The 72089-nt window shown below is 42.4% G+C and overlaps 3 protein-coding genes across 3 annotated transcripts in view; 2 read left to right on the forward strand and 1 right to left on the reverse strand.

Annotated features, from left to right (window-relative positions):
- Nucleotides 1-224: 224 nt before the first annotated feature.
- On the reverse strand, nt 225-29913 carry LOC115105562 (microtubule-associated protein 6 homolog). The gene is made up of 5 exons (XM_029627742.2): nt 28929-29913; nt 6177-6396; nt 5628-5860; nt 2231-2341; nt 225-782 (listed from the first exon to the last, which is right to left on the reverse strand). The coding sequence occupies exons 1-5, from the start codon at nt 29642-29644 to the stop codon at nt 638-640; spliced, it is 1425 nt and encodes a 474-aa protein (XP_029483602.1). The 5' UTR covers nt 29645-29913; the 3' UTR covers nt 225-637.
- Nucleotides 29914-33629: 3716 nt separating this feature from the next.
- Nucleotides 33630-41463, forward strand: LOC115105563 (2-acylglycerol O-acyltransferase 2-A-like). Its single transcript, XM_029627745.2, has 6 exons — nt 33630-33825; nt 34698-34876; nt 38786-38990; nt 39461-39635; nt 40211-40410; nt 40921-41463. Exons 1-6 carry the CDS (start codon nt 33732-33734, stop codon nt 41073-41075), a joined length of 1008 nt encoding a protein of 335 aa, XP_029483605.1. The 5' UTR covers nt 33630-33731; the 3' UTR covers nt 41076-41463.
- Nucleotides 41464-55245: 13782 nt separating this feature from the next.
- LOC115105564 (diacylglycerol O-acyltransferase 2-like) overlaps nt 55246-72089 on the forward strand; it is an 18611-nt gene continuing 1767 nt past the window's right edge. Inside the window, 7 exon segments of the mRNA XM_029627746.2 lie at nt 55246-55525; nt 58808-58939; nt 60764-60871; nt 64825-64895; nt 69831-70035; nt 70439-70516; nt 70519-70612. Coding sequence (XP_029483606.2) covers nt 55486-55525; nt 58808-58939; nt 60764-60871; nt 64825-64895; nt 69831-70035; nt 70439-70516; nt 70519-70612 — 728 coding nt within the window. The 5' untranslated portion in view covers nt 55246-55485.

Below are 72089 nucleotides of genomic sequence, written 5' to 3' on the forward strand. Positions count from 1 at the left end.
TGCCCTAAAGCATTTAGAAAGGGGTCGCCCGAGAACCTCAATATTATTATGTGAGTGTGTTTCACATGTTTCATTTTGAAGTGTGTTTATTGTAGGCTATTTTCCACTGTGCTTTTCAATGTCAGTTCTATCTTCTTCAGTGTACTCTGAGTTGTGGATAGCTTCTTGGTCTGTTCTAAACTAACACCAATAAGTCACACACCAATAAAAATACAACACAGATTAGCAAATCAGCAAGTTATCTATATTTATTTGCCTTTGAATTGATCAATATACAGTTCTTTTTTTTCTTTCAATAAGCACTTTATGGTTTGGCATTTCTAACATCATTACCAAATTAAAACATTCTCTTAAAACAAAAGCATGAAACGGAAATTAAACTTATAGCACCTTTTGCATTTGCATTTGCTCAAACAGCTATGACCGCACTGCCCTAAAGCTGTTTCAAACACGCTACGTGCATCCTATTTTGGTTAGCCTCCTCACACAGAGGAGTTGTTAATGGGGTATTTCTCTTTTCCCAATAGAACTGAGTTGAAAATACTAGATATGTACAGTACAGAACAAGACAGCAGTCCCTCCCTGTATACCATATGCCTACAGTACAGTATGTCCCTACAGTACAGATCTAGTGGATCTACTCATACTTTACATCTGGGGCAAAGTGCACAACTACGCCGCTCCTCCGTGGTTCGGGTCTTTCCTCCAGTGGTTCTGGTTCTCCTCCAACGGCACCCTGGGAATGATGATCACCGGGTCGGAGAACCTCGTCATTAAGCTCTCTAGGAGGCGAGGCAGCACAGAGTTAAGACACAAAGAAAAAGACAAAAACAAAGAGACACAAGATGAGGCATTTCTCAGAGGCCAATCACAAAGAATTTTGCTGAGTTGAGTTGAGCACCCTGTGACTACTCATATCAGAGGGCAACATTATACTGCCACAGTGGGGATGTGAAGCTACTAAAGCTCTCTCTTGGTTTCTTATCACTTCAAACCTAAAATAGCACAAAAAAACATAGTTCGCCTGCCTACCTTCCTCAATTCCAAACAAAAGTTAAAATGTTTCTTCAATCAAAGTTAGAGTTTTGCATTATGTTCAGATCAATAAATAGCCACTGCTCTCTGAGTTTGAATCCAATCTGTCAGCTGAAACCTTCTCAGACTAAAAGCTAGAGCACACAAATGGGAATAATGAGAGTCTAATGAGAGTCTCAGGGTGTTCAAGGACAAACAGCCACAGGACATTCAGGAATAATCTAATCTAAAATGAAACTTGAGGGGACTAAAACATGCACTTACTATCTTCTCCAGTAGCAGAGCTGTCTCTCTCCAATGCTAGAACTACTGTACCTCTCCACTCTATTCCGACCATGCACCCCAATAAACATTGAATCGACATATTTTCAATAAACAATTCAGATTTAGCACCAAGTCCAGGCCATATAAAATAACCACACATTTAGTAATATTATATAACATTTGGATTGCAGGTCCCATTCAGACACCATAATGACATTACATCAAATGATAAAAATTATCAAACCGAAAAGGATAACTATGTGTTATTATAAACATATATCTGTAGGTGTGTTTACCCACAGGTTTATTAATAATTTATATATAATCACACTGGTAACGTGTGTAATTACGATATCACTTTGATATAATATCAAATAATGTTATATCAAATAATAGTGGTTGCACGGTAGGGTTAATCTAGTTGCTCTAAAAATAGAAAAGGATGGGCGATCTCTAGTCATCTGTGTGAATAATTCAAAAGTCACATTTTACTACCCAGCCATGCAATTTGTTTAGCCTTGGCCTATTTCTTATAACCAGGAGCAATGAATGCATCTAGCATCTTCTAGTAGCTCAAGGAGGGATTCCAAGATGGTCTGTACTATAGCCATTCTACTACAACAAGGCAGACCCAAGGCCTCCTTAAGAGAGGAACCTTAAGGAGACATACATACATTATAGGACATGACAGCCAACCATTCACACAGACAGACAAACCCCACACACTCATTCCTCTACTCTAGTTTCCATATGGAAGAGAAATATATGAGGGATCTGACCTGGTGGGAACTGTATCGGAGTACAACGATTTTCAAAACAAAACTGTGCCACTATCAAAAAAAATAAAAATCATGACTTTGAAATACATCTTATGAGCACATATGAATGAGGGATTTGTGGCTTGTGGCGGCTGGGTGTGTTTTTAGGTTACCTTGGAATGGGTAGTGTACAGCCCCACAGGTGTTGCTTTAGCGTCTGCACCCAGCCTGTATCACGGATTGGCTGACAGAGCTGTATGTAGTGGTACTGTTTTAGCACAACCCTTCAAATGAATCAGAATGTCACTCGTTAGGTTTTCTAGAGGTAGGATTTCACCTTGCACAGTATATCCAAATTTGACATCATCGAAAAGCTAATAACGATACCAGATGAAGCTGGAAAATATAGTAATTACATGATTATAATGATTTTAGAAATATCCAAATGTCACATTTGTTACACGCAGAGAAAGAACATTTCATTAATCATACAGTTTGTTGGCCCAGTAAATACATGACATCCGATTCTGGAATAATGTTCTACCCATCCTTAACTTGCATATTGCTGTATAATTTGGTCTTTGAATATATTTGGGACACATGATGCAAAATAATATATCCCTCAGCTCTCACATAGTGTAGCAGCAATATGCAAGCCCTTTGAAGGATGTCAGAACTCATGCCAGAATCTCTTTGATAAGCGCTAAAGAAAACCCGAAGGCAAAATTCTCTTCCATGTGGATTCACTCACTAAAGAGCATCTCATGTCTCACAAAGACAAAGACACAAAAACAATTCAACAAATACCTGCAACCACTGTTCTTTCACCCTCCTCCTCCTCCATACGTTTCAACACAAAGAACCAAGAGGACACAGCTTTTTCTGCTTTTGCATTTATTCATAATATTTCAGTAAATAGGAGCAAGCAGAGAGAAACACAAGCACGTCACAGTAAAATATTTGTGTCCAATACATTCTGTAACTTCTTTGTACCATGATTCTTTTCTATAATTTTTTTGTTTCTAATGCTTCGGTTAAAGATGGATAGCACCGGGTGTGCTGTGTGTCAGTACTTTACATGTATGACCCCCCCGACACCCCTTCCTGTGCTACGAGAGAAAGACCCCCCCCCCCCAACCAAAGGCTGCAAAATGCTAATGAGATGGCCCTCACCCTCCGCTCCGTGGGCACATGCTCAGTCTAAGCAGAATATGGTATGGTGGTTCATTGTGACATACTAACTCAAGACACCACCATGGCAAATGGAGAGACAACACGCTCCAGTATTCAAAATGGAGGGGAGGGAGCCAGGGGGCTCTGACTAGCACAACAGATGACAACAACACAAGAGAGAGACTGGGGAGTGTGGGGTGGCCCATGACAAGCAAGTCCTGCACAGCACAATGCACTGCTCTATTGTGGTCTACCCCATCCCAGGAGTCTGAAACGCTGTTCTGGTCTTTACTACTGTCTGCTAAGACACAAGTAGACATGTGTAGTAGCCAATAGAGCTCTACTGGCACTATACAACCAATATAAACCTGATTCATTTTGACATAATGAGGTTTATGTTTGTAATACAGATCATTTTCCTTGCTCGCTCAATATATCCCATTCAAGAAACTGCATACATATGCAGAAGTATGATACAAATGTAAACCAACTATAAAATGTAGTTTCGCTGCTTGTCCTAATTCAATCAAGTCGTTCTACATTGGTAGCCTATGACTACTATATTTAGATTGCCATAGAAGGCAGCAGAGGAGAGATATATTTGGAGTTGAATGTGTTTAATATAATCTTGACATCTACACGTAATCTTCTCAATCTAATGTAATCCACACACACACACACACACACACACACACACACACACACACACACACACACACACACACACACACACACACACACACACACACACACACCTGGTCCAGGGAAGAGGCCAGTTGTTTGAGGCCCATGCTAGACAGAAACATAGAGACACCGCATGCATAAACCAAAAACAAAGACAGAAACAATATGTCCAGAAAAATAAACATTCCAAACGGCCAGCATTCAACTTACCATAACATCGCAGACACATTTTTGGGGGGTATGTTACAATAATGGTATTAGCAGAAGTAATTAGTGTTTTATACCCAAATAAATAGATGAATAAATAAAACAATAAATAACATATAATTATAAAACCATGAATCTGCTGAAAGAGAGAAAGAGTTTTAACTCGTATCACATCAAGCCATACACCTCTTTAGACCTCTGGGATGTGAATATTGTTGTTGGCTTCTCTCATCTGCTAGTGCCATAGGGGCCTAAATAATCATGTTGGTTCCAGTCAACCATGACTCTGTGTGTGTGTGTCCTAGCTAAAGCTACATAGAGTGTATATCGGCTGGGTGAAAGCATAGCTAAAGACCATAGAGCCACAATATCAAATTCCTATTGTGACTCAGTGAAATGTAATGTCGTTTAAAAAAAAATGCTGAATGTAATTATAATTGCATGATAGTAACATTTTATTCAGTGGGAATTCTCATCTGCTGTGCAAATGACTGGTCTAGTAATGCATAATAATCATGTTAGAGTAACCCAGATGGCTCACAGCTTGGCAACAAGGTTGCTGAAACAAGCCTTGTCTGACCTCTAAAATACCTTGATGAATGAATTTGACTGCAAAGAGAGAGAACAATTTGAATGAGAGGGTATGACGTTGTAAATGCTGTCCTGACAATTATTTGTTCAAAACCATTCTCACATCATCCACAATCAACATAGTTATTAGGTTTACAAAATTAGACATTGCATTCAAGAATGATGGCAAAGTTGAAGCATCTTAGTAATGCCAATCTGAAACCAGACAGACTTGGGGCCCTGCTCAAGAAGACAGCATTCAGGAAATACAGAGCAGGTACAAACTCAGCCATGGATCGATACACTCAAAGCTGCGTATTTATCAAAGATTTTCAGACCGTTATCCTAGATGAGTATCTTATGTGTCTATGCATACATTTATAAATGTATCTTTGCATACATTTGAAAGTTACAGCTACAGAAATCGAGTCCAGTCACTGAGCCAATTTTCATGGTCTTCTCATTCCCAAAAATCCTTGATAAACTCAACAAAGCAATCTGTTCAGTTGGAAGATGGAAGCCAACCACACAGGCTTGCTAGTCGGTGGGCTCATGCAACAATAGCACGTGCCATTCATTGGCTAACCAGGCAACCGGTAGCCATGGTAACCTTGAGATGGAGACGTGGAGAGAGGGGGGTGGAGGGTGGCATCGGGGAGCAGAGGAAGCGGATGAACACACCCCCTTGTTACTACGGTGATCTAATGTAATGTGAGGTGGGGAAGCAACGACATGTCATGTCACAACCCTGACATTTACTGTAACTACATCTAATTTAGCCAAGAGGCAGAGAGAAGAGAGAGAAAGAGAGTTAGAGAGAGACGAGAGAGAGGGAGAGAGACAAAACATAAAAGGGATGAGAACTTCTAATTAATTTTGCAGCCTTCGTGTTCTTTCCCCAAAGAAGAATAAAAAGTAGTGCTAAATGATTTTTACTCTTTTGCCTCAGCCAGTTTGTTGTTCATCTCTTTACTTTTCTCCTTGTCCCCCACCGCAGGCCTGGACTCAGTGGGCTGGTTCTCAGAGGTCGTCTTCTTGGTGCCCCGCAGTGCTGTGCTGCCCGGCTGCTTCTGCTCTTTGGCCTTCTTGACAGGTTTGCCGCCCTGACTAACTACCCTGGTGCCCGCCTTTTTGGGTTTGGATCGGGGAGCACTGTTAGACCTCTCAACCTAGGCACAGGGGATGAGGGAAGATGGAGATTTATTTATATATACCATCCCCAAAGACATTAGCAGCAGGTGTAAATAACTCTGCAAAGATCTGTAACTCCTCAGTTTGATATTGTGTTTGCTTCAGTATTACTGATATGATTTGCCATCACAACATACACAGTAAAGAGAACAGCAGCCCTCCAAGAGAAAGATTCTGTCATTACAGTGGGTTTTAAAACGCACTCTGCACGGCTGTGGTTCTGAATAGGTGATTAGCTGCATTATGGCTGTACCATGGGAGTAGTCAATAGGACATGATCTAAAACGTTCTCACCTTGGTCTCTTGTAGCCCTTTGTAGGGCTCATTGTACAGGCTGCGTATCCTCCTCCTGTCCACAGCCTTGTTGTCATTGGGCTGCTGTTTGCCCTGCTCTCCCCTGTAGGTGGCGCTATAGCTGGTCTCCAGGCTGGTCTTCTCATCAGGGGGAAGGTACTGGGACTTGGCTCGGATCAGCTTCACTGGCTTCACATCCCTGTGGGCTTTGAACTCCGTCCTACGAGAAGAATCAGCACCAAATACACTCAGTAAAATAGCTCTCTTCACATTCCAACCTACAATCTATTTATAGAGGAGAAGGAGAGAATAGGAGAGAAGACTAAACCTGTATTGTCCCAAAGGGCAATTTGTGTTGCAGCATGTAGACATTTAAAAACCCCATGAAATATGAAGCAATCACTTACAAACAAGTACATTTACATAGAACTGTTTGGATATAGAAATATATGTAGTGGAATGACTGGGTCTCCCCCACAGTATGAGTGAGTGAGTGTATGTAATGCATAGGAGCTGGGTGGTGACTGCGCCAGGCAGCCGGCGGCTCAGGTGTTTAATATAGTCCAGACACAGCAGTTCTTCAGAAGGTCAGCTCCATGGCTTTCACACAGAACAACCTGACCTCTAGTCTGTCTCATAGAGGGGTTCTGTACGGGACGAGCCAACCTCCAGACACATCCAAGAGCAATTAGAGATAGGCATCAAAGTGAGATATGTTCACTATCAATTCTATAGCAGGTATATAAACGAACATGTTGCTACTAATTGGAGTTTTAGATTGAACTGCCCATCATAGATAAAGTTGATTTTAAAAGTTGTAATGGATTTTGAACTCATAAAAGCAGACCTAATTTTCCATAAATGACTACATGATAGTCTTCTCACTGATGGGCATCTGAAGGCTGGGACATGACATATTAACTTATACTCACTTAACTTATTGGAAGGTCAGGTGGAAACATTCATTCATTATGTCTTTTATTTATTTATTTTTATTTCACCGTTATTTAACCAGGTCGGCAAGTTGAGAACAAGTTTTCATTTACAACTGGCCAAGATAAAGCAAAGCAGTGCGACAAAAACAACAACACAGAGTTGCACATAAACAAACGTACAGTCAGTAACACAATAGAAAAATCTATGTATAGTGTGTGCAAATGTAGAAGAGTAAGTAATTCATGCAAATGAATTACTTAAAAATCATACAATGTGATTTTCTGGATTTTTGTTTTAGATTCCGTCTCTCACAGTTGAAGTGTACCTATGATAAAGATTACAGACCTCTACATGCTTTGTAAGTAGGAAAACCTGCAAAATCAGCAGTGTATTAAATACTTGTTCTCCCCACTGTACTGGGGTGCAAAAGTGCAAGAAGATAAATAACAATATGGGGATGAGGTAGTTGGGTGTGCTATTTACAGAATGGCTGTATGAAGGTACAGTGATCGATAAGCTGCTCTGACAGCTGATGCTTAAAGTTAGAGAGGGAGATATAAGTCTCCAGCTTCAGTGATTTTTACAATTCGTTCCAGTCATTAGCAGCAGAGAACTGGAAGGAAAGGCGGCCATAGGAAGTGTTGGCTTTGGGGATGACCAGTGAAATATACTTGCTGGAGCGCATGCTATGGGTGGGTGTTGCTATGGTGACCAGTGAGCTGAGATAAGGTGTGGCTTTACCAAGCAAAGACTTATAGATGACCTGGAGCCATTGGGTTTGGCGACGAATATGTAGCGAAGGCCAGCTAACGAGAGCATACAGGTCGCAGTGGTGGGTAATATATGGGGCATTAGTGACAAAACGACGGCACTGTGATAGACTACATCCAGTTTGCTGAGTAGAGTGTTGGAGGCTATTTTGTAAATTAAATTGGATTTGTTGCGAAATAGGATGCCGATTATAGATTTAATTTTGGATTGGAGATGCTTAATGTGAGTCTGGAAGGAGAGTTTACAGTCTAACCAGAAACCTAGGTATTTGTAGTTGTCCACATATTCTAAGTCAGAACTGTCCAGAGTAGTGATGCCAGTCGGGCGGGCGGGTGTGGGCAGCAATCGGTTGAAGAGCATGCATTTAGTTTTACTAGCATTTAAAAGCTAGAAAAAACTTCCTCATCCCTTTCCCACTGCTCCTTCATACTATCTTACCAGTGTATAAAACGTTTACATTTTTCTTCCGGTTGATTTGGCTTTTCACAGTGTATTTCCTTCCTTGTCAATGTCCATTGTTCATGTGACTAAGGTGGCAAACACCAAATGACAACAGATGACTCCCGCCCTGGTCCCTGGACAAGGACAAACTACCTGTCAAGGCTCTCCAGTGACCCCACTCTGTGCAGCAGGAGACCCCAACCCCGGCACAACCACACAACACACACCAAAAGAATAAAAGACCACAGTGAAAAATTAAATGTTCCCTTTGTGGACTACATCAGTGAAGGGAGGGGGGATTAGGTAACACTATTACTGGCCTGGATAGAGGAAGCAGCCCAGGCAGGCTCAAGTACTACAGAATAGGGTTGCACATTTTGGGGCATAATAAGAGGTGGAAACTTTCTGTGGGAATTAATGGGAATATATGGGAATTAACGGGAATATATGGGAATTAATATTAATACCATTTAAATGTAGATGTTTTCTTGCATTGGATATATTTACCATATCATATGGAGACAGAAACATAAACCTTTACCTTATCAAAAGTAGACATAATTGCAAATTATTAAATCCTTCCAATAGAAATAAAAATAAAAATTTAGTTACGAATTGAACTTTAATTAAACGAGTTGACTCTTCACAAGGGATGATTTCACTGAACAACAAAAGAAAGGGAATTATTGAATGATCCCCAATGATCCATCGCATCTCCCAAAAACATTTTCAACATACATCTGTTAAATGATAGTCTTGAAACTAAAGCTTTGGTTGTCTTCCTCTCAGGCTTCCATGTCTTCTGCCTGGACCTCCTCAATGTCCACCTCTTGAACATCAGACTCCGAGGCCTCATCTTCACTGTCACTTTCCAACCTTGTTGAAGATGGCTCGCTTTGAGGCTCAAAAAGCCTAAAATTTTCCTGGATGGCCACCAATTTTTCAACCAATTGGTCAGCCTGTTGCGTGCTTTGGTGTGTGTTCCCAAACAAGGACCAGTTGCGCTTTGAGGTGGCTGATGTTGGTGGGATTTGGAGGATGATTGAGGCAACAGGGGAAAGAGCCTCAGATCCACAAAGTCCCTTCCACTAGGTGGCTGATGAGATATGTTGGCACGACTGCCATATTGCATCTCCATCCCAAAGCCTTTTCTTGGAAATGTACTTCGCCAGACTGCCAAGAACCTTGCCCTCATCCAGGTAAAAGTGGCAAGACACGATAGTGATGAAACCATAGGCCTTGTTGATCTCTGCACCAGACATGATGCTCTTGCCAGCATAGTTGGGGTCCATCATGTACACTGCGGTCTGTATGGGCTTCAGGCAGAAGTCTTCACGCTTTTTGATGTATTTCAGAACTGCAGTTTCCTCTGCTTGGAGCAACAGTGAAGTGGGCAGGGCAGTATGGATTTCTTCTCTTACATCTGCAAACAGAGTCTGAACATCAGACAGGATGGCATTGTCACCCTTAATCTGTGCAATGGCTACTGCTATGGGTTTCAGGAGTTTCAGGCTGCTTACCACTCTCTCCCAAAATACATCATCCAGGAGGATCCTCTTGATGGGGCTGTCCATATCAGCAGACTGTGATATGGCCATTTCTTGGAGAGACTCCTTCCCCTCCAGGAGACTGTCAAACATGATGACAACACCATCCCAATGGGTATTGCTGGGCAGCTTCAATCTGGTGTTCTTATTCTTCTCACTTTGCTAGGTGAGGTAGATTGCTGTTATAACTTGATGACCCTTCACATACCTAACCATTTCCTTGGATCTCTTGTAGAGTGTATCCATTGTTTTCAGTGCCATGATGTCCTTGAGGAGCAGATTCAATGGATGAGCAGCACAGCCAATGGGTGTGATGTGAGGATAGGACTCCTCCTCTTTAGACCAAGCAGCCTTCATGTTCACAGCATTGTCTGTCACCGGTGCAAATACCTTCTGTGGTCTAAGGTCATTGATGACTGCCTTCAGCTCATATGCAATGTATAGACTGTTGTCCCTTGTGTCTGTGATTTTGTAGAATACTAGTTGAGGGGTGGAAATGATGTAGTTAATTATTCCTTGCCCACAAACATTCGACCACCCATCAGAAATGATTGCAATACAGTCTGCTTTCTCTATGATTTGCTTGACCTTCACTTGAACTCTGTTGATCTCTGAATCTAGCAAATGAGTAGATAAAGCATGTCTGGTTGGAGGGTGTATGATGGGCGAAAATAATTAATTCAGAAATCTATTCCAATACACATTGCCTGTGAGCGTCAGAGGTAAACCAGTTGCATACACAGCTCGAGCAAGACATTTATCAGCATTTGTCTGACTAAGTTTCTCCATAGAGTAAAAAAAAACTTCTGATTCCAGGAGGACCATGAGCTGTTGCTATCGATAAGTTGTCTGATTCATCATTTTCACCTCGAATAGAAGTAGATTAAATTTTGTCAGAGGTTGCTTCTTGTGAGCGCTGAGGGAACTTTATGCACTTGGCCAGATTATTCTGCATCTTTGTTGCATTCTTCACATATGATATGGCACAGTATTTGCAAATGTACCCCGCTTTTCCTTCTACATTAGCTGCAATGAAATGTCTCCACACATCAGATAGTGCCCGTGGCATTTTCCTGTAAAGATTAGAGAAACATGAGTAAAAAAAAAACAATTCCATGTACAGATAAATAATTAAGCAGTTAGATTAACCAACTCCTTTGTAAGATAAATGTTTTAAAATGAAACATATATGGAAACAGGTGAACAGGTAACACTCCTCGGTTAGCAGGCTCAAGCAAGCTAAAACCCACATGGGAGAAAAAACTAAATAGCAGAAATTATTAACAAGTTAGAAATTATTTAAAACACACTTTGCTGTAGGCTAATCAAAACTTACCAGAAAGCATGTAGTCCTTGGCTCAGACAGTGTAGTAGTGTGGGCTCAATAGCATCTCATTAGTGTGCAAGATCTTGAGAATCAGCTGTACATGTGATGGAAGAATGCACTGTGCATGCAGAGGGTTGCAATTCCATTGAATTGGGGATAGTTTAACCAAAAGAAGCCACAAGACCTAGAATTACCTGATGTGTATCCCACAAAAAAAGTCTCACTGTTATAAGCTAACTTTTTTGATGAATTTAAGCAAAATCCCCCAAATTCCAGGGCTTAACTTCCCATGGAAAATGTCAGAAATTTACCGAAAAGTTTCCGACCCTTTGCAACCTTACTACAGATCCATTATAACAATTAAACTGCTGCTGAAGATCACGTAGACAGATATGAAATCTATCACACTTTAGCTCAACCCATGGCAGCTACTGTAGCATGGCCATGGATGGATGATGAGAAGGCTTATATAACAGCCAGCCAGCCTTAAAGACCACTAGGTTATACACACTGTCCTATGTGTGGTACAAATGAGTTTCAGGCTGAAAATAAATCAGGCTGTATCTGTAGCTGGCTCTTTTCCATCACAGTATGAATCAAAGCTGGATCCATACCTCAGAGATCCTCTTGTAATAGGTTGTCATGGGATCGAATGTGAGTGGAGAAAAATGACAGAATGTGTGGTGATAAGGAGAATGCCTCAAAGAGAAAATGATCTGCATTCTCTTTCTCTTATTCTGACACCAATGGAACATCATCTGCTCTGCCTTCAAACCACAACTAGGGCGGTGGCGGTCATGCTATTTTGTCAGACGGTGATCGTCAAGCAAATAACTGCCGGTCTCACGGTAATTGACCGTTAATTAACATAAACACATGTAGCATTTTCTGGCTTCAACGCATAGCCACTGATGCAGACCTTTGGAACATCTACATCACAATAAATCCATTATTTATTTCAGACAAGTAAAAAAAAAACATGATATGAAGAAAATGTAGTCTATTTCAGAAGAACAGAATAGAATAATCTGAGTTGTCATTATGTTAGGTCCTGATCTGGCTATGCCATATGGCTGTGGGCTACACAATTAATTTAGCAGACAAGATTTGTTGGGCTATATGGTTTGATTTTTAATACATTCTAAGGCTGCATAATGCGTCTCTAATGATGATTTGAAAAAAGTCACATGAAATGCATGGCTGTACACACTTCATCAGTCTCTCATTCACAATTTGACAAACACTTGATAAGGCCTCAAAATTCCTGGCTGTATCCCCTTTGTGTGGCCGTAATGCACCCTAAAAAAATCCATGCCTTTTGCAGCCAGTGGCCATTGTGCCCTTAGGCTGAATATAACAATTATAAGTCCCTTCTCCCGGCCGCGTGCCGAAGCACATCTCACTTCAATGGCTATCTGTCACGTGATCGGGTCTTTCTCACAAGCTACAAGTGAAGACCGACACATCTGGGATGCAACTGCGCACATGTCCTTATCCAATTCCCAGGTGCATATTGAACATATTGGAAAAACTGTCCACATTTACTTCTGACCCACTGGAATTGTAATACAGTGAATTATAAGTGAAATAATCTGTCTGTAAACAATTTTTGGAAAAATGACTTGTGTCATGCACAAAGTAGATGTCCTAACCAACTTGCCAAAACTATAGTTTGTTAACAAGAAATTTGCAGAGTGGTTGATAAATGAATTTTAATGACTCCAACCTAAGTGTATGTAAACTTCCAACTTCAACTGTATATAGGCAAGGTAATCAGGGAGGTGATGAAGTCCAGGTGAGTCTGATGCGCAGGTGCGCGTAACGATGGTGACAGGTGTGCGCAATAACAAGCAGCCTGGTGACTTAGAGACCGAAGAGGGAGCACACGTGACATTGTGGTTCCTTTAAATGGCAGACAGTTAGGCTATACTCCTGTTTCTAAAGAGAAGCAATGTGCTTAATATTTGGAAAGTTTATAAATCAACATATAGTAGGCCTAGCTTAAAGAAAACTGATGGGATTCTCTTTTTAATAGAGGCCATCACTCTGTTTTCTCACGCAATTACATAGCCTATAGAAATGTTGCACAACATGAGCTCATGGGCTCTCATGAAGTGTTTGATTAGATTTTCGATAACATTTGCATTGATGTCAGAGTGATTAGAGGAACAATATAGTGCTGAGTACCAGGCTGTTAGCAAGTTTTGGGAGGCTAGTAATGACCATCAGCAGCATCAGAGCTTGGAGAAGCCTAATTACTTGAACTAAACGGCTTGTGACCGCCAGTGTGGAGGTAATACGGTCACCGTAACAGCCCTAACCACAACATCCAAACTTGGTCTATCTACATCAGCCCTCTATCTCGAGCTATCCTATACAGTGGGGAGAACAAGTATTTGATACACTGCCGATTTTGCAGGTTTTCCTACTTACAAAGCATGTAGAGGTCTGTAATTTTTATCATAGGTACACTTCAACTGTGAGAGACGGAATCTAAAACAAAAATCCAGAAAATCGCATTGTATGATTTTAAGTAATTAATTTGCATGTTATTGCATGACATACGTATTTGATACATCAGAAAAGCAGAACTTAATATTTGGTACAGAAACCTTTGTTTGCAATTACAGAGATCATACGTTTCCTGTAGTTCTTGACCAGGTTTGCACACACTGCAGCAGGGATTTTGGCCCACTCCTCCATACAGACCTTGTCCAGATCATTCAGGTTTCGGGGCTGTTGCTGGGCAATACGGACTTTCAGCTCCCTCCAAAGATTTTCTATTGGGTTCAGGTCTGGAGACTGGCTAGGCCACTCCAGGACCTTGAGATGCTTCTTACGGAGCCACTCCTTAGTTGCCCTGGCTGTGTGTTTCGGGTCGTTGTCATGCTCGAAGACACAGCCACAACCCATCTTCAATGCTCTTACTGAGGGAAGGAGGTTGTTGGCCAAGATCTCGCAATACATGGCCCCATCCATCCTCCCCTCAATACGGTGCAGTCGTCCTGTCCCCTTTGCAGAAGAGCATCCCCAAAGAATGATGTTTCCACCTCCATGCTTCACGGTTGGGATGGTGTTCTTGGGGTTGTACTCATTCTTCTTCTTCCTCCAAACACGACGAGTGGAGTTTAGACCAAAAAGCTCTATTTTTATCTCATCCGACCACATGACCTTCTCCCATTCCTCCTCTGGATCATCCAGATGGTCATTGGCAAAGTTCAGATGGGCCTGGACATGTGCTGGCTTGAGCAGGGGGACCTTGTGTGCGCTGCAGGATTTTAATCCATGACGGCGTAGTGTATTACTAATGGTTTTCTTTGAGACTGTGGTCCCAGCTCTCTTCAGGTCATTGACCAGGTCCTGCCGTGTAGTTCTGGGCTGATCCCTCACCTTCCTCATGATCATTGATGCCCCACAAGGTGAGATCTTGCATGGAGCCCCAGACCGAGGGTGATTGACCGTCATCTTGAACTTCTTCCATTTTCTAATAATTGCGCCAACAGTTGTTGCCAACTCACCAAGCTGCTTGCCTATTGTCCTGTAGCCCATGCCAGTCTTGTGCAGGTCTACAATTTATCCCTGATGTCCTTACACAGCTCTCTGGTCTTGGCCATTGTGGAGAGGTTGGAGTCTATTTGATTGAGTGTGTGGACAGATGTCTTTTATACAGGTAACGAGTTCAAACAGGTGCAGTTAATACAGGTAATGAGTGGAGAACAGGAGGGCTTCTTAAAGAAAAACGAACAGGTCTGAAAGAGACGGAATTCTTACTGGTTGGTAGGTGATCAAATACTTATGTCATGCAATAAAATGCGAATTAATTACTCACAGTTGAAGTGTAACTATGATAAAAATGACAGACCTCTACATGCTTTGTAAGTAGGAAACACTGCTGATTTTGCAGGTTATCCCCCCACTGTATGTACAGAGTAACGCTTCCTTTTGTATGGCATGTTTATATGGAAAGTTATGTTTTATTTATTTAACTAGGCAAGTCATTTAAGAACAAGTTCTTATTTACAATGACGGCCTACCAAAAGGCCTCCTGCGGGGACGGGCTGGGATAAAAAACTAAGAAAATTTTACAAAACGCACATCACGACAAGAGAGACACCACAACACTACATAAAGAGAGACCTATGACAACAACATAGCAAGGCAGCAACACATGACAACACAGCATGGTAGCAACACAACATGGCAACAACATGGCAGAAACACAACATGGCAGCAGCACAAAACAGGGTGTAAACATTATTTGACACAGACAACAGCACAAAGGGCAAGAAGGCAGAGACAACAATACATCACGTGAAGCAGCCACAACTGTCAGTAAGAGTGTCCTTGATTGAGTCTTTGAATGAAGAGATTGAGATAAAACTGTCCAATTTTGTTTTTGCAGCTAGTTTCAGTCGCGAGCTGCAACAAACTGAAAAAAGGAGCAACCTTTAACAGAATGTGACTGGCAGAACAGTTGTTGTATATGGAGGGTGAGGACTGCAGTTGGTATCTCATATAGGGGGAGGGTGGCCTACGAGGATTTTATAAATAAGCATCAACCAGTGGGTCTTGCGATGGGTATACAGAGATGACCAATTTACAGAAGAGTATAGAGTGCAGTGATGTGTCCTATAAGGAGCATTTGTGGCAAGTATGATGGCCGAATGGGAAAGTAAATCTAGCCGCTCGAGAGCACCCTTACCTGCCGATCTATAAATGATGTCTCTGTAATCTAGCATGGGTAGGATGGTCATCTGAATCAGGGTTAGTTTGGCAGCTGGGGTGAAAGAGGAGTGATTACGATAGAGGAAACCAAGTCTAGATTTAACCTTAGCCTACAGCTTTGATATGTGCTGAGAGAAGGACAGTGTACCATCTAGCCATACTCCCAAGTACTTGTATGAGGTGACTCCCTCAAGCTCTAAACCCTCAAGAGGTAGTAATCCCACTGGTGGGGAGAAGGGTATTCTTCTTACCAAACCACATGACCTTTGTTTTGGAGGTGTTGAGAACAAGGTTAAAGGCAGAGAAAGCTTGTTGGACACTAAGACAGCTTTGTTGTAGAGCGTTTAACAAAACATCCGGGGAAGGGCTAGCTGAGTATAAAACTGTATCATCTGCATATGAATGGATGAGAAAGCTTCCTACTACCCGAGCTCTGTTGTTGATGTAAATTGAGAAGAGTGTGGGGCCTAGGATCGAGTCTTGGGGTACTCCCTTGGTGACAGGCAATGGCTGAGAAAGCAGATGATCTGACTTCATACACTGCACTCTTTGAGAGAGGTAGTTAGCAAACCAGGCCAAAGACCCCTCAGAGACACCAATACTCCTTAGTCGGCCCAGAAGAATGCAATGGTCTACTGTATCAAAAGCTTTGGCCAAGTCAATAAAAATAGCAGCACAACATTGCTTAGAATCAAGGGCAATGTTGACATCATTTAGGACCTTTTAAGGTTGCAGTATCACACTCATAACCTGAGCGGAAACCAGATTGCATAGCAGAGAGAATACTATAGACATCAAGAAAGCCAGTCAGTTGATTATTGACACGTTTTTCCAACACTTTTGATAAACCGGGCAAAATTGAAATTGGCCTATAACAGTTAGTATGATGTATGACGAAGCTTGCCTTTAACTAACCCAATAGATAGACTGAAACACTATCTCTGTGAGCCCCCAATGTTTTGATGTAGTGTAACACTCCTCAGAACTGTAACCTTATCAAAGTTGTTCATGTATTTAATTGAACCTTTATTGGCATTTGATAATAAGATCTTACTGTGTGGCATTTCAAAAATATCTAACTTAGGACACTGCAGTTATATATCAGTCCACATTTATCAATACAACTAAATTACCCATCAAACTCTAAAGTTTAAGCATTTGGTCAGATATGATAAATTGACCCAAACAATTGTATTTTCTCATAAAGTAAACTGCCCAGGATGTTGATGAGTGGACTAGTGGTTAAAGTAAGAGCGGCTGGCGGTTAGATAGATAGATCTAGCTCCAGTGGAGTGGAAGTGAGATGGAATCACAGAGTTGTTACATAAAAGGATTGAAGTCCACTTTTAATGCTTGGGCAGGAAAAGAGAGGAGAGACAGTACAAGGTCAGATTATACAATGTCTGTGGCCAAGGGCACAGAATGCTACTACCCGCGCAGGGTGCAATTGACGGGGTAGTGGTAGGCAGAGAGAGAGTCAAACACAAGTCTATACTGTACATAGCAAGCTGGACAACGTCATACTCATATGACTGGTAACAATTAAGCTAGTGTCTTCCAGGTCAGTGTGTGCTTGGTACCTAGTCTACTTCCATTTCTTTCAAAACAGATCTTTGTCAAAGACAAGTATGAAAATGTTTGACATATGATGTGATTTGCGAGGTTTCTTGAACATACAGTGCCTTGCGAAAGTATTCGGCCCCCTTGAACTTTGCGACCTTTTGCCACATTTCAGGCTTCAAACATAAAGATATAAAACTGTATTTTTTTGTGAAGAATCAACAACAAGTGGGACACAATCGTGAAGTGGAACGACATTTATTTATTGGATATTTCAAACTTTTTTAACAAATCAAAAACGGAAAAATTGGGCGTGCAAAATTATTCAGCCCCTTTACTTTCAGTGCAGCAAACTCTCTCCAGAAGTTCAGTGAGGATCTCTGAATGATCCATTGTTGACCTAAATGACTAATGATGATAAATACAATCCACCTGTGTCTAATCAAGTCTCCGTATAAATGCACCTGCACTGTGATAGTCTCAGAGGTCCGTTAAAAGCGCAGAGAGCATCATGAAGAACAAGGAACACACCAGGCAGGTCTGAGATACTGCTGTGAAGAAGTTTAAAGCCGGATTTGGATACAAAAAGATTTCCCAAGCTTTAAACATCCCAAGGAGCACTGTGCAAGCGATAATATTGAAATGGAAGGAGTATCAGACCACTGCAAATCTACCAAGACCTGGCCGTCCCTCTAAACTTTCAGCTCATACAAGGAGAAGACTGATCAGAGATGCAGCCAAGAGGCCCATGATCACTCGGAATGAACTGCAGAGATCTACAGCTGAGGTGGGAGACTCTGTCCATAGGACAACAATCAGTCGTATATTGCACAAATCTGGCCTTTATGGAAGAGTGGCAAGAAGAAAGCCATTTCTTAAAGATATCCATAAAAAGTGTTGTTTAAAGTTTGCCACAAGCCACCTGGGAGACACACCAAACATGTGGAAGAAGGTGCTCTGGTCAGATGAAACCAAAATTGAACTTTTTGGCAACAATGCAAAACGTTATGTTTGGCGTAAAAGCAACACAGCTCATCACTCTGAACACACCATCCCCACTGTCAAACATGGTGGTGGCAGCATCATGGTTTGGGCCTGCTTTTCTTCAGCAGGGACAGGGAAGATGGTTAAAATTGATGGGAAGATGGATGGAGCCAAATACAGGACCATTCTGGAAGAAAACCTGATGGAGTCTGCAAAAGACCTGAGACTGGGACGGAGATTTGTCTTCCAACAAGACAATGATCCAAAACATAAAGCAAAATCTACAATGGAATGGTTAAAAAATAAACATATCCAGGTGTTAGAATGGCCAAGTCAAAGTCCAGACCTGAATCCAATCGAGAATCTGTGGAAAGAACTGAAAACTGCTGTTCACAAATGCTCTCCATCCAACCTCACTGAGCTCGAGCTGTTTTGCAAGGAGGAATGGGAAAAAATGTCAGTCTCTCGATGTGCAAAACTGATAGAGACATACCCCAAGCGACTTACAGCTGTAATCGCAGCAAAAGGTGGCGCTACAAAGTATTAACTTAAGGGGGCTGAATAATTTTGCACGCCCAATTCTTCAGTTTTTGATCCACTTCATGATTGTGTCCCACTTGTTGTTGATTCTTCACAAAAAAAATACAGTTTTATATCTTTATGTTTGAAGCCTGAAATGTGGCAAAAGGTCGCAAAGTTCAAGGGGGCCGAATACTTTCGCAAGGCACTGTACTTGCTCACCTCTTACACACATCTAATACCTCTAACAACTCTAAACCGCTAATAAAGTCTAATTTTACGTATCTTTACTCCCTCTATTATGTGGTGCTAAAATGAAACTTTCCTCTGCCAAAACAAGCTGTTATTTGATGAGGTCTTACCAAGTTAACATACTGCATTTATTATTGTAGAAAAGCAGGTCTTGCCAAGATAACATACTGTTTTTCTTACTGCTGTATGGCTATCCGCTAATGGTTCTGCCTGGTACCTGGAGCTGACCCTGCAGGAAAGGTGAGATATGTTGTGAAAAGCGCCATCACTATGACGTTATGACACTGGCACTGACAAGTGGTGGAGGGATGCCAGGGAACAACACTGCTAAGATACACATGTTACCCTTCTCTAACATAGCATGCCAGGCAACAGCCAGGCAGAGAGGGAACAATCTGGCACTTCTCTCTTAGAGACTTAGAAAGGGCAGAGAATGGCAAAAGGACCATTAGCACGCATAGCTACAGCGCTAGTCTGAACAAATCTATTGCCAAATAAAATCTCTCAGCCTTAATTAAAACATGCCATGTCAGTTAGGTTACATCCATTCATGAGAGGATATGGAATAAATCCAATTGATTGCAGCATTTACATTGGACAGTAAAGTATCATCAGTGTTAAATACAAATAATTATCATCATAATTATCACAGCCAGTCTTTTTTACTGTAAATTTACCTTCCTACGACATCCCACTTTGGCAGGACAGAAATTCTAATCTGAAGCCCATCTGACTGTGACACAGAGTTTCCAATAAACAATAACATACACATTTGAAATGATTGCACGATTTACTACACGGCAGAATCAATAATAAATCTATACATAATACAGTACATAACAGAGGAACGCAGCCAGACATTCTCTAAACACTTGAGGTGAATCAATCAATCCCAGTGTACAGTAACAGTGCCTTGATTTACTGCCACTGCTTCTTTTTGTGTCCGTCAGCCATGACATGTAGCCAACTGCTGATAGTTCCTGATCAATACGCTCTCCTCCCTCTGGGATCAGCTTGCCTCTGGCGTTATGGGAGCTGAATCTGTAGCCTGTCAAGATTGCCCATGCAGTCAGATGGCTATTGGCTACACTGTGACATATTGCAACTCAGTGAAATCACCACAGAGTGGGTTGTACGTTCTGATGCATGGCTAAAGCTAGGAGGTACCCACACCTTTAATAATGTCAGCTGTGTCTAGCATTTAGTATAATAATGTTATTTGGCAGACATTTTTATCCTAATCAACTTACAGTCATGCATGCATATGTTTTACTTGTGGGTGGCTCTAGGACTCAAACCCACAATCCTAGCGGTGTAAGCGCCATGCTCTACCAACTTAGCCATCATGGTTCTCCCAACTATTTCATAGCAGCAGTTACATTTTTTACACCAAATAAACACATGTTTTGTGAGAAGTGAGCAAGAGCAATGTAAACTGCCTCAAGCTGGTTATGCTAATTTCTTGGCTTTATACAGTACATTATATGCATAGACACTAACTGAATACGGAATGACCATAATCCTCAAATGAATGTTTAACACTTTAATTAGAGAATCCTTTCTTCAGACTATCATGTAATGCCACACCTCTGATCCTAACCTGCCTGCATCTATAGGGAGTTCCTGGAAGCTAAGCTTTGTGAGGAGAGATTGAGCAGCATGTCCTGCCCTCCCTCTCTTTCTCCATCACTCTCTCCCCAGTCAGAGCCTGTGTGGTTAGATTCAGTGATTCAGCACGCATTGCCTGCATGTCGGTGGAAATACCGGGCTTTACAGGCCTTCTAAGAGGATCATTTTTAAATCCACTCAAATCTGTTGGCCTCTTTACAATATTTCAGCCGCTACTGCTGCTCTGCTCACATGCGACATTCATTCTGCAGGCACACTCATCTGCATTGGGATCACCCTGGCCTGGACTGGTTGGCAGTGTGCAGAGAAGAGTTCCCTATGGCCAGTGAATGACTAGCCAGTTGTCCATCTAACCGTGATGAGAGTGAGGTGGGTATTGAATGAGTCAATGGTGTTTGTAAAATAAAATAAAAATCCCAATAAATAAATCAATTAATCAATGTTGGCATGAACATGTTGTGCTGTAATGCAACCTGAAAACATCTCAAATAAACAATTCATGGCCTCTGTCTCGCCCCCTCTGAGCTAAAGGAAACTAAGCTAAACTACCTGTCTACCTTAAAGTAATGCTACCTGCTCCCCATTCATCATCCACAGCTTATTGCACATTATGCAATAGAGGAAGACGTAATTGCCTCTGAAAGCCCAGCATTTGATTGTTTTCTAATTAGATTGCAACAAAGGAAAATAACTGCTTAATGAGATGAAGAGAAGAAGTGTATGTGCTGTTGCTCACTGTGTTTATTGTCTGATTACCCCAGCAGGAAAAGGCTGGTGGTTGGTGTGGATGATAATGATAGTGGAGTAAACAAAACATAACAACTGCAGGTGAGGCCTGACCCTAGGGTTATTCTCATGCAAAAGTGACTTTCAAAGTGTAAACATGGAACAAAGCAGGAAGGCAGCTGAGCTGAGGGATCTTAACCTCTGCTCTGCCTGAAGTGGCAGCAGGTTCCTCAGTCACAGCTAATACAAATCCTTGAGGTCTACACAATGGTGGCTTTGATGGAGATAGAAAATAGAGGTCTTTTGAATCAAATTTTATTGGTCACATACACATGGTTAGCAGATGTTAATGCGAGTGTAGCGAAATGCTTGTGCTTCTAGTTCCAACAATGCAGTAATATCTAACAAGTAATCTAACAAATTCACAACTACTACCTTGTACACACAAATGTGAAGGGATGAATAAGAATATGTACATATAAATAAATGGATGAGCGATGGCCAAGCGGCATAGGCAAGATGCAGTAGATGGTATAGAATACTGTATATACATATGAGATAAGTAATGTAGGATATGTAAACATTATTAAAGTGGGGTTATTTAAAGTGACTAGTGATACCATTATTAAGTCAATTTATTAAAGTGGCCAGAGGTTTGAGTCTGTATGTTGGCCATGCTGTCTGTGCGGGTGGACCATTTCAGTTTGTCTGTGAGGTGTAGGCCAATGAACTTAAAACTTCCCCCCTTCTCCACTACTGTCCCATCGATATGGATAGTGGGGTGTTCCCTCTGCTGTTTCCTGAAGTCCACAATCATCTCCTTTGTTTTATTGACGTTGAGTGAGAGGTTATTTTCCTGACACCACACTCGGAGGGCCCTTACCTCCTCCCTGTAGGCTGTCTCGTCGTTGTTGGTAATCAAGCCTACCACTGTAGTGTCGTCTGCAAACTTGATGATTGAGTTGGAAGCGTTTATGGCCACGCAGTCGTGGGTGAAGAGGGAGTACAGGAGAGGGCTGAGAATGCACCCTTGTGGGGCCCCAGTGTTGAGGATCAGTGAGGTGGAGATGTTGTTTCCTACCTTCACCACCTGGGGGCCGCCCGTCAGAAAGTCCAGGACCCAGTTGCACAGGGCGGGGTTGAGACCCGTGGTCTCGAGCTTAATGACGAGTTTGGAGGGTACTATGGTGTTAAATGCTGAGCTGTAGTCAATGAACAGCATTCTAACATAGGTATTCCTCTTGTCCAGATGGGATAGGGCAGTGTGATGGCAATTGCATCGTCAGTGGACCTATTGGGGTGGTAAGCAAATTGGAGTGGGTCTGGGGTATCAGGTAGGGTGGAGGTGATATTATCCTTGACTAGTCTCTCAAAGCACTTCATGATTACAGAAGTGAGTGCAATGGGGCGATAGTCATTTAGCTCAGTTACCTTAGCTTTCTTGGGAACAGGAACAATGGTGGCCATCTTGAAGCATGTGGGGACAGCAGACTGGGAAAGGGATTGATTGAATATGTCCGTAAACACTCCAGCCAGCTGGTCTGCGCATGCTCTGAGGACACGGCTAGGGATGCCATCTGGGCCGGCAGACTTGCGAGGGTTAACACGTTTAAATGTTTTACCACGTTGGCCATGGAGAAGGAGAGCCCACAGGCTTTGGTAGTGGGGCATGTCAGTGGCACTGTATTGTCCACAAAGCGAGCAAAGAAGTTGTTTAGTTTGTCTGGGAGCAAGATGTCGATGTCTGTGACGGGGCTGGTTTTCCTTTCATAATCCGTGACTGACTGTAGACACTGCCACATACGTCTCGTGTTTGAGCCGTTGAATTGCGACTCTATTTTGTCTCTACACTTTGCTTGTTTGATTGCCTTGCAGAGGAAATAACTGTACTGTTTGTATTCGGTCATGTTTCCAGTCGCCTTGCTTTCAGTTTTGGGCGAATGCTGCCATCCATCCACGGTTTCTGGTTAGGAAAATAGTCACAGTGGGTACGACATCTCCGATGCACTTGCTAACAAACTCGCTCACCGAGTCAGCATATGCATCATCAATGTATTGTCTGAGGCTATCCGGAACATACCCCAGTCCACGTGATCGAAGCAATCTTGAAGCGTGGAATACGATTGGTCAGACCAGTGTTGGATGGACCTGAGCATGGGAGTTTCTTGTTTTGGTTTCTGTCCATAGGCTGGAAGCAACAAAATAGAGTCATGTTCAGGTTTGCAAAAGGCAAGGCGGGGTAGTGCTTTGTATACATTGCGGAAGTTAGAGTATCAATGATCCGGAATGCTAACAGCTCGTGTCGGACATTCGATATGCTGATAGAATTTAGAAAGTTCTGTTCGCAGGTTACTTTTGTTAAAATCCCCAGCTACAATAAATGCAGCCTCAGGATGTATGGTTTCCAGTTTACATAGGAGGGGGGGGGGGGGGGTTGTTGTTACTATAATCGAAGAGAATTCTCTTGGAAGATAATGTGGTCGGCAATTGATTGTAAGGAATTCTAGGTCAGGTGAACAAAAGGATTTGAGTTCCTGTATTGTGATTACACCATGAGTCGTTAATCATAAGGCATACACCCCCACCCTTATTCTTACCAGCGAGATGTTTGTTTCTGTTGGTGCGATGCATGAAGAAACCAGGTGGCTGTACCAACTGACAACATATCCTGAGTGAGCCATGTTTCAGTGAAACAGGGAATATTACAATCTCTGTCTCTCTGGAAGGCAACTTGTGCCCTAATTTCGTCCACCTTGATATTTACAGATTGGACATTGGCAAGTAATATGCTCGGAAGCGGTGGATGGTGTGCTCGCCTTCTGAATCTGACCACTAGGTTGCTCCGACTACCTCTCCTGCGGCGACCGCGATATTTTGGGTCGGCCTCTGGGATAAGACCCCATGTCCAGGGTGGAGGTCCGAATAAAGGATTCACTTCGGGAAAGGCGTATTCCTGGTCGTAATGTTGGTAAATTGACATCGCTTTTTTTTTATCCAATAGTTCTTCCCGGCTGTATGTAATAACACTTGAGAATTTCTGGGCTAACAATGTAAGAAATAATACATAAAAAAATCAAATAACTGCATAGTTTCCTAAGGACCTGAAGTGAGGCTCCATCTTGTCGGCTCCATCTTGCACAGGCGCCATAGTGATCACATCTGTCACAGTCCATACCATCCACCATGTTATGCACTCATGTTATTGTGAAATCAAAATAAAAAGGTGACAAGTGAGGAATGACTGAAACTGGACATTAAAGCAAGGCTTTCACCATGAATGCTACTTCTTTGGGGCATGCAGGCGGCACAGAGTCATTTCAGATGGCCTACATTTTGAAAAGACCGCTGCAGTCCAGGCATAGCTCTTGGTTCAGCTTCAGTACTTTTGTTTTTGTACCATGAGGGCAGTTTTATTTACTTCACTGTGCCATAAACAATCTCCTCTGAGAGACAGCTATTTTCCATTGTTTTGGAGAAATGGTCGACTGGCTGAACACAAATTAGGATGTGGCCCAACTATTCAGTCAGGTTCCATCTGTAACTTGAAGTCAAGAAGCTTCATATTCTATTCATATCCATATCCACATCCTGACCATAGAAAGCCTTTATTTTCTATGGTAGAGTAGGTCAGGGTGTGACTAGGGGTGTTAATCTAGTTTATATTTTCTATGTTTGGGTTTTGGTATGATTCCCAATTAGAGGCAGCTGGCTATGGTTGTCTCTAATTGGGGATCATACTTAAGTAGCATTTTTTCCACCTGTGGGTTATGGGATATTGTTTATGTTTGGAGTTAGTGCACATAGCACCCCAGTAGTCACGGTTTGTTCGTTTATTGTTTATGGTTTTGTTTTGTTAAGTTTCACTAATAATGAAGTATGTGGAACTCATATCGCGCTGAGTCTAGGTCCAACCATTACTACGAACATCGTGACAAAGAGCTTGGATAAAAGTCCTGGTTTTCTGAATAGGCCTCATTTATATGTTGTAGGTCCAGGAGGAGAATTACATTAGCATGGCTGAATTGGGAGCAACCACTAGATGCAGAAAATCTCATTCACATCCCTCATTTGTATGAATGTCACGTCAATCTCCAACCATGCAGTGGCATACAGTGACACAAAGTTTTATCATACACAATTATAAACAGTGTCATGAAAGCAAGGTGAATGAAGCCGCTCTGAGCAGTTAAAAGCCCAGTGCAGGAAAAAAATGATTTTCCTGTGTTTTATATATATTTTCACACTGAGGTTCGAATAATATTGTGAAAATACCGCCTGAAATTTCAGTCTGTTTTGGTTCGATGGAGTTTTGGCGGTAAATTAATTAATAGACCAATAGCACCTAGTTTTCAGTTTTCCCATTCCCACTCAGACGACTCCCAGACAGTCCTAGCAAAATGATTGCTTCAGAAACTGCTCTTTGCTTAGAAGCTATTTTTGTTTGTTTTCAATTAAAATTGTCAAAAATAATCACAGTAAGGTACTTAATTGTTACCTAGAAATGATTTGCTATTACGATTAAAAAAGTCTGTATTGGACTTGTAAACTTCAACACGGTCAGACTGGGATATCTGTCTGTCAGTCCTCAGACACCCACATCCCAAGGAGCCTAGTCCCCATCGGCAAGGCTCTCCATAACAGTGTGTGTTTATATGTGTATGTGTGAGCACGTGCGTGATCATGCGTGTGTGTGTGTGAATGTGTGTGTGTCAGAGATTAACCAACAGCCGACCTGCTTCTTTCTTTCTCAGTGCTCGCACAGACTCAGGGCTCCTGCTTGTCACAATGCAGCCATTTCATGCCATGTGAGGACTGAGCAGGTCTCTTTCCGCCCTGGGCTGGTCCCCACTGGCTGCAGAACAATACTGACACAACAACAGTGGAGCGCTCCACTGTGACCAGCTGCCAGACTTGTTTTTTATTTTATTTCTACCTTTATTTAACCAGGAAAAGCACATTGAGACCCAGAGTCTCTTTTTCAAGGGAGACCTGGCCAAGAAGGCAGCAACAATCAATACATTACAGAATTAAAACATACAACAATACAATACAACAACACGATCCAGCTTTAAAAAACCATTTACACTCTTATGTAACAGTCTTTCATCAACATTTTAAATTAATTCAGTGGCACTGACATATCTACAGTAGATGAAGCATGGATTGTAGACTATTCCATGCCTCTGGTGCACAAGACGAGACTAATACTGTAAATGTCCTGGGGACTTTAAGTAGCAACCACCTAGCAGACCGGGTATGGTAACTGCTGGTGGTGAAGGAGACCAGACTACAGATATAAAAAGGGAGTTTACCCAAAAGGGCTTTGTAGATGAACACATACAAATGTAGCTTTCTGCACATATAAGTTGAGGTCCAAACTACCATTTGGTACAAGGTGCAATGGTGGGTGAGTGACTTAGCATTTGTATTAAAGTGCAAGGATGCATGATTAACAGAATCCAGTCTCTGGAAGACAGAGGAGGCTGCATGCATATACAACAAGTCACCATAATCAATTACAGAGAGAAAAGTGGCCTGAACAAGATTCTTTCTAGCCATAAGCGGGATTGAAGCTTCATTACGAAAATGAAAATCCAATATCAATTTAAGCTTTGTCACAAGATTATCCACATGAACTTTAAAGGACAACTTGTCATCCAACCAAATACCTAGGTATTTGTAGGATGACACTTTTTTATGGATAATATGACAATGCTCTTCTCTGGCTGAGTGCGGGCTCTGGTAAAGGTCATGAATTTAGTTCGTTGTACATACAAGACCAGTTTGAGAACATAAAGGGAGGCCTGCAGTGACTGAAAAGCAGTCTGGAGCTCTTCAACAGCCTGAACCAGAGAAGGAGCACATGAGTATATGACTGTATCATCTGCATATAGATGTAACTTTGCTGGTTACATCCCATTTCCCAAATCATTAATAAAAATTGAGAACAATACAGGAGCTAGAATGGAACCCTGGGGCACACCTCTATTAATCTCAAGAAAGCTAGACATGTGATTGTCCGCATATACACATTGTGTTCTGTCAGAAAGATAGTTCCTAAACCAATTTACTGCCCCTTCACTGAGACCAATGTTACTGAATGTGTTATGTTACTGAACAATGTTCACGGCCAACTAAATCAAATGCCTTTGATAAATCAAAGGCATTTGCTCTCCTCTCTCACACCACCTCAAGTCAGGGAGAATATTCTTCTCAGCCCTCTTCTCAGTGTTAGTAATTTATGCTTTGTAGGTAACTTCAGTAAGGAAGTGTTCTAATATAATTCACAGCTGAGTCAGGCTTAGTTTTGTCATGTCACACTCACTGGGTGAAATGTGTTTCTATTCATCAGACCAGAGGTACTGTGTTTGGCAGTAAGGCTCAGGCATAAAGCCTATAGAGTGTGATATCTTGGTCATGGGACTGTACTCTTGCCAAATTGAGCAGAGAATTGAAATAGGACAAGCAATAAGTGGTACTGATGAATCTTGAACAACAAAGGCAAAACTTTCTCAAATCAAATCAAATGTATTTATATAGCCCTTCGTACATCAGCTGATATCTCAAAGTGCTGTACAGAAACCCAGCCTAAAACCCCAAACAGCAAGCAATGCAGGTGTAGAAGTTGTTATCCTCAAACTCTTTGTGGCACTCACTCCCTGGCAACTACTCTGTAAGGAACTCTAATGGGATGTGGCAGATGACTAAACAATTTATCCACCATCTTTGTTCACAGAGCATAACAAAAACATGGCACTGCCGCTGCCCCAAGCTGTGTCTGTGTAAACTGCATATCTAGCACGGGCCTTAGTGCTCAGCTCACTGAGCCAGACAGAGACATGGCAGGTCTCCATCATTCATGCACAGTGCATAACGCTGGGACAGAGACAGATTTTGTTTTACAGGGACATTAATTCTACCTCAGCACAAACCTTTTGAATGTAACATTATGTATACATAAAGACCTTCAGAACAATACGTTTTACTGTCACACTATTTCTGTGATCAATGCTGTTTTATCCATGCTACTTTATTGAAGCAACTCTGCTTCAAAGTTTTGAATAGAAAGCAGTGGTTAGAATTCCTTGGTAAAAAAATATGTTTGATGTCTGATACTGAATGATATATCAGGAATATTTTACATGTAGGCCTATTTGCTTATCTCATTAACATGCTACGACCTTCACACAACCTCATATTGAAGGTGAACTCACTCACCTGCAACACAGAGGAAAAACATCAGCAAAGCCACTTTGGAAACGCATTAAACTTGCACAATGACGTGATGCAATGTTTGATTGTGGGTTTTACCTGTGAAGTGCGTTTATAACTTACTTGTATGAGCTGCCACCAGTAACTTCCTGTTTTAACTGCCTGTTTAGCGCATCTAGTGCCGCCCTGCCTCTGGCCCCTGCCGCGTCTTCTCGCTCCACTTTGATGCTAACTTTCTTTTCACCCTCCTTCTCTGCAGGTAGATTATTTTTACTCCCTCCCAGGATTTCCTTTTCGTGCAATTTGTCAGCAATTTCGCATTTCTCTACACCGATGTCAACCTCCGCTTGTTTGGACCTATCCTGGACGCGATCATCGCCGATGGAGATGGATGGATTGGGTCTGGGAATCCAAGGATGGTCACTCCTTTTTGGAATGGGCCACGGCTGGAAATCCTTCTGATATTGTGTCTTGTTATTAAAAGGGATCTCGGGAGTGTGATATTCATTCTTAGGTTTACAGGACGGCTCAGGACGCACTTTCCAGTGCTTAAAGTCTTGCCGCATTACAGAACCACACGCGCGCTCCCCAGACGCAGCGATACCGGGGTTCGCACGAGCTGCTACCGCCTGGTCGCTGTGAATGGGTTGCGTTTCTATGGCGACTGCGCTCGTTTGTGCCTGGTTATGCGGCTGTTTTTGTTGGTGCTGCAGCTTAAGATGCTGCATCTCCGAGACATCGTACCTGGTGAAAACCAATGGCACAGAAATGTCCCCCTTGTCCAACTGGTTCCAGAAGCGGGCCATACAGCACGCCCTGGTGATGCAGGGCCACGCCATGATGTCGGTTATAGCTCAGCTCCTGCGCGCGATACAATTCTTCAAATGCCACGGATCCGAGCAGGGAAAATTACTGTCTCTCCTCGGCTCTTGATGAGCCCCGGTATCCTGCTAAAGAGGAACAAAATGTCCGAGTTATTGAATGGTGCAATCTCCGATGTTTAGCGATAATAGACGAATGATAAATCCATGATCCAAATATAAAGATGACTGTCTCGGATGTTTTCCTTTTGCGCTGCTCTCAGGTCTGCCCGTTCTGTCCCGTCATGCACATTGCACTACGACAGGACACTGCAAGGGAAGTCTGCCCCGCCCACGCGCTAGCATCCCCCCATGACAGGATGGATGCTCAGAATTGAAGCAGAGAAATATCACCTGGCATCTTCATCATCACGCCATGTCTGCAGTGAGGAGAGCCGTTTTGAAGCTTCAACAAATTCAATTCCATTATAGTTTTATGTTTCCATACGTTTATAGCAAATGACCAAGAATCTGCTAGTAGTAGGCTCATTCACGCTACAATTGAATAAGGTAATTAAGCATGACAGGTTGATGGTGTGCTTTAGCATATTAAATAGGGAATAAACTGAGCTGTTGTCCATACTGCAATTGGATGACATTTTTTTCTTTATTTATGTGTCATTGTATGGAGGCTTTGGAGTAACGTTTTACTTAATAATATGCTTTAATTCCAGTTTGGCCACATATTAGTAACTGCATTCCCTTCTCCATCTAAACCAAAAATCCAAGTTAAAGAATAGGACTAAAATCAAATCAGACCTTATTTAAAGTGTGTTGGATTTGATTTAGTCCTATTCTTTAAATACCATTTTTGGTTGGGATAGAGATGTGAATCCAATATATCAATTATTAGTGTAGACAAACTGGAATGGAAGACAGTCTGAGTCAGTGGCACAGATGATGGAACTATCCAAGCAGAAGATAAATCTCCTTCAAATGTTGATATTTGGTTGCGTTGACAGGCAAACACAATTCAATATCCTTTTGAAATGAATTATGTTGGATTCCCATCTCCAAAAATAAGTTGAAGAATAGGATCAAGCCAGTGCCTCTGCTGGAACTGCATGACACAAGTCATTTCTACAACAATTCTTTACAGACAGATTATTTGACTTATAATTCACTATATCACAATTCCAGTGGGTCAGAAGTTTACATACACTAAGTTGACTGTGGCTTTAAATAGCTTGAAAAATTCCAGAAAATGATGTCATGGCTTTAGAAGCTTCTGATAGGCTGATTGACATCATTTGAGTCAATTGGAGGTGTACCTGTGGATGTATTTCAAGGCCTACCTTCAAACTCAGTGCCTCTTTGCTTGACATCATGGGAAAATCAAAAGAAATCAGCCAAGACCTCAGAATAAAAATTGTAGACCTCCACAAGTATGGTTCATCCTTGGGAGCAATTTCCAAACGCCTGAAGGTACAACGTTCATTTATACAAACAATAGTATGCAAGTATAAACACCATGGGACCACACGGCCGTCATACCGCTCAGGAAGAGACGCGTTCTGTCTCCTAGAGATGAACGTACTTTGGTGCGAAAAGTGCAAATCAATACCAGAACAACAGCAAAGGACCTTATGAAGATGCTGGAGGAAACAGGTACAAAAGTATCTATATTCACAGTAAAACGAGTCCTGTATTGACATAACCTGAAAGGCCGCTCAACAAAAAAGAAGCCACTGCTCCAAAACCACCATTAAAAAGCCAGACTACGGTTTGCAACTGCACATGGGGACAAAGATCGTACTTTTTAGAGAAATGTCCTCTGGTCTGATGAAACAAAAATAGAACTGTTTGGCCATAATGACCATCGTTATGTTTGGAGGAAAAAGGGGGAGGCTTGCAAGCCGAAGAACACCATCCCAACCGTGAAGCACGGGGGTGGCAGCATCATGTTGTGGGGGTGCTTTGCTGCAAGGTTAAAGCTTGGTCGCAAATGGGTCTTCCAAATGGACAATGACCCCAAGCATACTTCCAAAGTTGTGGCAAAATGGCTTAATGACAACAAAGTCAAGTTATTGGAGTGGTCATCACAAAGCCCTGACCTCAATCTTATAGAAAGTTGTTGGTAGAACTGAAAAAGTGTGTGCGAGCAAGGAAGCCTACATACCTGACTCAGTTACACCAGCTCTGTCAGGAGGAATGGGCCATAATTCACCCAACTTATTGTGGGAAGCTTTTGGATGGCTACCTGAAATGTTTGACCCAAGTTAAACAATTTAAAGGCAATGCTACCAAACACTAATTGAGTGTATGTAAACTTCTGACCCACTGGGAATGTGGTGAAAGAAATAAAGCTGAAATAAATCATTCTCTCTACTATTATTCTGACATTTCACATTCTTAAAATAAAGTGTTGATCCTAAAACAACCATTTTTACTAGGAGTAAATGTCAGGAATTGTGAAACGGAGTTTAAATGTATTTGGCTAAGTGTATTTAACTTCCGACTTCAACTGCACATATCCTTTAAATTGTGTTGTCAACCAAACACAATTCAATATTACTTTTTTAATACAGTGAAGGGCCTAAAGTAAAGGCTATCTTACAAACTAATGTAACATTCAACCTCAAAATGAGTAACTCACCCATGGCCACATTTTGAGGTTACTATAACTATAAACGTATTCTTATGTAATCATATAAAGCATGCATATTCAAGATAGCATGCATAGGTCATCTTAGGTCGGTGGAGATCTTCACAATTGCTTTAATTATCTATGCGGAAATCTTGAAAGGCATTCATCACTTGTGCCGTATACTTTTAATGTAGTCTCAACTGCAATCCAGGTCATATGGTTGTGCTATTAGGTGAAGCACAGTGATAACACAGTCTGTTCTATAAATATACAAAATATCTGACATTGTATTCCCATTTGAACTTTGCTGTGCTTTTAAATGGTTGAAAGTACAGTGATCGACATTTGGGTAACATCTAAGCCAAAAATCAGACATTGTTTTTCCGTTGGAATTTGGTTGTACATTTAGATTGTTGAAAGCATAGTGATAATGCATTGGAAATTCAACTCACTTTTGCCTTTTTTTTTAAGTTAGTGAATATTGGTTGTAATCTCATTGATCAATGTCTCAACCAAATATTAAACAATTATCCGTGTTGAAATGACGTGGTGTGCCCAGTGGGTTATTTGTACCAAATTGCTGGTGAGAGCATAAAAATAAGGAATGGTATTCACAGGAATAGTTATCAGTGACATCAAATATATTCCCTCAAAGTTATGATATGTCAGATTTTCTTCTGTTTATGGTGTAATAGATAGTCACCCATTAATCAACATGATGTGAAAATGGAAAAGTCACAATCAATAATTAATCATATAAACAACCGAAAAGAAAGATTGATAGCACAGGGCTAATCTCTCTTTAGGGTGGCTGCTAGCCTAGCGGTTAAAAGCGTTGGACAGTAACAAAAAAGTTGCTGGTTCGAATCCCCACACCTACTAAGTGAAAAATCTGTCTGTGCTCTTGAGCAAGGCACTTAACTCTAATTGCTCCTGTAAGATGTTCTGGATAAGAGTGTCTGCTAAGTGACCAAAATGTGAATCAACTGCTCAAATCCCTTTTTATAAGCACCTGGATAAAACGTATTGGGGCTGAGCACTGATTGGTGAACAGCAGAATATCAAGAGGTTCAATCACCAGAAGACAAAAACATTTAATGGAAAACTAATTTAGATATTGATTGGCTACAGGTTGTCAAAGTATGCAGTATCTATAAGTACACTGGCTCATTTCACACTATTGTTGCTGACAGCTCACTGTACAATAACTTTACTTTGTTTATTGTTCAAAGTGAAGGGCATTTATAGCTGCTCAGTAACAGCAAGATCAAAGTTCTTGAAGCTATAGATATGGGTTGAGTAATCAACCCATTCATTAAAAGGAGTACAGAGATAAAACGATAGGAAGACTAAATAAAGAGGGAGAGAGGCAGACTTTGGACTCTCTTTGCTCACTCCTGTCCTGGGTGTACTAGTCCCAGACCTCACCCTCCCATCTGCCTGCACTGCCTAGCTCTCGGCTCTCTCCAGTTCCTCACCATGAAGATCCAATTTGCCCCTACTGACTTGCCCCTAACCAGGAGACTGCAGATGGCCTCAGTGCTGCAGTGGGTCTTTTCCTTTCTGGGCCTGGGTGAGTGTCTGTGTCTCTGCTCTGTTTGTCCTGACCTGTCTATGTGTGTTTGTGTGCTGTGCAACGGTGTTAGTCTTTCTTCCTCATTGTGTAACAAGTGGGGAGGCTCGTTTACAGTTTTGTTTATTTAATGGGTTGTTCGGTGTGGAGAAGCTGAAATCAAATTCTATGAGAGTTGCCAGGCAGGCTCACTGCTGGCTGAGTTGTGCCTGAAACGGACCAAAGAAAGTGCATGCAGAAGACACTGCCTTAAGTTACTCTTTACTAACTCTTACATAACATGTGTTCGACAGTGGAGACACCTCCATGGTCTCCCGTGCATGATATCATGCCAGTGTGTGTCACAATAGATTTGTCCATTAGGCCATCCACACTTTTTATTCTCCCATAGAGGGATTGGATACATCAGTGTTACCTAGTGGACAAGAGGGAACTCACTGCCTGGTGTTGGTTTTTCATGACCAAGAAACTCGGGGTCCTAGTTATTGGTTAATCTGTTCAAGTCACGTGGTCAAACTCATGGCTTGAGTTGTAGTACAATTCTTGGTTAGCATAGAAGGTCTCTCTCTCTCTACCCCTCCCTAGCTTTTTCTCTCTTCCATGTCCCTCTGCTGCTCAGTGCGTCAGCAGGTTAAGTTGTAACCTAATAGTGCAGTGCCCTTCACCTCATAAAGCTGCTCTATCAACCTCAAGTCACCCCAACATATAGACTTCCACTGTTTTCTCATACAAATGACCAAATCACATAGAAAACTAAATACATGTATTCCATTTCTGTGAAATTGATTTTTAACACTAATATTCCCAGTTGACTAATGTTTATGTGTGTGTCTCTGTCTGTCTGTCTCTCTGCATTGGTTGTCTTACTCCAGCGCCATGCTGCATCATGATGTTCTTTGTGTTGATGTTCACACGGTTCTGGCTGATCAGCGTGCTGTATGCCTGTTGGTTTTTCGTCGACTGGGAAACGCCGTCTAAGGGGGGCCGCAGGTTCCACTTCCTGTGCCACCTACGTGTCTGGGACTACATGAGGGACTACTTCCCTGTCAAGGTGGGATGACTTTACAGATTTGACTGATTTTACTGCGAGCTGCTGATGTCAGAACTGTAGTGTAGAGTTGTCATCTTTTTAATGTTCAGTTGAGAATTTAAGTTTAATATAAATCCAGACCATTCTCATACATTCTCTGTGGGAGTGCATATACTATGGACATGTAAAGTCCTTTATTCCATTTATTGGTTAGAGGTCAGGCAGTATCTCCCAACATATCTTGCTACCAGTAAACTCTATCATCCTCATCTCAAATCCCCCCTGTGTTATTTTCACTGGAGGCTAGAGTGGATGAGTCCAGCGATCTGGCAGTGGCTCCTCAGCCCTTATCTCTATACAGGAGCAGGCAGGGCCCAGCCAGACAGTGCAATTGATAATGCCAATTATAGAATGAGGTCTCTTGTTGTGTGGAGGTATGTATGCTCCCTCCGCATGATAGCCACATCATCCTGCTGCCCATTCTGATCCCACTGTAATTGGCTCATTTGCTGTCAGATCTCATTCTTTGTCAGGTCTCAGCTTAGGAGTGATGCCAGAAAAATACATATAAGTGTTTGTGTCTGTATTATTTGGGGGGCTTATCAATAAAAGAGCAGGGCTCAGGTCAGTGCATGTTTTTTGACACGAGGGAGGGATGGGCCCTTCCACAGCTGTTGCTAGTTGATGTCTCCATCTAGTGGTGGAATAGGGATTGTGCATAGAGAGACAAGTTCTGCTGAGAGATATGTTGGAATTGATTTGATCATCAATGGTCTTATCCTAAGAACTGTCTCTGCTGAGATGGGTCCACGCTCTTGCCCTTGGTCAGAATTTGCACTTTGTTCTGTACTAATAAGCACTGATAAGCATGTGAACATCAACAACAAAATGGCTCAGCAGTGTATTTCTCCTTCCAGTTACAATGCAGAACATTGTTATCTACTATAAATTATTTCTAATTTTCAATCGGGTCACATGAGTAATTATAAATTCTTTGCCATTGTTAAAACCATGATTGTTGTTCTGACAGTAATACAAATGGAGCCGACAGTTCTCCCATGCTTCTAGCTCTTAGAAAACGTTGCAGTATTTTGGTGTTTTTGTGTTATTTTGTTAGCGCTAGAAACACAAGCATTTCGCAACAACAATAACATCTGCTAAACACGTGTATGTGACAAATTTGATTTGATATAGACCTATTTTTTCGCTTGAAGTGAGTGACAGTGTTTCTTTTTTTAACGCTTCTTTTGATCATCGTAATCAAAGATAAAATTGGTATTTTCAGATGACCTAGAAATTAGCCTCAGATAAATGTAGTGTTTATCTTATTCAGAGATGTTTAAATCTCCAAGGACAGTCTACGTGGGACATACCAATGTAAACCTTAACAACAATGTTTATACCACATCCAGAGACCACTTTTGGTGGTCAAATGGCCACTGGATTGATGCAAATAATCATGATATCATTCTGACAGGTAGGCTAGTTTGTAGCTAGTTAACATTTCATTGAGAAGGTTATTGGGAAAGCCTTTCCATCTACCAGAAGACGGCTAGGATTGCTATATTTTTCTTGTTCTTTAATTGTTTGAAACCTGGACTGTTTTCTTTATATTATGAGACATGTCTTAACTTGCTTCAAAGTAGCCTATAGAGGCAATGACTTTATAAAGACTTCCTCGGATGCGTTCTATTGGTTTTCTGTCAACTTTCTTTCATTGTCTAGCAGCCAAAGGCATTATCCTATTATCCTAGTCATATTAGCAACCCATGATAGTTCTTGCATCTTTAGATCTTCCCTCTTTCTATATTTCTAACGATATTTCCATCTCTGTCCATGAAACCGTTTGCATGTGTGGTGCACATTTTAGAATGGTGTTTTCCCGCAAATTGCTTTTTGGAATATTTGCATGTAGGCCTACCGCCGTGTGCACATTGCTGTGCCTAAAATGTATAGTTTATCAACATTTTAAGCTAAACATTCTGATCTGTTCCATCAACCTTATTAATTTATATGGCATATGCCTCCACTACACTACTTTGATATGCATCATAGGGATTAAGAAGTGAGTGTACGCAATGCACGCAGAAAAAAATAAGTGGGTTTATGACGTAAACTTGCGTATACCCTTCACTACACCACTGAGAAAAACTGTATTAGAGAGAGTAATGTCTCCCTCAAGCAAAACATGAATTGGTTCTGAATGCCACATTGTGAATTTACACAGATCGATTCCACACGGGAATTTACAGTCAACGATCATCATCATCGTTAGTTCATATGGACATATGGACATTTCTCAAGAAAAGATACAGTACATTAAACATAACCAGATACCAAGTACCAAACAAAGATCACTTCTTCAAACCTGGAATGTAATTTCCCCTGTATTATGCCCTAAATGCCAACGGAGCATCTGACTTCATGCATTTTTAAGCCTGGAATAAAGAGCAAATGTTAGTCTGAACAGAGCAGTGTCCTATCGGTTTCACTGAGGTCTGGTTCTCCACTACCATCCCTAATGACAGCGTCATTTCCTCCGCCTGCACCTCGACATGCAAACTGAAAACAAGTGACTATAGTTTATAGACACAGACTCCTCTCATCACTTTGAATTTGGAGAATGTATACACTTTTTGTCATGTTTGAACCCAACTCCAAGCCAAGATCCAACAACATGCCTAAAACCTCTGCTGAGTTCAAATGGTAGAGTTAAATATGATGTAGGTTACTGTATATCAAGCATGAGTGGGAGATTATGTGAAAAATAGGTTGACTGTATCAGCGGGCATAGGAGTGGGCACCCATTTGGATTGTAAACATGGAGGAACAGGAGCTGATAAAAATAGAGGCTGTCTCCAGTACAGACCAAAATAATAATTGGCCAGTGTTCTCTCTCTATGGCAACCAATGACTAGTGCTCCATTCTCACTCATACCACATCTTTGTTGGCCAATAAGCCAAACTCGGATAAAGCTTCATTCCCCAATATACATTCAGTACACTCCCAAACATGCATTCCCCACGCTGAGATATTGGGGTCAGCCATATACCTCCAGACATCCGAGGACTGCATGGCCCCAGACAACAGAATCAGAAATATTATTGGCATATTTAGTCTTAGAGCTTGACTAATTCTGTAATCTGTTTTTGGAAACAGCAAAATCTCATGATTAGACAGAGGACTACAGACAAACAAGAGAAGGAACGAGAGAAGGTCAAACGGGTTATTAACAATTGGTGGTTCATCCTTGAATGAATCATCTCAACCCATTAAGTCAATGCATCCCACCCAAAGCCTGCTTAGTGTTTACTATGACTACCCTCGTTTTGCTAGTGAGAGGTTAGCGTAGCCCTATAACTAATAGGTGGGGACTTGATTATTGGAGCTCATTGGCCTTGAACTGCTAATCTCAAACACCGAGGTCGATACAAAAAGTGTTTTTAGCAGCTTTGGTTTGACGTGTATGGGCATAACATTCCCGGCACATGGCTAGCTAACAAGAAACTTTGCCCCCATCCAGAACCTGTGACCATCCTATCAAGGGAGACAACAGGCATGATCCTTCCTCCTGTTTATCTCCTATCTGCCCATGCAAAGAGACAGGCGACACTGGTTAATACTGGTTAGAGGCAGGATAGTCTCTACTCACAGCCCCTGTGGAGGCAGGCGAACAACAACTAGAACTCACACAGGTGACACGCGATGAAGATACACATGACATGAAGATATAGGCCAAATACCTGGAAGTCAATTCATAGGCTTCCTAGAGAGTATGGCATTCAATATATCTTTGAAACGTTTCAGAAAATCTCTCACAAAGATTCAGATTTAGAAATGAATGTGATGCACCCTGTTTACTGTATAGTATATAACTACATAACTATTATGACTATTGAATTCACAAGTGAAACCCCTGTGTGTTGCAGCTGGTGAAGACAGCAGACTTGGACCCCGGGAAGAACTACATCCTTGGTTTCCATCCCCATGGGGTGCTGGTGGCTGGAGCCTTCATTAACTTCTGTACGTACGCTACAGGTTTCAGGAAGCTGTTCCCTGGCCTTGACAGCTTCCTGCTGATGCTGCCTCTCTGGTTCAGAGCCCCCTTCTTCAGAGACTACATCATGATGGCAGGTTAGTGGGGTTGGGGTTAGGTCAAGGCCGGGTTACTGTGAAACACTTTGACATACAGTATACAAAACATTAAGAACTCTTTCCATGACATAGACTGACCAGGTGAATCCAAGTGAAAAGCTATCATCCCTTATTGATGTCACTTGTTAAATCAACTTTAATCAGTGTAGATGAAGGGGAGGAGACCAGTTAAAGAAGGATTTTTAAGCCTTTAGACAATTGAGACATGGATTTTGTATGTGTGCCATTCAGAGGGTGTCCCGAATGTTTGGTATGCTCAATGCATGTTGCTGTAAAGACAATGGTAATATAAATACATCGGATTCACTAGTTGATTGATTGGGGACAACCAGCATGATGCAAATTAACATCTTTCTGTTTGATCATCGTTCGACAGTGAAGAATAGTGTACCAAACTTTCCCCCCCACTGTTACGAACACCTGACTTGTGAGTCTAATGTATTTCCCAGGTCTAATTCCCTCGGACAAGGAGAGTGCCAGCTATCTGTTACGTCGACAGGGAGGTGGGAATGCCGTTGTTATAGCAGTGGGAGGAGCCCCCGAGGCCCTGGACGCACGCCCTGGCGCTTTCAACATTCTCTTGGCCAATAAGAAAGGTTTCGTCAAACTGGCAATGGAACATGGGTAAGACCAGTGCCAGAGGGGGAGAAGGAAATTTTATTATCTTTGTCTCTGATGAAATCTTGTAACTATTCTCATGGTTGCACAAGGGACTTCAATTGTATCAATCACTTCATCATAGTTTGATATGAATATGTACAGTGTGTACTTGTGGGCAGCTTCCTGAAATAGTGACTTGTGTAAGCCCTTTGGGAATTTCTATTGGCCGCGTGCAAGCACTGTATGACATGCAGAGGGACGAGTCAAGTGACACCAGTGTTACACAATTCAGTTTTCCCTTGACTTTGCTGGTTATACAGCAAGTCCAGCTACAGTCGCTCACAACCTATTTTGTGGGATACACAAAGCTTGCTCATCAAATCACGTGTTTTACATGACTGCGTGTGAATTTCAATAGTAGAGTAGTTTAGGAATAACTTCAACACCTTAGTAGTGAAATGGAAACTGCATGGGTCTGCGTTCTACAAATATACTGTACCTTGCAAACTCATAGAGATGACCGTAACAAAACTCCTGTCTCAACTCACCTCACCCCTCTCCGCTCCCCTCCTCATCTCCTCCACCCATTCCCTCCGTAGTGCCCATCTGGTGCCAGTCTTCTCCTTTGGAGAGAACGAGTTGTTTGACCAGGTGGGGAACCCTCGAGGCACCTGTCTCCGCTGGATTCAGGACAAACTGCAGAGCATCATGGGTATCTCTCTGCCCCTCTTCCATGCGCGGGGCATCTTCCAGTACAGCTTTGGTATCATACCCTATAGGAAGCCCATCAACACTGTGGGTGAGTCACTGTCTGATCTTCACTGTCACTCTGAATTACTGCCTAGGACAATGTTCCAATTTCATACTTAAGTAGACCAGATAACTCTAAGCAAGGTTTTAGATATGTTGGGCCTTGCCAGTTGAAGCCAGAGGGGTTATCAGTAGCTGTTCACTATATCTACCCAATTTATTTATCCTTTTCTCTAGCTTAAAGGCACTGTTGCAAAGGCAATTGTTGTTTTTGGCAGTAAACTATCTGGCAGAGAGGGACACATTTGCCCATTGGATATATTTGACTTGCTAGATAGTTTGATTGCATCAGTTGGCTGCAAACTCTCAGCAACAGTGGCTGGCACTGTGTACATCTATTTGCAATCCCAACTTGAAAATGCCATCATATTATGTGAAACAAATACCTTCAATAAAAATCATATGCAAAAAGCAAATACATTTTTGCACGTTATGCACTACTACAGTAACCTATATTTGAATGTGATGTCATCATGCATACCCTTTGACCTTTCCACAGTGGGACGGCCAATCAGAGTGGAGAAGAATGAAAAGCCCACAGAGGAAGAGCTGGATGCCCTCCATCAGCTCTACACAGAAGAACTCAGCCAGCTGTTTGAGGAGCACAAGGGCAAGTACGGAGTGCCAGAGAACCAACACCTTAGCTTCGTCTGAGCAGAACTCACAACCAGGAGTGAGAGAGAGAGGGTAGAGGGAGAGAAAGGAGAGGGGAGGAGAAGGAGAGGAAAGAGAGGGGAGAGAGGCTTCCAAACCACCTTTGGCGTTGCACCACCAAATCCTCTCACTTGACTTTCCTCAAACAGATAAACCTTTACTGCCATAACCAACTGAATGATCCAGACCAAACTAAAGAAGACAAGCAAACCAGTGAATTGATATGGACATTCTTCGCCAAGATATGGAAAAATCTTTGCCTTCATGCAAACCACTGTATTGAGTATGTGCCCATCCCGCACTTATTTACTTGTTTCCCATCTTAATAAAAATGTAATGTCTGCAAATATTTTACAAAATAAAAATCGGTGTTTTTTAAAATATAAAATGTACACTGTTTAAGTGCTCAATATGTCCAATTCTTTCAGATGGTAGCCTACTTGCATATTCCATTCCTCAGGACATGGTAACAGGGGGACACTGGGGACTAGTATAATTATCCGAGAGCCACACTTCTTCACTTCTGTCAAGAGGATTTGAAGTGACATCTGTCAGGGAGATTTGAGACTTGTGTTATTTCCATGTAAAAGGACCCATGAGCACCAACATGTGCAGTTTATAGGAGGAGCATGTCAAATGAAAGTGAAGAGTCATTACTTATTTTTTATTTTTAAACTTTTATTTCACCTTTATTTAACCAGGTAGGCTAGTTGAGAACAAGTTCACATTTACAACTGCTACCTGGTCAAGATAAAGCAAAGCAGTTCGACACATACAACAACAGAGTTACACGTGGAATAAATAAACATACAGTCAATAATACAGTAGAAAGTCTATACAGCATGTGCAAATTATGTAAGGCAATAAATAGGCCATGGCGGCAAAGTAATTACAATATAGCAATTAAACACTGGAGTGATAGATATGCAAGTAGAGATACTGGGGTGGAAAGGAGCAAGATAAATAAATAAATACAGTATGGGGATGAGGTAGTTGGATGGGCTATTTACAGATGGGCTATGTACAGGTGCAGTGATCAGTGAGCTGCTCTGACAGCTGGTGCTTAAAGTTAGTGAGGGAGATATGAGTCTCCAGCTTCAGTGATTTTTGCAGTTCGTTCCAGTCATTGGCAGCAGAGAACTGGAAGGAAAGGGGGCCAAAGGAGGAATTGGCTTTGGGGGTGACCAGTGAAATATACCTGCTGGAGCACGTGCTACGGGTGGGTGTTGCTATGGAGACCAGTGAGCTGAGATAAGGCGGGGCTTTACCTTGCAAAGACTTGTAGATGACCTGGAGCCAGTGGGTTTGGCGACGAGTATGAAGCGAGGGCCAGCCAACGAGAACGTACAGGTCGCAGTGGTGGGTAGTATATGGGGCTTTGGTGACAAAACGGATGGCAATTGCGATAGACTGCATCCAGTTTGTTGAGTAGAGTGTTGGAGGCTATTATGTAAATGACTCGCCGAAATCGAGGATCGGTAGGATAGTCAGTTCTACGAGGGTATGTTTGGCAGCATGAGTGAAGGATGCTTTGTTACGAAATAGGAAGTCGATTCTAGATTTCATTTTGGAATGGAGATGCTTAATGTGAGTCTGGAAGGAGAGTTTACAGTCTAACCAGACACCTAGGTATTTGTAGTTGTCCACATATTCTAAGTCAGAACAGTCCAGAGTAGTGACGCTGGACGTGCAAGCAGGTGCAGGCAGCAATCAGTTGAAGAGCATGCATTTAGTTTTACTAGCATTTAAGAGCAGTTGGAGGCAACGGAATGAGAGTTGTATGGCGTTGAAGCTCGTCTGGAGGTTAGTTAACACAGTGTCCAAAGAACGGCCAGATGTATACAGAATGGTGTCGTCTGCGTAGAGATGGATCGGAGAATCACCAGCAGCAAGAGCGACATCATTGATGTATACAGTGAAGAGAGTTGGCCCGAGAATTTAATCCTGTGGCACCCCCATAGGGACTGCTAGAGGTCCGATTTGACACACTGAACTCTATTAGAAAAGTAGTTTGTGAAGCAGGCGAGGGAGTCATTTGAGAAACCAAGGCTGTGGAGTCTGCCGATAAGAAGGTGGTGATTGACAGAGTCGAAAGCCTTGGCCAGGTCGATGAATACGACTGCACAGTATTGTCTCTTATCGATGGTGGTTATGATATAATTTAGGACCTTGAGCATGGCTGAGGTGCACCCATGACGAGCTCTGAAACCAGATTGCATAGCGGAGAAGGTAAGGTGGGAATCTAAATGGTTGGTAATCTGTTAACTTTGCTTTCGAAGACCTTAGAAAAGCAGGGTAGGATAGATATAGATCTGTAGCAGTTTGGGTCTAGAGGGTCTCCCCCTTTGAAGAGGGGGATGACCGCGGCAGGTTTCCAATCTTTGGAAAGCTCAGATGATACGAAAGAGAGGTTGAACAGGCTAGTAATAGGGGTTGCAACAATTTTGGCAGATAATTTTAGAAAGAGAGGGTCCAGATTGACTAGCCTGGCTGATTTGTAGGGGTCCAGATTTTACAGCTCTTTCAGAACATCAGCTACATGTATCTGGATTTGGGTGAAGGAGAAATGGGGGAGGCTTGGGCGAGTTGCTGTGGGGGGTGCATGGCTGTTGACCAGGGTAGGGGTATCCAGGTGGAAAGTATGGCCAGCTGTAGAAAAATGCTTATTAATATTCTCAATTATAGTGGATTTAATGGTGGTGACATTGCACTTAAGCTAGGAAACAGTGAGCAGCTGGGAGGAGGTACTCTTATTCTCCATGGACTTTAGTGTCCCAGAACTTTTTTGAGTTTGTGCTGCAGGATGCAAAAATGTCAGGGTCTTTGGTGGTCTTCCTAAACCAGGATTCAGACATGGCTAGGACATCCAGGTTGGCAGAGTGTGATAAAGCAGTGAATAAAACAAACTTAGGGAGGAGGCTTCTAATGTTAAAATGCATTAAACCAAGGCTTTTACGGTTACAGAAGTCAACAAATGAGAGCACCTGGGGAGTGGAGTTAGGCACTGCAGGGCCTGGATTAACCTCTACATCACCAGAGGAACAGAGGAGGAGTAGGATAAAGGTACAGCTAAAGGCTATAAGAAGTGGTCGTCTAGTACGTTCGAAACAGAGAGTAAAAGGAGCAGGTTTCTGGGCGCGATAGAATAGATTCAAGGAATAATGTACAGACAAGGGTATGGTAGGATGTGAATACAGTTGAGGTAAACCTAGGCATTGAGTGATGAGAGATATTGTCTCTAGAAACATAATTTAAACCAGGTGATGTCACTGCATGTGTGGGAGGTGGAACTAGAGGGTTAGCTAAGGCATATTGAGCAGGGCTAGAGGCTCTACAGTGTAATAAGACAATAATCACTTGCCATAACAGCAATGGACAAGACCATGGTGCTTGCCTACGGAGCTGTGAGGGGAACGGCACCTCAGTACCTCCAGGCTCTGATCAGGCCCTACACCCAAACAAGGGCACTGCGTTCATCCACCTCTGGCCTGCTCGCCTCCCTACCACTGAGGAAGTACAGTTCCCGCGCAGCCCAGTCAAAACTGTTCGCTGCTCTGGCCCCCCAATGGTGGAACAAACTCCCTCACGACGCCAGGACAGCGGAGTCAATCACCACCTTCCGGAGACACCTGAAACCCCACCTCTTTCAGGAATACCTAGGATAGGATAAAGTAATCCTTCTCACCCCCTTAAAAGATTTAGATGCACTATTGTAAAGTGGCTGTTCCACTGGATGTCTTAAGGTGAACGCACCAATTTGTAAGTCGCTCTGGATAAGAGCGTCTGCTAAATGACTTAAATGTAAATGTAAATGTAATATTGACATTAGGGAGAGGCATGCGTAGCCGAGTGATCATAGGGGTCCATTGAGTAGTTAGGCTGGCTAGAGACATGGCAATTCAGACAGTTAGCGGACCTGGGTTTGCAAGCTAGCAGAAGGGCTTTAGAGGATGTCTCGACGGAAGAAATCTGTTATAGCCTCCTTGTGAAGAGCCTCCTTGTGCGTTTATGCCGGTAGTCCAGCCGTGATGGATAAGCAGGGCTCCGTGTAGTAAAAGAGGTCCAGGCTAATTGGCAAAATAGGTATAGTGGCCCAAGAAATTGGTCGATGGACCTATTCAGCTAACAGTCCAATATGCTCTAGACAGCTAGTGGGCCGTGGCTAGCAGGCTAGCAGATGGGCATTCAGAGGATGTCGCGACGTTGTAGCCAGTGGAAGAACACCCTCTGGCAGATTACGTCAGTAGTCCAGTCGTGAAGGATCAGTGGGGTTCCGAACCGGCAGTAAAAGGGGTCCAGGCCAACTGGCAAAATAGGTATTGTAGCCCAGGAGTGGCTGATGGACCTCTTCAGCTAGCCGGGAGATGGACTTACCAATCAGTTAGTGTTTTCACAATTTTGTTTATGAATTATTAAGAGATAACGTGTTACATTATAACGTGTAACAGAGTGACCAACAAAAAAAAAATCAGTAAGAGAATGACTGCAATAGTTCTCACAAACAGTTGCAGTAGAGCACAGTAAAGTAAAGTAAAGAAAAGTAGAGTGGAGTAGAGTATAGTAAAGAAAAGTAGAGTACAGTATAATCTACTGGACTGTACTCTATTTGTTCTTGTTTGGAGGCGGAACTCATTAGTATAATAGCCAGTGTGTAGGATAATACCCAAACATGCAAAGGAGGATATTACATTTTTCTACCTTACTGTACCTATTTAGGATACATCACCATGAAGAGAATGACAAGAACAATTATGCATTTCTGTATAGTACAAATCAGGGACCCGTTATGTCATTCTGTTACCATCATTCTGTTACCGGGTGTTGATCCACTTCATGTACTGTAGTTCAATAACCAAAATAGTTTTTTTCAAATTCAAAGTGTCATATCACAGCTGACATCCGATTCCTTCTGCAGGAAGTTTTTGGAAAACGTGGTGACATAAAAAAGTTAAGATTTTGCTGTCATTTTGTAACCAAACTTTGCATCTGCACTGTTCAAGTAAATGTGTTTTAGTAAAAATGTTCAGTGGCAATTGTTTAAAAAAAAAAGGTGTATGGTTTGTTAAACTTTTCAATCAATGGTTTATGCTTGACGTACACGTTGAATGAAAAGGTGAGTCTCAGCTGTGGAATTGCCCTAAGGTTGAATGTCCTATCACATATCGTCAGAGGTTGAATTTGTAGGGAGATTTCATGTAATAGGGTGATGCACTGTATCCTCACTTATGAGGCCTCTAGATTCCTATACTCACTGTGTTTACACAATGATAGTATTTCTGATTTCATAAGTTTCCATTTATATAAAATCCCAATGTCTCTGTCTCAACAGAAGGGTCATATATTCATTTATTTGAATATTGTAATACCAGTTAATTTATTTTAATAAAGGTGTTTAAGTCTCATTCACTGGATAAACTTTGCACACAGCTGTCATCCAGTTCTGATTAATTATTCAAGGGTCAGTGACAGCTTGGAGTTGGATCTGGTCCTTCAGCGATAAGGCTGTCTGACTTTCGCAACACTTTTTTTTGAGTGCAATGGCAAGGGTAAAATGTTTCCAAACGAGCAGCAGACTGGCAGCTGGTCACATTAGTGTGACCTGGATAGTATCCAGGCACTTTCAACAGAGACCAATGACCCTCAGGCCAGGAAAGAGAAGAAAGAAAAGCACAGGGCGAGACAGAAATGACTACAATAAACTGCACACTGGGCAAAAATGTGTACGTCATTTCAACAAAAAATAAAGGTGATGATGTTTAATCAACGTTGGAAAATTATTGGATTTACAAAAAGTAATCAATGTAAGGGAATTGTCTGTTTTTTACTCAAGTTTTAACCTTAATTCAAGAACGTTATTTTTTTCTGTTGATTTCACATTTAATTCACGTTAGTTGACAACTCAACCAAATTGAAATCAAAACTAAACATTGAACTGGGGAAAGAAGGTTGGAGAAAATGAGAGCGTGAATACAAAAAAAAGAGACAGAAAGTAGCAGGTGAAAGATATCAAACGAAATGCCAATTTTTTTGATGAGCCATTATTTAACGCTAATACTGATTTCCAAACATCTTCAAGTTCAGCATGACATGGTGTGGGAGTGTGAGGGGTGTGTGACAATGACCTGCATGGAAAGATGGTCTGGCTCCCCTGGCAAAGTGGCAGGATTGGCAGACTGGCAAGATGAGTGTTGAGAGTTTCCTGCCCTGTGATAACATTTGACACCAACAGGAGTATAGAGTGGCCTGTAGAGTACTCCAAGTAACTCAATCCATAATCAAATCCACAATTCCTTTTGGGGGGGTAGACATTGTGTATAACAGGGCTACAGCCAGGTCGCTAGCCCCCAACTGCATTATTTGACATGTGTCCAATGGGGTTATACCTGGTTAAGTCAATGTGAAATCAGATTACAATATCCTTTTAAAATATCAATGCCTTTATCAAAATGTATATTTCCTGCAGCGTTATTCTTGTCTCCTCAAGTCTCAAATATACAGTGAGCTCCAAAAGTATTTGGACAGGGACACATGCTTTGTTGTTTTGGCTCTGTACTCCAACACTGGATTTGAAATTACACAATGACTATGACATTAATGCGTAGACTATCATCTTAAATGAAGGGTATTTTCCTCCGTATCAGCTGAACTGTTTGAAATGTTGATAAATTCATAAAAAAATGAAAAGTCTCGAGTCAATAAGTATTCAACCCCTTGTTATAGCAAGCCTAACTAAGTTCAGTTAAAAATGTACATAATTAGTTGCATGAGTTCACTGTGTGCAATAGTGTTTAACATAATTTTTGAATCACTACTTAAGCTCTGTACCCTACACATACAATTATCTGTAAGGTCCCTCAGTCGAGCAGTGAATTTCAAACACAGATTCAACCACAAAGACCAGGGAGGTTTCCCAATGCCTTGCAAAGGGCACCTATTGATATATGGGTAAACAAAAAACAGCAGACATTGAATATCCCTTTGAGCATGGTGAAGTTATTAATTACACTTTGAATGGTGTATCAATACACTCAGTCACTACAAAGATACCGGCGTCCTTCCCAACTCAGTTGCCGGAGAGGAAGGAAACAGCTTAGGGATTTCACCATGAGGCCAATTGTGACTTTAAACCAGTTACAGAGTGTGATAACAACAACATTGGATCAACAACATTGAAGTTACTCCACAATACTAACCTAATTGACAGAGTGAAAAGGAGGAAGCCCTGTACAGAATCAAGGCACTAAAGTAATACTGCAAAATTGTTGTGTTTGGGACAAATCCAATAAAACACATTGCTGAGTACCACTCCCCATTTTTTCAAGCATAGTGGTGGCTGCATCATGTTATGAGTATGCTTGTAATCATTAAGGACTGGAAAGTTTTACAGGATAAAAAAACATAATGGATCTAAGCACATGCAAAATCCTAGAGGAAAACCTGGTTCAGTCTGCTTTCCACCAGACTGGGAGATGAATTCACCTTTTAGCAGGATGATAACATAAAACACAAGGCCAAATATACACTGGACCTGCTTACCAAGAAGACAGTGGCCGAGTTACAGTGTTGACTTAAATCTACTTGAAAATCTATGGCAAGATCTGAGAATTGTTGTCTAGCAATGATCAACAACCAATTTGACTGAGCTTGAAGAATTTGGAAAATAATAATTGGCAAATGTTGCACAATCCAGGTGTGGAAAGCTCTTAGAGAATTTCCCAGAAAGACTCACAGCTGTAATCACTGCCAAAGGTCCTTCTACAAAGTATTGACTCAAGGGTGTGATTACTTACAGTATATAAATGAGATGTCTCTGTATTTCATTTAATACATTTGCAAAAATTTCTAAAAACATGTTCTCACTTTGTCATTATGGGGTATTGTGTGAGAAAGACACGTTTAATGCATTTTAAATTCAGGCTGTAACACAACAAAATGTGGACTAAGTGAAGGGGTATGAATTCTTTCTGGGGACCACAAGTATTGGGACAAATGCAATTATATGTGTATTAAAGTAGTAAACAATGTTAAGTATTTGGTCCCATATTCATAGCACGCAATGACTACATTAAGCTTGTGACTCTACAAATTTGTTGGATGCATTTCAGACAAAACAACTTACATACACTGTCACGATCATTATAAGGAGTGGACCAAGATGCAGCGTGGTATATTTCCATCCTTATTTTTGGAAGAGAAAACTTAAAGCACAAAACAATAAAGCGAATAACTGCACCGTACCGCTACATGCATTGCATTTACATTTACATTTAAGTCATTTAGCAGACGCTCTTATCCAGAGCGACTTACAAATTGGTGCTTTCACCTTATGACATCCAGTGGAACAGCCACTTTACAATAGTGCATCTAGGTCTTTTAAGGGGGGAGAAGGATTACTTTATCCTATCCTAGGTATTCCTTAAAGAGGTGGGGTTTCAGGTGTCTCCGGAAGGTGGTGATTGACTCCGCTGTCCTGGCGTCGTGAGGGAGTTTGTTCCACCATTGGGGGCCAGAGCAGCGAACAGTTTTGACTGGGCTGAGCGGGAACTGTACTTCCTCAGTGGTAGGGAGGCGAGCAGGCCAGAGGTGGATGAACGCAGTGCCCTTGTTTGGGTGTAGGGCCTGATCAGAGCCTGGAGGTACTGAGGTGCCGTTCCCCTCACAGCTCCGTAGGCAAGCACCATGGTCTTGTAGCGGATGCGAGCTTCAACTGGAAGCCAGTGGAGAGAGCGGAGGAGCGGGGTGACGTGAGAGAACTTGGGAAGGTTGAACACCAGACGGGCTGCGGCGTTCTGGATGAGTTGTAGGGGTTTAATGGCACAGGCAGGGAGCCCAGCCAACAGCGAGTTGCAGTAATCCAGACGGGAGATGACAAGTGCCTGGATTAGGACCTGCGCCGCTTCCTGTGTGAGGCAGGGTCGTACTCTGCGGATGTTGTAGAGCATGAACCTACAGGAACGGGCCACCGCCTTGATGTTATTTGAGAACGACAGGGTGTTGTCCAGGATCACGCCAAGGTTCTTAGCGCTCTGGGACGAGGACACAATGGAGTTGTCAACCGTGATGGCGAGATCATGGAACGGGCAGTCCTTCCCGGGAGGAAGAGTAGCTCCGTCTTGCCGAGGTTCAGCTTGAGGTGATGATCCGTCATCCACACTGATATGTCTGCCAGACATGCAGAGATGCGATTCGCCACCTGGTCGTCAGAAGGGGGAAAGGAGAAGATTAATTGTGTGTCGTCTGCATAGCAATGATAGGAGAGACCATGTGAGGTTATGACAGAGCCAAGTGACTTGGTGTATAGCGAGAATAGGAGAGGGCCTAGAACAGAGCCCTGGGGGACACCAGTGGTGAGAGCACGTGGTGAGGAGACGGATTCTCGCCACGCCACCTGGTAGGAGCGACCTGTCAGGTAGGACGCAATCCAAGCGTGGGCGCGCCGGAGATGCCCAACTCGGAGAGGGTGGAGAGGAGGATCTGATGGTTCACAGTATCGAAGGCAGCCGATAGGTCTAGAAGGATGAGAGCAGAGGAGAGAGAGTTAGCTTTAGCAGTGCGGAGCGCCTCCGTGATACAGAGAAGAGCAGTCTCAGTTGAATGACTAGTCTTGAAACCTGACTGATTTGGATCAAGAAGGTCATTCTGAGAGAGATAGCGGGAGAGCTGGCCAAGGACGGCACGTTCAAGAGTTTTGGAGAGAAAAGAAAGAAGGGATACTGGTCTGTAGTTGTTGACATCGGAGGGATCGAGTGTAGGCTTTTTCAGAAGGGGTGCAACTCTCGCTCTCTTGAAGACAGGAGGGACGTAGCCAGCGGTCAGGGATGAGTTGATGAGCGAAGTGAGGTAAGGGAGAAGGTCACCGGAGATGGTCTGGAGAAGAGAGGAGGGGATAGGGTCAAGCGGGCAGGTTGTTGGGCGGCCGGCCGTCACAAGACGCGAGATGTCATCTGGAGAGAGAGGGGAGAAAGAGGTCAGAGCACAGGGTAGGGCAGTGTGAGCAGAACCAGCGGTGTCGTTTGACTTAGCAAACGAGGATCGGATGTCGTCGACCTTCTTTTCAAAATGGTTGACGAAGTCATCTGCAGAGAGGGAGGAGGGGGGGGAGGGGGAGGAGGATTCAAGAGGGAGGAGAAGGTGGCAAAGAGCTTCCTAGGGTTAGAGGCAGATGCTTGGAATTTAGAGTGGTAGAAAGTGGCTTTAGCAGCAGAGACAGAGGAGGAAAATGTAGAGAGGAGGGAGTGAAAGGATGCCAGGTCCGCAGGGAGGCGAGTTTTCCTCCATTTCCGCTCGGCTGCCCGGAGCCCTGTTCATTGCAGAAAGCAACTACACACAAACATAGTCAAGATCCCACAAATCACAATGGGGGAAATGGCTACCTAAATACGATCCCCAATCAGAGACAACGATAAACAGCTGCCTCTGATTGGGAACCATAATCAGGCCAACATAGGTATATAATTCCCCTAGATAAACCACCCTTAATCACACCCCGACCTAACCAACATAGAGAATAAACAGCTCTCTATTGTCAGGGCGTGACATACACTAACACAACATTAAACAAAACTATAAACACACATACAGTTCAACAATTACATATTACATTAAAAACACAAACATTTTGACTAAAAACAGCTGGCCTAAAAACAATTACACTCTTCTATGATATATACATCGATCAAGTGTTTAAACTCCACCAACGAAACTAGATCATCACATTTTAAAATGTTCAGGAGAGAATTCCAGGACCACGGTGCTAAGTAACTAAAATTATTTCTACCATGACCTGTTCTAATTTTTGGTACTGTTAAAAGCAAATCAGAATGGGACCGTAATTTATATTTATTTACTTACCTGACTAAAACAGAACAGAGATAAAATTGCATTTTACCCAATATGGCCTTATAAATCAGTGTATACCAGTGTTTTAGCCTACGCACGGTCAATGATGACCAGCCAACAGCACTGTAGAGATCACAATGATGTGTGTTTCTGATTTGTAATGAACCTGAGGGCTGCATGATACACTGAATCAAGTGCTCTCAGGGTAGTGGCTGAGGCCTGCATATATATAACATCACTAAAATCTAAAACTGACAGTAATGTACATCGTACCAGCTCCATCCTGGCCTCAAAAGAAAAACAAGCCTTATGCCGGTAATAAAATCCTATTTTCAGCTTGAGCTTCCTTATCAAGTTCTCTACATGCACAATGAAGCTCAGCTTATCATAAAATATTTGAACACTTTAACTTGCTCTATAGTATGTCCAGCCAATGTAGCAATGACATGATTTGTAACATGCCTGACATTTGAAAATACCACGCATTTTGTTTTACCCGAATTTAGAATCAGATTTAAATCATACAGATTCTGTTCTATGATGTTAAATGCTGTATGGGCATTTTCAAAAGCTAAAGATAAACTACTACCACTTGAATAAAGAACAGTATAATCTGCATACAAATGAACATCTGCTGTTTCAATAAGTTCCTCAACGTTGTTGATATAAAAAATTAACAACAGTGGGCCCAAAATAGAACCTTGCGGAACACCTGAGCACACCTCTATGGACTCAGATGTACAACCATCCGCCATTACACATTGTGTACAATTTAATAGGTAATTTATAAACCAATCTAAAGCATGACCAGTAATTCCACAACATTTTTTTCCACAACACAGCATGGTCCACGGTGTTAAAAGCCTTCGACAAATCAATAAAAACAGACACACTTATCAAGAGCACAGTGGATGTAATTTAAAACCTTCAATGTTGCTGAAACATTTTTTTTGGGGGGAGACATTATTTCACAAAAGTAGTGCACTGGGCCTTTATTCGTATTTGTGGACTGATGTAGACATCTGTAGAGCATGCAACAACAAAAAAATGTCAGCATCTCAGCTTTCGCAAAATAGGTAGTCATATAATTAAGAACAGTATCTTGCAGGATTCAGTAGTTGGAATTGTAGGAGTTGTTGCCCTGTCCCTTTCTCTGTGATTGTCATTCTAATGGAATCCAGAAAGAACAAAACCCTGTCCTCAAACATTTACATCAAAAGGTGCAAAGTTATGGGCAAAGACACAAAACCTCCACATCAAATTAAATATTTTTCTTGATCAAATAACATGGAAAACAACCACTTTTTTGTGCAGTATTCATTTACCATCCTCACAAACCACTTAATGTAAATGTACATTACTGTATTGTACATAGGCTGGTCATATAGGTCTGTACCTGTAGACTTTTCATCATCATGAAGAAAAACAATGCACAATACAGTAATTGAGTAAATTTAGACATCAAGTGGTTTGTGATGATGTGATGATGTGGCTCAGTTGGTAGAGCATGGCGTTGTGGGTTCGATGGAGGACCAGTATGAAAAAGTGTGAAAATGCATGCACTCACTACTGTAAGTTGCTCTGGATAAGAGTTTCTACTAAAATGGAAAAGGAATGAATAGACCATTTAAGTTTTCACATAGAAATAAGTTGCGTTTGCAAAGTATTTCAAGAAACGGGAAAACATATATCAAGCAAGAATTTTCATATTCCTGAAGTATTATCAGATTAACTGTTTCGTACAGATAATTATCAGACTCAAGTTACAAATGCTGGTAAACACTCAAATACAACCCTTTACTAGTCCTGTATTAGTGGACCAATATTTACGTTTTCAGCGCTGACAAATATTCACAACACCCCCAAACTACTTCCTGTGGCTATGACTGAAACCCTACCATGGGATCATAACAGATCATGACACATATGAGGGTGTCATAAAGGCATATAACACTTTCAAATAAACTGGAACACCACCCAGATGGATTGTAATGAGTTGATGCCAAAATAAAAATGATCAAGGGTCAACGACAGTACAGTAGATATCAGCCAAATGCACTTTTGATTCTGATCCCATTTGATTTCTGTGTGTCTAGACTGTGGCCATTACCCCATCTCTGCTGGTATTGCCTGATCAACTCTTTGGACCTTAATGAATCAGGGGCATGATAAAGTTACATGTACTTGCAATATCTGAGAAGAGCATTTTTGATTCCATGTACTGTAGCCCTACTGTACAGAACATATCTAAGATGGCTTAGTATGTGTCCACAGTGGGCAGTGTCAAATCTTGTCGAGTGGTTTCCGTTCTATGTGTTCTTTCCATGTGTTCTGTGTGTTTGCCAGGCTTGGCAACAATGTAGTGGTTGAAAGGCAGTGCTTCTGGAGTCTCTGCCAGAAACTGAAACACCCAGGGGAGGGCACTGAACTGACCAGGGCCTTGCACAATATACTGTTGACAGTTGCCCATCTGCACACTGACCAACCGAAAAGCCAGGGGGACATTTCTATGCCATGGCTCAAATCAAATTGAACAACAGCTTGATGGATTCCTTGATTTGTTTCTGAACATGTTGATAATACCTTCTTAATACCATAAAGTCACACTCTGAGAAAAAATATAAAACCATACTCAAGAGCAGTGAAGGCTGTCTCTTTACCAACATGCATCTCATGTCCTAACAAAAATATGTTCAAGTGATTGGAGACATTTACCCTTGTTTCCTCAGTTTGACTACTCATGTCAATTATTCTAAAAGTGTCTTGCGTGGCCATCTCTATAATCCTGTCTCGTAAAGTAGCCTAAACAACTAGGCATTGGCTAACCATAGTGACCTGTTAAGCATGTTTGACATGTTCAACTTTAATGCCAGTACGAAAAAAGATTGCAGTCAGAGTGTAGTATAACCGCAGTAGACTAGAGTGTAGTATAACTGCAGTATGCTGCAAATACTGCGTCCAAAATAACAGTTTATTTACTGCAGTAATTCTGCAGTGTAACTGCAGTTAGAGTGCCGTATAACGTACACTGTAGTTATTCTGCAATTACTGCGTCCAAAATACCACAGACGACTGCAGTTACTGCACTATTACTACAGTTTAAAAACTGCAATCTTTTTTTTTGAAAGGGTGGTGCTAAAAGTAAAACATCTATAATAATTTCATAGCGGGGCGGGCTGTCAGATGTGATGGAAATGGTCAAAACACAACCGTTGATCACTGCCGACATCACGTGACTGTCCAGTAAATACACACCGTGAGACAGTGACAGTGCCCGTCCAGTGTTAACCGTGCCTGCCTCCTTCAGGCCCAAGTGTTAGTTAGACTGTGCCAAATTCGCATCCACTTAGGTTATTTTCCAGGAGCGCATCGGTTTGTAAATAAAAATACACCTCCCACCCCCTCCCATACTGACTGTGACTGGCTCCTCCCATACCGGTTAAATGCGCGTTCGGCGCTTCAATTCAGTACAGTGGAAGGCAGTCAAGATAGAGGAGCTGTAGAGTTTACAAACTTTAAAGCAGAAAGTATTTCCAAGTCTTGTAATCTGTTTATTCCCGGAGCCACAGTTATGAAGACCATACTTGCTGCCTACTCCGGTGCTCTAAAAGGTAGGATATGCACCCTCATTCAAAATGCACTGCAAACAAATTGCACACAGACTTCAATCATCCTATCAAGCGGCAGTAATTTGATAATCGGCAGTCATTTTATAATTGGATCATCTCCACTATATTCCAAATCCTGTGTTGGCGTGTAATCCGTTTTCGTGAGATGAAGAAGCAGCTTGCAAAACATTAAAATATGACAACTATGGCAGCCCAAAACATAATCAGAAGTTTGTTGGGATGCCGTTTGTTGTGGATGCAATACGTCATTGTCATGTAAGCCATTTGTTCTGAAAGACATCGGATAAGCCAACACATTGGTGTGTTGTGAAGAGTGTATTTGGGCACAGTAGTTTTCATACATGTTGCTTGTATATTTTTAGGGGTCTGATCTGTGAAGGAAGAGAAGTGAAAAAGTGTACACCAGGGCCTAGTTCAGTAGGCAAATGTGAACGTTGAAGATATACAGTACAAATCATGAATAGGGCTTACAAGTCCATTTATTTTACATGCCAGAGAGGCTCAAATTTGTTCAACATAATATAGTTATATCAGCAACTTTCCACAACGTTGTGCCCTGCTGAATGCTGCCCGGTAAGGGGCAAGATGTGGGGTCAGTGACTGATTCACTGTAGTATCCCTAGTCTACATCAAGTCTTTGACCCCCTGAGGCTGATACTGCCCAGTAGCCCTGATTTCGAAACCCTTCGCATTATTGACTTAATTATACAAGTGTGGGCCAGAGCGCAGAACGGACAGTGTTTTGTTTGACAGCACGACACAGTGTTATTTAGTCCATTAAGATTGGTTTACGTGGTTGTGTTGTCCCGTGGCATGGGAAAGATCTGCTGATGAGGCACTATGATCTCGAGTAGATTAAGCAGTGTCCCCTCAGTGGCTCGCTCTTCTTCTGGTCTGTCACTACTTCTATATACGTCAGTGGAGGACTATCCTCAGTGAATTTCATAAAAAAATAGTGAGACATTAAAATGATTATTTTTACATCATTTTATAATATGTTTATTATAGTTATTTATTAAACACACTGTGTTGCTATGAAGGTCTACAGTAGCCTCAACGGCACTGTAGGGTAGCACCATGATGTAGCCGGAGGACAGCTAGTCATTTTCACCTGTCTATCTTATTTAAAATACATTTGAAAAATTCTGGAACTTCAAAGGTAATTTAAAGGCTTAAAAATCCAGTCAGCTATTTTGGCACAGTGACTCACTACCCAAACCAGACCCAAGTAGCCAAGCGACATGATGGCCTCCTACTGCTGTCTTGTGGATGAGCTGGGAATCAGACATATATATTTACATCAATGGATAGATAGACTTCAGATTTCACTTCATATGTATGTCATTCCTATAAGACAATGTTTTGTTTGGTTTGCTGCATCAGGCTTCATAGTAGTCACATTGTTTCTGACACGTGTATCTGAATCCCACAGTTCTTACCTCCCCCCTCCCTCCAATTGTTAGTAGTTACTATCTTGTCAAATCGCTGCTCCCGTACGGGCTCAGGAGAGACGAAGGTCAAAAGCCATGCGTCCTCCGAAACACAACCAAGCCGCACTGCTTCTTAACACAGAGCGTATCCAACCTGGAAGCCAGCCGCACCAATGTGTCGGATGACACACTGTGCACCTGGTTAGCGTGCACTGCGCCCGGTTTGCCACAGGAGTCGCTAGTGCGCGATGAGACGAGGATATCCCTACCGGCCAAACCCTCCCTAACCCGGACGATGCTAGGCCAATTGTGCGTCTCCCCATGGACCTCCCGGTTGTGTCCGGCTGCGACAGAGCCTGGGCGCGAACCTGGAGTCTCTGGTGGCGATGCAGTGCCCTAGAGGCCCGATCTTACCTTTCTAAGACTAATAGTTTTTGAACCGAAATGTACACTGAGGGTATTATACAATATTTTGTGTTAAATGTGTGCCCTCTGGCAACTACTCTACTACACCACACAATCCAGGTGTACATGTGCATTTATACCTGTGTGTGTAACTCTTCACAGTCCTTGCTGTTCCATAAGGTGTATTTTTATCTGCTTTTTAAATCTGATTTTACTGCTTGCGTGAGTTACTTGATGTGGAATAATTTTCCATGTAGCCACTGCTCTATGCAGTACTGTGCACCTCCCATAGTCTGTTCTGGGCTTGAAGAGACCTCCGGTAGCATGTCTTACGGGGTTTGCATGGGTGTCCGAGCTGTGTGCTAGTAGTTTAAACAGACAGCTCGGCGCATTCAACATTCTTACAAAAACAAGTAGTGATGACGTCAATCTCTCTTCTACTTTGAGCCATGAGTGATTGACATGCATATTGTTAATTTTAGTTCTGCGTGTACATTTTAAGGGGCAGTCATGCTGCCCAGAACTCTGGGCCAGTTGTGGCACCTGACCACACGACTGGGAAGTAGTCCAGGTGCAACAAAACTAGGTCCTGTAGGACCTGCCTTGTTGTTAAGAAGGCAGAGCAGTGCTTTATGAGGGGGAGAGGTCTTGCCATCTTAGACAGGTAACTCTCAATCCACAATGGGGTGTAAAGTCATAACGAAGGGCAAGAGACAGGTTAAAGAAGCATTTTTAAGCCTTGAGACAATTGAGACATGGGTGTGTGCCATTCAGAGAGCGAATGGACAAGATTTGCCAGGTGCACTGGTTTGAGTGTGTCAAAAACTGCTGAATATTTCACACTCAACAGCTTCCCCTGTGTATCAAGAATAGTCCACCACCCAAAGGATATCCAGCCAACTTGACACAACTGTGGGAAGCATTGGCGTCAACATGGGCCAGCATCCCTGTTGAATGCTTTCGACACCTCGTAGAGTCCATGGCCCGACTAATTGAGGCTGTTCTGAGGGCAAAAGGGGCGGTGCAACTCTATTAGGAAGGTGTACTTAATATTTTGTACACTCAGTGTACATGTAGCTGTCAGGACTGTGGCTCTGCTCTTTATGAGTAGTGATCAGACCATGGTGGTAAGTGGCTCTGTCTCTATAGCAATTGCAGTGGCATGAGGAATTTGACGTGATCTGTGATGTTTATTGCTTGTGGTCTGTTTGATCACGGCGCTTTGTAAGGGATGAACATTTTGTTCATTTTCTCTCTAGTGTCTAATCTAATGTCCCTTGTTTGTGTATTTGTCAGACTTTGAGAACCTGGGAAAAGGATTGACAGTTTATTATTTTCATATTCTAGTCTTCTCACTGACTGCAACTGACTTAATCGATTGATGTACTGTATAGTATGACTCATTTATGACCCTGTCTATCTTCTCTAGGCACAGGCTATAGCATCCTCTTGTCCCTGCAGGACCTGCCCTCCCCTCCATGGCCTGCCCTTCGATCCAAGATGGAGAAACATCTTCAGGTCATCGCAGTTCTTCAGTGGGTCATCTCCTTCCTCGCCATGGGTGAGTATGTGACTGGATCTCTGTGTGGCTCTTAACTACACTAAACAAAAATATAAACCCAACATGTCAGGTGTTGGTCCCATGTTTTATGAGCTGAAATAAAAGATTGAAATGTTCCATACGCACAAAACGCTTTTTTCTCTCAAATGTTGTGCACAAATTTGTTTACATCCCTGTTAGTGAGCATTTCTCCTTTGCCAAGGTAATCCATCCACCTAACAGGTGTGGCATATCAAGAAGCTGATTAAACAGCAGGATCATTACACAGGTGCACCTTGTGCTGGGGACAATAAAAGGCCACTCTAAAATGTGCAGTTTTGTCACAACATAATGCCACAGATGACCCAAGTTGAGGGCGTGTGCAATTGGCATGCTGACTGCAGGAATGTCCAACATAGCTGTTGCCAGATAATTGAATGTTCAATTCTCTCCATAAGCTGCCTCCAATGTTGTTTAGAGAATTTGGCAGTACGTCCAACTGGCCTCACAACCGCAGACCACGTGTAACCACGCCAGCCCAGGACCTCCACATCCGGCTACTTCACCTGCAGGAATATCTGAGACCAGCCACCCGGATAGCTGATTAAACTGTGGGTCTGCACAACCAAAGAATTTCTGCACAAACTGTCAGAAACCGTCTCAGGGAAGCTGATCTGCGTGCTCGTCGTACTTACCGGGGTCTTGACCTGTCTGCAGTTCAGTATCCTAACTGACTTCAGGAGGCAAATGCTCACCTTTGATGGCCACTGGCATGCTGGAGAAGTGTGCTCTTTACGGATAAATCCCAGTTCAACTGTACTGGGCAGATGGCAGACGGCGCCGTGTGGGCAAGTGATTTGCTAATGTCAATGTTGTGAACAGAGTGTCCCATGGTGGGGTAAGGTATGGGCAGACATAAGCTATTGACAATGAACACAGTTGCATTTTATCGATGGCAATTTGAATGCGCAGAGATACTGTGATGAGATCCTGAGGCCTATTGTTGTGCCGTTCATCTACCACCAACACCTCATGTTTCAGCATGATAATGCACGGCCCCATGTCGCAAGGATCTGTACACAATTCTTGGAAGCTGAAAATGTCACAGTTCTTCCTTGGCCTGAATACTCGCCTGACATGTCACCCGTTGAGCATGTTTGAGATGCTCTGAATCTGTGTACGACAGCGTGTTCCAGTTCCCGCTAATATCCAGCAACTTTGCACAGCCATTGAAGAGGAGTGGGACAACATTCCACAGACCACAATTAACAGCCTGATAAAACCTATGTGAAGAAGATTTGTTGCACTGCATGAGGCGAGTGGTGGTCATACCAGTTACTGACTGGTTTTCTCATACCTTAAAAAGGCAGGGGCATGTATCTGCGACCAACAGATGCGTATCTGTATTCCCATTCATGTGAAATCCATAGATTAGGGCCAAATGAATTTATTTCAATTGACTGATTTCCTTAAATGAACTGTAACTCGTAAAATCTTAGAAATTGTTGCGTTTTTATATTTTTGTTCAATATTGTAGTTACTGAAGGATATAGTGGCCCTGTGGTCTCGTACTGTAAGTCTCCAACAAGGACATCAAGCCTGTAAGCTCGCTCTCTTATTACAAGAGATTTTCTGAGAATAAATTATTCATTGGTGGGCCATAGGGATGTTTCTGTTAGTTTCTATGTCCCAGAATTTCAGATTGCAGTATACATTTATGGTGTTTGTGTGGAAATAAGGGATAAGGAGAATGTTGCATTTGAAAATTAAATATTTAGTGAAGTGTGGTACAGTGCAGGTGCTGAATAGCTGTTCCTCTGCTCTCTCTCCTATCTGACCACATAGGCATCAGCTGTACTGTGCTGTTAATCTACATGTTCTGCACAGACCTCTGGGTAATCGCTGCCATGTACACTACCTGGCTAATCTTCGACTGGAACACCCCCAAACAAGGCAAGTACCACGGTCACTCAAACCGGCTCTTAATACTGGTCAGGTTGAGAGGGTTTTTCCCTGTCAGCCCTGGGATTTGAACTGGCAACCTTTCGGCTCCTTGCTTAACTTAATGGCTGCCGTTGCCCTATTGTGGTTAAATTGTGCCCTTCTATACAGTGCCTTCAAAGTATTCAGACCCCTTGACTTTTTCCACATTTTGTTAGGTTACAGTCTTATTATAAAATGTATTGCATTGTTTTTTTCCCCTTCAATCTACACACGATAACCCATAATGACGAAGCAAAAACATGTTTAGAAATTTTTGCTAATTTATTACAAATAAGAAATGGAAATGTCACATTTTAAATAAGTATTCACTCTTTACTAAGTACTTTGTTGAAGCACCTTTGGCAGCGATTACAGCCTCGAGTCTTTTTGGGTATGACGCTACAAGCTTGGCACACCTGTATTTTGAAGTTTCTCCCATTCTTCTATGCAGATCCTCTCAAGCTCTGTCAGGTTGGAGGCGGAGCGTTGCTGCACAGCTATTTTCAGGTCTCTCCAGAGATGTTCAAGTCCGGGCTCTGGCTGGGCCACTCAAGGACATTCAGAAACTTGCTCTGGAGCAGGTTTTAATCAAGGATCTCTGTACTTTGCTCAGTTTACCTTTTTATCTGAATCCTGACTAGTCTCCCAGTCCCTGCCGCTGAAAAACATCCCCACCACATGATGCTGCCACCACCATGCACCATCCCTACGGTGTAGCCAGGTTTCCTCCAGACGGAACGCTTGGCATTCAGGCCAAAGAGTTCAACCTTGGTTTCATCAGAACAGAGAATCTTGTTTCTCATGGTCTGTCTTCAGGTGCCTTTTGGCAAACTCCAAGCGGGCTGTCATGTGTCTTTTACAGGGTGGCTGTCTGGTCTTCTGGCCACTCTAGCATAAAGGCCTGATTGGTGGAGTTCTGCAGAGATGGTTGTCATTCTGGAAAGTTCTGCCATCTCCACAGAGGAACTCTAGAGCTCTGTCAGTGACCATCGGGTTCTTGGTCACCTCCTTGACCAAGGTCTCTTTCTTTAGATTTTTCCCATGATGTTAAGCAAATAGGCACTGAATTTGAAGGTAGGCCTTGAAATGCATCCACAGGCACACCTCCAATTGACTCAAATGATGTCAATTAGCCTATCAGGAGCTTATAAAGCATGACAATTTTCTGCAATTTTCCAAGCTGTTTAAAGGCACAGTCAACTTGGTGTATGTAAACTTCTGACCCACTGGAATTGTGACACAGTGAAATAATCTCTGAACAATTGTTGGAAAAATTACTTGTCATGCACAAAGTACTAACTGACTTGCCAAAGCTATAGTTTGTTAACAAGAAATTTGTGGAGGGTCATTTCAGGATGAGCCTGCAGGAAGGGTTGACGCACAGGGTTGAGATTGCCTGCAATGACAACAAGCTCAGTCCGATGAAGCTGTGACACACCGCCCCAGCCCTCAGTCCAGCCTCTCTCAGCCTATCGCGGACAGTCTGAACACTGATTGAGGGATTGTGCGTTCCTGTTTTAATACGGGCAGCTGTTGCCATCCTGTCCTGTGGTGTGATGTTCGGCTGTACCGATCCTGTGCAGGTGTTTGTTACACGTGGTCTGCCACTGCGAGGATGATCAGCTGTCCATCCTGTCTCCCTGTAGCGCTGTCTTAGGAGTCTCACAGTACGGACATTGCAATTTTATTGCCCTGGCCACGTGCAGTCCTCATGCCTCCTTGCAGCATGCATAAGGCAAGTTCACGCAGATGAGCAGACACCCTGGGCATCTTTCTTTTGTTTTTGTTTTCCAGTCAGTAGAATGGCCTCTTTAATGTCCTAAGGTTTCTTAACTGTGACCTTAATTGCCTACTGTCTGTAAGCTGTTAGTGTCTTAACGGCCGTTCCACAGGTGCATGTTCATTAATTGTTTATGGTTCATTGAACAAGCATGGGAAGCAGTGTTTAAACCCGTTACAATGAAGATCTGTGAAGTTATTTGGATTTTTACAAATAATTATTTTGCTGAGTTTATATACATACCCAAAACCTTTGAACGGTAGTGTGACTTAGAAATGTCCTTGTTTTTTGTGTCAATTTTAAAATCACATCAAATTGATCAGAAATACAGTGTTGACATTGTTATTGTTGTAAATTACTATTGTAGCTGGAAACGTCAGATTATTTTATTTTTGTACGACTATGTAGATATTCCACAAATAATCAGTTTCCAGCAACAATAGTCATTTGCAACATTAACAATGTCTACCCTGTATTTCTGCTCAATTTGATGTTATTTTAAATTGAAAGAAAAGCTTATTTTATGTCCAAGACATTTGTGACCCCAAACTTTTGAACGTGTGTGTGACACACCTACTCATTCAAGGGTTTTTCTTTAATTTCACTATTTTCTACATTGTAGAATAATAGTGAAGACATCAATACTATGAAATGTAGTAAACAAAAGTGTTAAACAAATCTAATATTTGAGATTCTTCAAAGTAGCCACACTTTGCCTTTATGACAGCTTTGCACACTCTTGACATTCTCTCAACCAGCTTCACCTGAAATGCTTTTCCAACAGTCTTGAAGAAGTTCCCACATATGCTGAGCACTTGTTGGCTGCTTTTCCTTCAGTCTGTGGTCCAACTCATCCCTAACCATCTCAATTGGGTTGAGGTTGGGTGATTGTGGCGGCAAGGTTGTCTGATGCAGCACTCAATCACTCTCATACTAAGCACAAACTAGATGGGATGGCGTATCGCTGCAGAATGCTGTGGTAGCTATGCTGCTTAAGTGTGCCTTGAATTCTAAATAAATCGCTGACCGTGTCACCAGCAAAGCACCCCTACACCATCGCACCACCTCCGCCATGCTTCACGGTGGGAACCACACATGCGGAAAACATCCGCTCACCTACCCTGCGTCTCACAAAGACACTGCAGTTGGAACCAAAAATCCATCAGACCAAATGACAGATTTCCACCGGTCTAATGTCCATTGGTTGTGTTTCTTGGACCAAGCAAGTCTCTTCTTATTGGTGTTCCTTAGTAGTGGTTTCTTTGCAGCAAGTCAACAATGAAGGCCTGATTCATGCAGTCTCCTCTGAACAGTTGATGCTGAGATATGTCTGTTACTTGAACTCTGTGAAGCATTTATTTGGGCTGCAATCTGAATGTGCAGTTTTTCTAATTAACATATCCTCTGCAGCAGAGGTAACTCTGGGTCTTTCTTTCCTGTGGCGGTCCTCATGAGAGCCAGTTTCATCATAGCGCTTGATGGTTTTTGTGACAACTTGAAGTTCTTGACATGTTCTGTATTGACTGACCTTCGTGTCTTAAAGTAATGATTGACTGTAATTTCTCTTTGCTTATTTTTAGCTCTTCTTGCCATAATATGGACTTGGTCTTTTACCAAATAGGGTTATCTTGTCACTATAGAACTGATTGGCTTAAACTCATTAAGAAGGAAATAAATTCCACAAACTAACTTTTAACAAGGCACACCTGTTAATTGAAATTCATTCCAGGTGATGACCTCATGAAGCTGGTTGAGAGAATGCCAAGTGTGCAAGGCTGTCATCAAGGCAAAGGATGGCTACATGTATTCTTCAAACATATTTTGATTTGTTTAATACTTTTATGGTTACTACCTGATTCCATATGTCTATTTCACAGTTTTGACATCTTTACTATTTTCTACAATGTGTAAATCTAAAGAAAAACACTTGAATGTGTAGGTGTGTCCAAACTTTTGACTGGTTGTGTGTGTGTGTGAAACTGATGTAATTTCAGAAGCAGTGGTTTGTGTCTGTGACTAAGGAGCTGTGCTGGGAAATTGAGTTAATTGGCACTATGTTACTGTTTATTTACATGAATCATTATGTGTGTTACATGATTTATTATTCTGACTGGAGATCTATCCTTTACCTCGGTTTTCTCAGGTGGCAGGAGGTCCTCTTGGGTGAGGAACTGGACTGTGTGGACTTACTTCAGAGATTACTTTCCCATCAGGGTGAGTGGAAAAGAATAGGCCTAACATTTTAAAGGTATAGTGTGAACTTACGGGTGTAATTTGGGAATGGGCCGTTCAGTGCTATGTAGCATCTTGACCTTGACAAATAAAAGTGTGATGGTTTTCACTTGTCAGTGTGTAAGCGGTGTCATAAGGCCAGATAATTAGGTTTGCTATCAAACTGGAAATTTGTGATGGAATACAACAGAATGCCTGCCTGTACAGATTCTAAAATGTGCTTTTTCTGGTCAGATACAAAGTTAAAGAGCATCAATGGTTTTTATTGATTATTGTGTGATGTAGCACAAGCTTGACCATAATCTTATCTGTGACTGTATCCAGTGTCAGCTGTTGGTTCCTGTTCCCTGATGATGCAATAAGGAGTTGACGTGTCAGTTGAAAGGATAGGCTTTGCCCCGCCTGATAGGCGACAGCTCATCGCTGAGTTTTTTTCGCACCTGGAGATTGTTGGGAGACACGTTCTCTTGGTATCCTAACAGCAAGTAATTTTTTTGGCCTTCAGATTTTTTGGCAAGTTCCTCTTGTGCTTTCTCGCGCTGCTCTCCTGACCAAGGAATGAATTAGCTGAGTTGTTTGTATGCCTTCACCCTCCTCATGAATATCAATGAGCCAACGGCATTCAAATGACATCTGCTATGTTTAATTGTCGTTCAGTCAGTTCAGCTATTTGATTTAAGTGTTTAAAATTGAGCATTTTAGAAACATTAACCCTACAATAAATGTTTTACCATACAATCGTTTTCACTCATACATAGAAAGTATGCCTTTGACCGATTTTAAGAATAAAGGTAGTCTTAACCATAATGACTCAATTATTGACAGTTAACAGCCAGGGGGGATTCAAGTGTGTGTGTTGCCTCTGGAGCTTGGACTTTGGCCCTGCTTGTGATCCATACTTTGAGCACTGACTGTTTCTGTCTGAGTGGCTTGATGATCACTTATTTGCATCAAGTAGCTCTGACGCAAACTGAATAAGATGGCTGTGTTTGATAACATGTCTCTGCATCGATTTGAGGCTTACAGTATTGTAATTTTTTGTGTTGGTAATCAGGATAATGTTTTGTGATGTGGAGTTAAGGGGCTTCAATTGTAGGGTTTTCTGACTCAAAGACTCACTGTATGCCAGGTATTGGTAGGGCTTGAGACACATTAGAAACTTCACATGTCAACATCCTGCTTCAGATGAATGGTTGCTTAACTTGTTTTAGCTTGTGCAACTAATGCAGTTGGATGTCAGCTGGTAGTCAGGCCTGGCTGGTGTCAGTGCATGCAGGGACTGTGGCTTACATCTTGCAGTGCCAGCAAGGGCTCCTTCTCTCTTCCACTTACCACATGTATGTTATCAAATACAGCGGTGGCCGGTTATTTGCTGAATAACTGGGGCACAAGGTGGTTGGAGTTGTGTCATGCTGCTTTGTTGACAAATATAATCTATTTTTAATTAAAAAAAAAATATATATATATATTTTCTCAGATTTGAGCAACAACATAAATACACTTTACTTTTGCATATCAAAAACTGAATAACCACTGCTACACATGCTGCCACTGTCTTTAAACAGATTAGATCACATTAATATGGAGAAGGCCCCCCTTCTGCTGCAATAACAGCCTCTACTCTTCTGGGAAGCCTTCCACCAGAAGTTGAAACATTGCTTCAGGGACTTGCTTCCATTCAGCCTTGAGCATTTAGTGAGGTCTGGCACTAATGTTGGTCGATTAGGCTTGGCTCGCTGTTGGCATTTCAATTCATCCCACAGGCGGTCGATGGGGTTGAGGTAAGGGCTCTGTGTCAGGCCAGTCAAGTTCTTCCACACTGATCTTGACAAAGCATTTCTGTATGGACATCTTTGTGCACATGGGCATTGGGCATTTTGGAAGCACAGAATCATCTAGAATGTCATCGTATGCTGTAGCGTTAAGATTTCCCTTCACTGGAATTAAGGGGACTTGCCGAAACCATGAAACAGCCCCAGACTGTTATTCCTCCACCAAACTTTACAGTTGACACTGCAATGGGGCAGGTCTCTTTCTTCTGGCACCCGCCAAATCCAGATTCGTCCGTCGGACTGTCAGATGGTGAAGTGTGATTCATCACTCCAGGGAAGGCGTTTCCACTAGTCCAGAGTCCGATGGCGGCAAGCTTTACACCCATCCAGCCAACGCTTGGCATTGCGCACAGTGAGCTTAGGCTTGTGTGTGTGTGGCTGCTCGGCCATGGAAACCCATTTAATTTCATGAAGCTCCCGGCAAACAGTTAATGGTCTGACGTTGCTTCCAGAGGCAGTTTGGAACTCAGTAGTGAGTGTTGCAACCGAAGATGGACACTTTTTACACGCTTCAGCACTCTGCGGTCCTGTTCTGTGAGCTTGTGTGGCCTACCACTTTGTGGCTGAGCCATTGTTGCTCCAAGAGAATTCTCGTTGGTTATTGTCACTGCCGTGTATATCCCACCCCAAGCAGATATCACGACGGCTCTCCGAGTCCAGTGAAGTTCCTTATGTAAACTGTAAACCATATATCCCGAGGCTGCATTTATTGTAGCTGGGGATTTAACGAAGCAAATGTGGCTACCTAAATTGTCAGCATATTGATTGTAGCACTCATGCGGGCAATACACTGGATCACTGCTACTCTAACTTCCGCGATGCATCCAAGGCCTTCCTTTCAGCAAATCTGACCACTACTCCATTTTGCTCCTACTGTCCTATAGGCAGAAGCTTCAAGATTGTTTTGATCACACTGACTGGGAAATATTCCAGGCAGCCTCTGAGAATAACATTGATTTATTCGGTGAGTGAGTTTATAAGGAAGTGCATTGGAGATGTTGTACCCACTATGACTATTAAAACCTACCCTAACCAGAAACTGTGGATAGATGGCGGCATTTACACAACAAAGCTCAAACCACCACATTTAACCATGAAAAGATGACTGGGAATATGGCCGAATATAAACAGTGTAGTTAGGCAATCAAACAAGCGAAATGTCGGTATAGGGACAAAGTGGAGTTGCAATTAAACAGCTCAGACAGAAGACTTATGTGGCAGGGTCTACAGACAACTACGGACTACAAAACCAGCCACGTCACAAACGCCACCGTTTTGCTTCCAGACAAACTAAGCGCCACTTTGCCTGCTTTGAGGATAATACTGTGCCATTGACGCGGCCCACTACCAAGGACTGTGGGCTCCTTCTCCGTGGCCGACGTGAGTAAGACATTGCCACCTCCGCTTTACTGATCCTCAACACTGGGGCCCCACAAGGGTGCGTGCTCAGCCCTCTCCTGTACTCCCTGTTCACTCACGACTGCGTGGCCATGCACGCCTCCAACTCAATCATCAAGTTTGCAGACGACACAACAGTAGTGGGCTTGATTACCAACAACGACGAGACAGTTTACAGGGAGGAGGTGAAAGCACTCGGTGTGTGGTGTCAGGGAAACAACCTCTCACTCAATGTCAATAAAACAAAGGCGGTATCACCGCCTGGTACGGCAATTGCACCGCCCTGAACCGCAAGGCTCTCCAGAGGGTGATGCGGTCTGCACAACGCATCACCGGGGGCAAACTACATGCCCTCCAGGACACCTACAGCACTCGCTGTCACAGGAAGGCCAAAAAGATAATCAAGGACAAGAACCACCTGAGCCACTGCCTGTTCACCCTGCTTCCATCCAGAAGGTGAGGTCAGTACAGGTGCATCAAAGCTGGACCATCAGACTGTTAAACAGCCATCACTAACACAGAGACTGCTGTCTACATCCAGACTTGAATCATTGGCCACTTTAATAAATGGATCACTAGTCACAATAAATAATGCCACTGTAATAATGTTTACATATCTTACATTACTCATCTCATATGTGTTTATACTACATTTTGTACCATCTATTGCATCTTGCCTATGCTCGGTCATCTATATATTTATATGTACATATATTTCTGTATTTATTTATCTTGCTCCTTGGCACCCCAGTATCTCTACTTGCACATCTACCATTCCAGTGCTTAATTGCTATATTGTAATTACTTCGCCACCATGGCCTATTTATTGCCTTAACTCCCTTATCTTACCTCATTTGCACTCACTGTAGAACCTTTTGTTCGACTGTATTATTGACTATGTTTTGTTTATTCCATGTGTAACTCTGTGTCGAACTGCTATGCTTTATCTTGGCCAGGTCGCAGTTGCAAATTAGAACTTGTTCTCAACTAGCCTACCTGGTTAAATAAAGGTGAAATAAAAAAACATGTTCTTATTCCATCCCTTTAGATTTGTGTGATTTAGGTAGTCGTTGTGGAATTGTTAGAGATTACTGCACTGTCGGAACTAGAAGCACAAGCAGTTTGCTACACTCCAATTAACATCTGCTAACCATTTGTATGTGTCCAATAAAATGTTACTTGATTTAGACCTTTCCGATTTACAATAACAGCATTTACAGTTGACCGGGGCCATTCTAGCAGGGCAGAAGTATTGCATCTCTGTAATGAAACTACTGTTCACACTATCTGCCCTGTGAACCGTAACTCCATCGACTACCTCCTCTCTCAGAATGGAACTGGCTTCTACTCCTGCATTGTTTGCTGTATTGTTTGCTGTTTGTGGTTTTAGGCTGGGTTTCTGTACAGCACTTTGATATATCAGCTGATGTAAGAAGGGCTATATAAATACATTTTATTTTATATAGTGGAAACGTGCAGGTAAACATCCCAGACACAGCACATTTTATTGCCTTATTTGCCTGTGAATTATTTTATTACTTGAGCGTAAAAGATGCATCATATCAGGGCTAAAATGAAAAGCTGTTCCATTTACAGGAAAATAGTCTTAACACATCCTAAACCTCCTCTCCTCTGAGACTGGTGTGATAGTACAGTCTAATCATGTCTCTGTCAACTTTTTTTCCAGCTCATCAAGACACACAACCTGCTGCCCAGCCGAAACTACATCTTTGGGTACCACCCCCATGGGATCTTCTCTTTTGGAGCCTTCTGCAACTTTGGGACTGAGGCCACTGGATTCTCCAAGAAGTTCCCGGGCATCAAGCCTTCTCTTGCCACCCTGGCTGGAAACTTCCGGATGCCAATCCTTAGAGACTATCTCATGTCTGGGGGTGAGATGGTTTCTGGGACTTTGTCCCTCTGAAGAGGCTGCCTCTTCTCTCTTTAAACTGCTGATAACAGCCTTTTAGCTACAGACTGTAATTTGGCAGAACTCTTGAGCTTTGTCCTATTACACAGCCAGGACGAAACAGCCAGCTTCTGTTTACCAACCTGTATTTGCTGAGCTCGCTATTGTAGGGAGCTGCTTCTGTCAAAAGCTAACAGTGCAGTCTTAATTTGGTCATTTAGAGTAGTATTGCAGTGAAATGTAAAATTTACAGCAATAATATGTGTCTGTGCTCAACCAGTATGCATTTTCTCTTAAATAATGTCGACTGAAAACAGACTTTATGGTTTGGTCTTTGGGCCCATGTTTGATTGCTGAGCCTAACCCCATTCTCTCCCATGCGTTAGGTATCTGCCCAGTGAACCGTAACTCCATCGACTACCTCCTCTCTCAGAATGGAACTGGCAACGCAGTGGTCATCGTTGTCGGGGAGCAGCAGAATCTCTGGACTGTGCTCCAGGCATGAATTCTGTCACCCTGAATAACCGCAAGGGATTTGTGAGGCTGGCCCTCCAGCAAGGGTGAGAGTAGAGCGCAAACATTCCGTCATACACAAATCCTGGCTACACACATACACTACATGAGCAATAGTATGTAGTCACCTGCTCGTTGAACATCTCATTCCAAAATCATGGCCATTAATATGGAGTTGGTCCCCCCCCCCCCCCCCCCCTTTGCTTTCCACTAGATGTTGGAACATTGCTGCATGGACTTTCTTCCATTCAGAGCATGAGTGAGGTCAGGCACTGATGTTGGGCGATTAGGCCTGGGAAGTCGGCGGTCCAATTCATCCTAAAGGTGTTCGATGGGGTTGAGGTCAGGGCTCTTTGCAGGCCAGTCAAGTTCTTCCATACCGATCTCGACAAACCATTTCTGTATGAACCTCACTTTGGCCACAGGGGTATTGTCATGCTGAAACAGGAAAGGGCCTTCCCCAAACTGTTACCACAAAGTTGGAAGCATTGAATCGTTTAGAATATCATTGTATGCTGTAGCTTTAAGATTTCCCCTCACTGGAACTAACTAGTCCGAACCATAAAAATAAAAAAACAGCCACAGACCATTTATTCCTCTTCCACCAAACTTTACAGTTGGCGCTATGCATTGGGGCAGGTAGTGTTCTCCTGGTATCCGCCAAACCCAGATTCGTCTGTCGGGCTGTCAAATGGTCAAGTGTGGTGATTCACTCCAGAGAACCTGTTTCCACTGCTTCAGAGTCCAATGGCGGTGCTCTTTACACCACTCCAGCCAATGCTGGAAGGTTGATGCTGAAATTGCCAAAACAACTCATTTGAAGGGGTGTCCGCATACTTATTTGTGTGTAACAGAGGTACACTTTATACATCAATTGATCTGACTACATGGTGTTTGTTTTTATGTAAGACATCGGGCAGCACAGACATGGGTGTCATTATGACCAATTGGATTGAATCGAGAGAATTGGCTCAACAATAGGTTTGATTGGCACCAGGGTTGGGTTAAGTCTAAAAATTATATTCTAAATTCCCCCTCCCTGAAAATTCTATTTAATTCAAAATCCAGGTTAATCTTTGAATTCAGACATGAATTTCCTCTCAATTCCAATGTTGGGTCAATTCCAAGGATTCAATTTCTAATGCAATATTATCCCTGAAAATTCCAATTTCCTCAGGCTTTCAGGCTGATCGTGTCATTGTTCAGACAACCTAGCTATATTGAAATTATTTAAATTGCAGTCAATTTGTGATACTAAGTTTATTAACTGTGAAATTTACAAATAATAAATTCAAAGTCAAAACGGTCTAATTTCAACATTGTTGAAATTATATTGAATTCAATGTAAATTCTTCACTTAATGAGTGAATTTAATTGGAATTGACCACAACCCTGATTGGCACACACTTACTCGTGTGGTAATTGGTCCTCAATTGCTCAGAGCTCCTGGCATAGAGTACACACACCCGGGTCAAGGCCAAAGGATAGACTCCATTAGATTGTGACTCCTGAGAACACCGTTTC

The sequence above is a fragment of the Oncorhynchus nerka genome, linkage group LG22 (genome assembly GCF_034236695.1).
Source record: "Oncorhynchus nerka isolate Pitt River linkage group LG22, Oner_Uvic_2.0, whole genome shotgun sequence".
NCBI classification, from domain to species: Eukaryota; Metazoa; Chordata; class Actinopteri; order Salmoniformes; family Salmonidae; genus Oncorhynchus; species Oncorhynchus nerka.

Bases quoted from the DNA above. Each gene is read 5' to 3' on its own strand.
- LOC115105562 (XM_029627742.2), bottom strand. From the start codon at position 29,644: ATGGCGTGGCCCTGCATCACCAGGGCGTGCTGTATGGCCCGCTTCTGG. The intron at 6,397-28,928 runs GTAAGTTATAAA...TTCTTCTCGTAG, and splicing joins ACTGGTGGCAGCTCATACAA to GACGGAGTTCAAAGCCCACA. The intron at 783-2,230 runs GTAACCTAAAAA...CTCGCCTCCTAG, and splicing joins TGTACACTACCCATTCCAAG to AGAGCTTAATGACGAGGTTC.
- LOC115105563 (XM_029627745.2), top strand. From the start codon at position 33,732: ATGAAGATCCAATTTGCCCCTACTGACTTGCCCCTAACCAGGAGACTG. The intron at 34,877-38,785 runs GTGGGATGACTT...TGTGTGTTGCAG, and splicing joins GGGACTACTTCCCTGTCAAG to CTGGTGAAGACAGCAGACTT. The intron at 40,411-40,920 runs GTGAGTCACTGT...ACCTTTCCACAG, and splicing joins GAAGCCCATCAACACTGTGG to TGGGACGGCCAATCAGAGTG.